The following is a 60,725-nucleotide window of genomic DNA, read 5'->3' as shown; positions in this document are numbered from 1 at the left end:
CCCCCCAAGGCCTAGTCCGAATTGGACTAAGGGGAGGGGCCGCACCCCCTCCTTCCTTCCCTTCTCTCTTCCCTTTCCTTCTCTCCTACTCCTACTACATGGAAGGTCTCCTAGTTGGACTAGGAAAGGAGGGAGTCCTACTCCCGGTGGGAGTAGGACTCCTCCCTGGCGCGCCCTCCCTTGGCCGGCCGCCCCCTCCCCCTTGCTCCTTTATATACGGGGGCAGGGGGGCACCCCATAACACACAAGTTGATCTACGGATCGTTCCTTAGCCGTGTGCGGTGCCCCCCTCCACCATATTCCACCTCGGTCATATTGTCGCGGAGTTTAGGCGAAGCCCTGCGCCGGTAGAGCATCATCATCGTCACCACGCTGTCGTGCTGACGGAACTCATCCCCGAAGCTTTGCTGGATCGGAGTCCGGGGATTGTCATCGAGCTGAACGTGTGGTGAACTCGGAGGTGCCGTACGTTCGGTGCTTGGATCGGTCGGATCGTGAAGACGTACGACTACATCAACCGCGTTGTCATAACGCTTCCGCTTACGGTCTACGAGGGTACGTGGACGAACACTCTCCCCTCTCGTTGCTATGCCATCACCATGATCTCGCGTGTGCGTAGGAAATTTTTTGAAATTACTACGTTCCCCAACAAATAGATCATGACAGCAATAGTAGAGATTAAACTAATCATGCGAACTAGCATAGCAGATGAACTGATCACATCTAGGGCACATACTAGAAACATGAATTCTACCACGATCTCAAACAGGAAGGACAGAATCACATACGGTGCAGCGGGAGCAGCACCGCCGGCGTTGGCGTTGTCACCCATGTCCTCGAGTATGAGGTTGCCGAGGTCGGGGAAGAAGTCGTCGCTGCCAGCAGTCACGCGAGTGCGCTCCCCAAAAACCTGATCGCCCCTCTCCCGTACAGGATCACGAGAGGCGGGGTTCCGAAGGCCTGCTATCCCTTCTCCCGGTGCACGCCGAAAGAAGGGATGGAGAAGACTTGCTTGGCGGCGTAATGATCTGGAGCGCTGGTGAGAAACCATACGAAGCGGCGGCGGCTAGGGTAGACGTCTGCCAGACTATATAGTGCGAGCCGGGTAGGTCGTGGGAGTAAACCCCACGTCCGAGTCGTCACGATCCAAAAGAATCGGAAACGGTTCAGTAATTAACGCGTTCGTTAATTATTAATTAATGACTCATTAATTTTTCCCGAGCAGAAAAAATTTAGACAACGTGCATAGCTCTGCCCTCGGCTCGGCTCAATCCCGCAACCCGCGGCGCGTCGTGACGTGGCGAGGCGAGCGAGGAGGAGGAGCGCGCGTGTAGGTCTCCTTTTCTCATGCTCATACAAGTGGTAGAAGAGCTCACCTTATAAAGGGGTGCAACTCTCTCTCAACTTATGAGGTGGGACTAAACTTTAGCCTCACTCACTCCACTCACATGTGTGCATGAATGGGCCAAGAGAATTTCAGAATTTTAGTTGGGCTTTGGGCCAAAAGCCCACTAGCAAATTCCAACAGCAACGGGGCAACATTAACTTTAAGAGTTCAATATTAATATTCTCATACATATCAAGTGACATTGGCGACCTTTTTTACCATCAAATTCTCACACACACACACACACTCTCTCCCTCTTCCTCACTCTCTCTCCCCCTCTCCCTCCCTCTCTCTCTCTAACACACACACACACACACACATATCTATCTTATTGGGTACGGGACCATAATCCATCTATTTCACACACACGCTAGAGCATAACAATATGGATTATGTGATATTTGCCACAGCTCCAAGAATACGCGAGAGGAGGTGGCCCGGGTCGGCGTCGGCGCCGTCCGGCGCGGGCCACGGGCCCGCTTCCAAGTGTGTCTGCGTGTCGGCCACCCATGTCGGGTCTTTCAAGTGCCGCTTCCACCGCACCAACTCCCAGGGCCACGGCCACGGCCACGGCCAGGGAAGCCGCCCTTCTTCGCCCCCTTCACCGACCGCGACCAACGCGATGCCGCAGCAGCCGGCCTTGCCGTCCTCGTCCTCCGGCATCGTCGTGACCCACTGACGCAGCCCAAGCATCGGCCTCGAGAATCAACGATGCTCGAAAATGAAGAGGGAAGGGAAGATCATATACATGTCATAAGAAAGGGAGTTTATTTACTGCTCCCACCTCGATGTATTGTTTCCTTTGTTTGTTTTCTAATTAAGGTAAGGTTAATGTGATTGAGCGATTTTGCTGAAAATCAATTATTTGTTTTTTAATTAATGTGATTGAGTGATTTAAGGTAAGGTTAATTAATTTAGATTTGATCTTTAGAGATTGTTCGTGATTGATTCTACATTACTAAATAACTTGTGCCAGTATGGAAAGTTCTGATATGTTCAGATTTCTTTCGTTGTGTGAGAGGGTGACGCGAAAATGAACCGATGAAGTGGGGGAAGGGGACAAAAAAAATCTACGAAAAAAAAACCAGCGAAGGTGGAAGGAGGTACCAAAAAAAACCATGGAAGATGGGACGAAAAAAAACCTGAAAGCGAGACTACCAACTGCTCCATTAGAAGTAGAGATCTCTGTCAACGCCTCATCAGTCATATATGCTTGATCTGACGCACACCGTACGTACATATGCCACCAAATTATGTCTGCTATCTAATGATTTAATCTACATACACAGTTCTCGAAAGAAAAAAACTAACCATGCACAAATTGAATAATCTGATAAAAAAATGTGTCGTCCAAAAGTTCACGCCAACTGTGGTTATTTTGGTTATTACCAAAACCGAACCGTATTTATGTATAAAACCATATAAACCGAAGTATAAAACCCATATAAACTGAACCAAATCAAACCGAAAAATGGAATGCACACTCTGACTCAGGGTGTGCAAAACCGAACTGAAAACCAAAAACCGAACCAAATTGAAATTTTGAATTTTTTTTCAGGTTTCAGGTTCAGTTCCCAAATATGAAAACCGTTTAACATTCAGTTTTTTCGGTTAGAAACCAAATGGTTTTTGGTTAAACCGAACTAACCAAAGCTAGCTTCAATGTGTGTTAAACAACCAAAGAGCTGAGTTGATCCTTCCCGTCACCGCTCGTCTTATAGCCATCCACCCATCTCGTTGTTAGTCGCTCCGCGAGGTGGTACTAAATTGTGCAACGCGGCTGGCGCACGACCTGAAAGTCACTCTGTGCATTTGAAAACCGAACCGAAAAATCATACCGAAAATAAACCAAACCGAACCAAATTTATGGCTTTTATGGTTTATCGTTTTGGTATGGTATGAATTTTTCATACCGATTTGAACTTTGGTTTTATGGTATATACCAAAAAACCGAACGATTAAACGAATAAACCGAAGTAAAAAATAATTTTATATTTCTTGTGATGAACAACCATACAAGTTGTCATTTTTCTTGTACATGAGTCAACTTCACTACTAAGCACGCAATTTTTCTTGTAACATAGTCATTTTTCTCTTTTTAAAATGCTAAGCACTTCCCATAACCATCAACAGATGAATCAATGCATGCATATATACTTATATATATAGTTATATACTATTTGTGTAAAGCAGTATGTGTTTTGAGTCATAAATTTGCAAACTATTATTACGTCATTTTCAATTTCACGTGTTATTATGGTATATATCAAAACCATACCGAAATATATATATATTTTTGCGGGGAATACCGAATTATTTTAGTTTATACTGAAACCGAATCATATTTTAATTTCATATCATATTTACCAAAATATTAATACCATATAAACCAAAAAATTATATAAACCGAATCATGTAAACCTAATAAATCGAACGCAGAGTAATCTGGAGGCTGACACTTGGGCTGCCTAGCGCATGAGTTGGAGGCTGGCACGGTGCTTGGACCAGGAGCGTGGATGCTTTTTCCCTGAAAAAAAGAGCATAGACCCTACAACCTACGGGCTAGCGATGTGGTGTTTCGTGGCATATTTTTTTCCACTTAAAAACACTTGGAGGCTAGCGCATGTTGTGCTTTCCCGTGTTTTGTCCTTATATTTTTCTAGTACCGAAAAAGGGTTTTCCCCCGCTTTATAAAGCATCATCTCCGATTACAACCGATAGACCGAACAACACACACAACATACACATCCAAGGCAAGATACAAAGGTGCCGGACACCGACACACCACCCCACCGACAACAATAAAGAGGTGAACCGGACAACAACGAAGCCAGGCCTCCAAAGCGATGCCTCCAAGAAGGGTACGACCATGTATAGTCGCCACCGCCCGATCCGTGAAGATCAGGTTTTCACCCGGAGCAAGGCGGTAAGAGTGGGAACGCCGCGACGGAGCCTTCAGGAAGGGTACGGCGTCAATTGCCGCCGCCACCGTCGGCCAGTCAAAGGACTGGGCAAGTGGTGTACCCCGACGCCCACACTCCACCGTCGCACCCTAACTCCGCCAACCACCTGCAACCACGCCACCCGCGAGGCCATGGATGCCCGCCCGCACCTGAGACGCACGCTCCGCCCGCAAACGTCGCGCCTCCCGCCGCCAGAGCCACCGCCCTGCAACCAGACAACCCCGAGACCTACACAAAGGCCCCGGCTTTGGACCAACCGACGGCCCTCAATCGACAGATTCACCCGCAGACACTCCGCTGGAAGACCTATGCCAACCCGTCTGCGGCCGAGGGACAGGGGAGAAAGGGGAGCGGACAAATCCGGACCGGCACATCCCGTGCCGGCGACAGGTGGCGCGACCGCATCGAGGCCACCCATCCCTCCAACCGAGCTCCCCGCCGAGCACGAGGAAAGGAGGAGGAGAAGGAGCGGACGCATCCGGACCAGCAAACTGTGCCGGCGACAGGTGGCGCGACCGCATCGAGGCCACCCGTCCCTCCTACCTAGCTCCTCCGCGGGCACCCCCATGACGCCCTACCATGATAGCTGGCGCATATCTTCGCGAGGCCATCTACAAACACGCGCCCGCCGAGGAGGCAGACCAAATCGACCCGCCGCCGAAGCCAAGGAAGCTCACCAGGGAGGCCCTCACGCACCGAGCGCCGCCGTCCAGGCGCAAGGGCCCGCCTAGACGAGGGTCGCCCACCTCCACCGCTGCCGCGCCGCCCCCTCACCATCATGCTCCGGCGAAAGGGCCGCCCGCGGCCCAGGCCACCCGCAGCCCGCAGCGTCAGGGGCGGATCCGGACGCGCCATCACCACCCGCTGGCCTGCAGCACCCGCACTGCAGCGCCGCCACACCCCACCAGCATACACGGCAGAGGGCGGCCGCCCGCAGCCTAGTGCGCCCCCGACCGCGCCTCGAGGCGACCGGATCTGAGCGCCGCCGCCAGAGACGCGCACGCCATCCCCGGCCAGCACGAGCGCGCCACCACCGCGCCGCATGTCCCGTCGCCAGCTTGCACCGCCGCCGCACCTCAACGCCGATGAGCAGCCACGCCGCCGCGCCCGTCGCCAAGCGCTGCGTCCCCGACCAGCCGCCGCAACCCGCGCCGAAGCCGCCGCGCGAGGAGACGAGGAACCCCGCCGCCGCCGGCGACGGCGAGGGAGGAGGAGAGAGAGGGGGGAGACCCAGCGGCGGCGGCTAGGGTTCCCTCTCGGTCGCGCGCGGGGCGACGCGAGAGGGGGCGGCGGCGAGGAAGGAGGAGAGAGAGAGGGGAGACCCGGCGGAGCACTGGCCTTTCGCACTTGCCGTGTGCTTTCCTTTCGTTTCTGAAAGCTCATATTTTTCTAGTATACCTACGTACATCTCTGTCAATGCCTCATCAGTCATATATGCTCAAACTGGTGCACCACCGTACGTACATATGTCACCAAATCATGTCTGCCATCTAATGATTTAATCTACGTACACAGTTCTCAAAAGAAAATACTAACCTACATGCATAGATTGAATAATCTGATAAAAAAACTTTGGTTATTACTGAAACCAAACCATATCTATGTATAAAACCGTATAAACCCTAGCCGCCGCCCTGTCCCTGGCGGCTGGAACCCTAGCCGCCGCCAGGAGAGCCCAATCTTCCAGCGCCGTTCTCCGGCGGCTCCCCAATCTTCCAGCCGCCGACGACCTCGATCGTCGGTGGTGAGGGGGGTCGCCGGATCAACGCATGTGGACCGTTTTTACTCCCTCGTAGTCTAGGTTTTTAGGCTGTTCATCGTCTTTGCTTCGGCGACGATGATGAAGCGCTGAATAAAGATTCTTCGGATTCTTCCTTGAAAAGGTCATCGGTCCTATGGTTAGGGATGGATTTGGAAATCAGTCTGTTCAAACAAGGATGGCGTGGCGGCGGGTGCATCCTTGTGGTGGACCTGTGTCCTCGGGCTCCGCCATTGCGACGGCGTTTGCTCCAGTGTCGGCGCGGAGCTTGGGAGGTAGTCCGGAAGCGGATGCAGATTGTGGTCTGCATCGACGACATCTGGAAGACGAAACATGTGTTGGATTCGTGGTTCGTGGATGGAGATATGGTTTCCTTCTGCGACGTCTTAGTCTCGGTGGGGTGTCAGATCTGGAGTTTAATGGCGTGTCCGGGATGTTGCCCCGGTCTGATTCATTCAATGGTAAGGGCTTCACTTTTGGTGAGCCATCTTGGAGATCCGCAAAGCTGCATATCTGCGATGGAGCCGCGTCGAGCTCGGGTGAGGAGGTGATCCATCATTCTTTTCTTCGGTGGTTGTTGTCGTGGTGCCGGAGGCAGGTGATGGGCGTTGGTGTTAAGCTCAGAGATGTTCTGTTATCTTTTCAGTTTTGTCATGTCAGTCCTTACATAATTTGTACTTTAATCTTTATGATATGAATGAGACATGTATTACCATGCAAAAAAGAAATCATGTTTGCCATCTAATGATTTAATCTACGTACAGTTCTAAAAAAAGACCCACATACACCGATTGAATAATCTGACGATAAAAAAATATGCGTTGTTTAAAAATTCGCATCAACTTTGATTATTACCGAAACCGGACCGTATATATGTATAAAACCATATGAATCAAAGTATAAAAACCGTGTAAACCAAACCGAATCAAACCGAAAAGAGCGAATGCACACCCTGACTAGCTAGCAGCCATCGAGGTTACCTGCTCGATCATGGTTGGTATCGGGAGTAGAACTGGGCAGCAGCATGGTCACCGGAGGTTGGCTGCCGGGTCCGCACCGTATCTAGGCCGTATCCTGATTTTATATCTTTTTTTTAATAATTCGAAAAGGATGGGATACTGCAGGATACGCGTATCCAGGCGTATCCGGGCGTATCGGTGCTGAATCATGCATGCCTCCCCCTTCCTCGCGGGGAGCATATATATATACGCGCTCCTGCCCAGTGCCCAGCACCTCCTCTCCTGTCCCCGGGAAAGTTTGAGACGGCCAGCCGATAGAGAGAGCGAGAGAGCCGAGATGGAGAGGAGCAGGAGGCTGTTCGAGACGGAGACGCACGGGGGCCGGGCGGCGTACAGGCTCCACGCCGTCACGGTGGCCGCCGGGATCCTCCTGGTGCTCTACTACCGGGCGACGCACGTGCCGGCCGCCGGCGAGGGGAGGGCGACGTGGCTGGGCATGCTGGCGGCGGAGCTCTGGTACGCCGCCTACTGGGTGGTCACGCAGTCCGTGCGCTGGAGCCCCGTCCGCCGCCGCCCCTTCATCGACAGGCTCGCCGCCAGGTATGAACCACGTCCGTCCGCGCTATGCATGGCTTATGACCGAACGACGCGGCTGCATGATCGAGAGATATATATGTCAAACAGCTCTCATCTTTTCTTCTTCTTCGAAACAAGAGATGATGCAGTTGCGCGCAGGCGTACGGACGTGTTTCCCGGCCCTTGCTTACTCCTACCACTACGTTGTTGCCTAATCCGTACGTTAGCTCAGGTGACACGTCGTCGTCGTCGTGCGTAGGACTTGTGTAGTAACCAGAGTGCATGCTGCTCATCTTGCCTTTGCCTTTGCATTTATCTGATGAAGAAGAAGAAGAAGAAACCACCACGTCCCTCCCACTCCCACATGCACTTGTCCGTGCGTGTAACGGCCAACGGGCCGCCGTCTGGGCAGGACAGCTTTGCCTACCGGCCAGGAGCAAGGGAGCGGTCAGCCAGACCGGCAGTGATCAATGGCGTCCAGCGCACGGGGACCTAACCTCAGATGTCAACCGGGTCCTGTTTAATCCCACTATGTAAGCTAACAGTTTAAAATTTTGTTTTTTTCCGGAAAAATGAACTACAGAGCTTGGGACTTGCGGACACCATTTATTTGCTATTTACATCCCCTAGTCAGCTTCTCAGTGGCAATGAAGGCAGAACAAACGTGTGCTGTCGTGCCATAGTTGCACTTGCACTGGCCACCAGTAGCCACACGAGTGTTGTTGCCTCCAGTGCCCCTGGCTGGCTACACCGTACCGTGCGTGCGTCTACCGCGCCGCGTGTTCCGATTTGTACTGCTGGCCTGGCCTCATGCACCACGCCGAGGCAGGCACGCCAGCATCAACACCCAGCAATCTTAGCTAATGCACGGACTGTGTGTGTAACGGGAAGGTGACGTCTCATCAGTTTCATGCACAACAAGATACGTACAATCTTGCCATGCTCAACATACTCGTATATATATACACTAATTATTTTTTCACACCCTTTCTTACGACGAGAGATACAAGAGCAGTTGGTTAAGACTTCTTCTTTTTTTGTTTTTGCTTTTTGATAAAGAGAGCTCCCTCTCTAAATACATATTCAAAAAGATCTCCTAAAATGTACTCCCTCCGTCCCAAAAATTTTGTCTTAGATTTGTCTACATACGGATGTATCTATTCATCACTTAGTGTTGGATACATCCATATCTAGATAAATCTAAGATAAGAATTTTGGGACGGAGGGAGTACTAGTAAATGCATTTAACAAGTGGATCGGAATCAACGCTGCAGAATTTAAATTTCAGTTCGGTTGTCTGGTTTGGTCCAAGCTCCGGCAGGGACTCGTCAGCTGATAGGAACACCGTCCCATCATGGCAAACCAGAGCAATTTGCATATCCCGGGTAGCAAAATTGAATTTAAAAACTAGCTAACCAGGGACCTGTTTTCATATATTTCATCATCCAAACATGCACATACTATTTGTCATGCTCAGCACTAACACGGTTAATTTGTCATTTGGACAAGGCACGGAGAAAGGCTACCGTGTGTGGACATCTTTGTGTGCACTGCGGACCCCTACTCGGAGCCACCAAGCCTCGTCGTCTCCACCATCCTATCGCTCATGGCGTACAATTACCCGCCCGAGAAATTAAGCGTGTACCTTTCTGACGACGGAGGCTCGATTCTCACTTTGTATGGCATGTGGGAGGCCTCCTTGTTTGCAAAGCACTGGCTGCCATTCTGCAAGAGATATAACATTGAGCCAAGGTCACCGGCCGCTTACTTCTCAGAGTCAGATGGGCATCAAGAACTGTGCACCCCAAAAGAATGGTCATTGATCAAGGTAAGCAGATATTGCAAACATCTTCTTGTTTTTAAAACACGTGCATCAAATGGCTATTGAACAGGGAATAAATTGACATACACTGGTGATGACAAGATTATTATATATAGTGCTCGACATTTGGCATGGCAACTGATACTATTTCATCTTTTGGGCAGGACATGTTTGACAAAATGACTGAGCGAATTGACACGGCTGTCATGTCGGGCAAAGTTCCCGAAGAAATCAAAGCAAGGCATAAAGGGTTTTATGAATGGAACCAGGAAATCTCCTCAAAGAATCACCAGCCAATTGTTCAGGTACTCCCTCCGTCCGGAAATACTTGTCATCAAAATGGATAAAAGAGGATGTATCTAGACATATTTTAGTTATAGATACATCTCTTTTTATCTATTTTGATGACAAGTATTTTCAGACGGAGGGAGTAGCTATCATGCCCTCCAGAATGGAGTAAAGGTTTCCATGATTTTGGAGTAAATAACTTGTATGGTATTTGTGAGTCTGAAGTTCTAAACTTGTTTCTTTTGTTAGATTCTGATAGACGGCAAGGACCAAAATGCAGTTGATAATGAAGGAAAGGTGCTACCAACACTTGTTTACATGGCGCGTGAGAAGAGGCCTCAACACCACCATAACTTCAAAGCTGGGGCCATGAATGCTCTGGTAAACTTACTAACCTTACCCTTCACACTAAGTAGACAGTTCACTGTAAGCTTCATAGTTTTCATTAGTAAACTCATTTTCTAATACTGATTCTTGGCGAAATACTAGTTGCACCTGCACCATATTCTAATTTAAATCTGAAGTTTTTGATAAACTGTATTACTGGACAAGAGTAACAAAATGGTGTGTTGTGCTTTCTTCATTCAGTTTCACCTCTTTGTATCAATAGTCCACAATAGAATTTCCCCAAGTAGTTGAGAGAATTAGAGTTGAGAAAACCTCCGCTTCTCCAGTCTTTTATGAAATATAAATGCAGTGAATGTATGCTTAAAATATGTTGGTACAGTCAGAAAGCCTCAATAGGGAAATAGTCCCTGGGCTTATTGTCAGTGGATCTGTTGCAGCGAGATGTGTGCCAAAATCAATTAGAAAAAGTTGGTTGATGCCGCATTAGTCACTTACCGTATGTTAATAAAGGTACACAAACACAAGGAGCATAGACCTCTTGTCGCATCGCTCAAGTTCCGAGGTGTGCTGGTTCTGGTATGCACTCATATGAGTAGCCCATGCAATCAAATCAATGTCTGTTGGACAGCACTGAAATCCAAGTTGTAATCGGACTACGCTTATGTACACACAAATTTGAGTAGATGATGTCTACTCATCTTCTAGTGACACCAAAGACATCGAGTAAAATCCAAAATGGGCACCATATCAATGGATGCATACAAAACACAATTGTCAATGCTGCGTGCAAATGTATATTTGTTATCACAAATCATATGCATACACATGCATACACCTCTATGTTTTTTTAGGAAGACAGTTAGGTTTCCCTACTATGATTTCGATAATTTTTGGTTTTTGAATGTTCAGAAGCTATAAAGAAGTTAGCTAATACCATACACCCAATGTATACACTTGCTGATACATCTAAAAAGCACACGGTGATGCACTGTTTCCATTCTTTTGCCCTCCGCCAAGCAGGAGACAGTGAGAGACTAAGAGTAGCTTGACGCCACACCAATTTAGCCTATTGGAATGGAATCGGTGTTGTCGTGTTCAATTATCGTGGCCAATTAGATGACAAACTTTTTGAGGGAATTAGATAACAATTTTATATTCTATGAAAGGTTGTAATGCTTTTGTGGACTTAAACTAAAATGTGTCAATTTTTCTACTTAAATGCAGATAAGGGTATCATCAGTGATAAGCAACAGCCCTATCATCATGAATGTGGACTGCGATATGTACTCCAACAACAACGATGCGGTCAGAGATGCACTGTGCTTCTTCCTTGATGAAGAAATGGGTCACAAGATCGGATTTGTGCAGTACCCTCAGAACTATAACAATCTGAGCAAGAATAACATATATGGGAACTCCCTCCATGTCATCAATGAGGTCAGTAGTGCCAAACTGTAACCTCATTTACAATTCTCATGTTCTCCATATTATATTATTGACACTAACATGGCTACTTCAATTTAAAAGGTGGAGATGGGTGGTATGGACAGTTTGGGTGGTCCTATGTATATTGGCACTGGATGTTTCCACAGAAGGGAGATCCTTTGCGGCAGGAAGTTCACCGAAGACTACCAAGAAGACTGGAATGCAGGGATCAAGGACAAATTACAAGAGAGCATAGATGAGACTGAAGAGAAAGCCAAGTCTTTAGCAGCCTGCACATATGAACACGGCACGCAGTGGGGAGACGAGATTGGGGTAAAATATGGTTGCGTGGTGGAGGATGTAAACACCGGATTCGCAATACATTGCAGAGGATGGGAGTCGGTCTACAACAATCCTAAAAAACCAGCGTTTATGGGTGTAGGTCCAACAACACTTGCTCAGACGATACTGCAACACAAGCGATGGAGCGAGGGTATCTTCTCGATTTTCCTTTCAAAGTACAACGTCTTCTTGTTTGCGCATGGAAAAACCAAGCTACAGCATCAGATGGGCTACCATATCTATGGACTATGGGCACCCAATTCGCTCGCTACACTATATTATGTTATCATCCCTTCACTGGCCCTCCTCAAAGGCACCTCCCTTTTCCCAGAGGTAAATGATTCATACTATGGAAAGGCCTCACCTTAGTTACATATATGTTTTGTATTAAAAAACTGATGTAATATTCATGTGTTGTTCAGATTACAAGTCCATGGATCGCACCCTTCGTATATGTCTTCTGCGTGAAGAACATGTACAGCCTATATGAGGCACTATCATCTGGAGACACGCTAAAAGGATGGTGGAATGGACAGAGGATGTGGTTGGTCAAAAGAATAACCTCGTACCTCTTTGGAGTCCTTGACAATCTCCGGAAGTTACTTGGACTGTCAAAGATGAATTTTGTGGTTACACCGAAGGTAAGCGATGAAGACGAGTCAAAGAGGTATGAGCAAGAGATTATGGAATTCGGGTCGTCGGATCCAGAATATGTGATCATCGGGACTATCACGTTACTCAACCTTGTGTGCCTGCTGGGAGGGCTAAGTAAAGTCATGAAAGGTGGATGGAATGAACACTTGGATGCACTTTTTCCACAGCTCATTCTCTGTGGGATGGTGGTGATCACCAGTATCCCATTCTATGAAGCAATGTTCCTGAGGAAGGACAAAGGCAGAATACCATTCCCAGTTACACTAGCTTCTATTGGCTTTGTGATGTTGGCCTTACTGGCAACAATAGTTTAAGGCCCCACAAGAGGCATCAGTGTGTAATAAGTACTCAAGTTGGTATGGTTTATGGTTCTCTTGGAACACTTGCTCTGATAGTTTCATGGGCAATTGTATTTATATGTGGCGCAGCCCCGGGTTGGGCAGAGGCAATTTGCATAAGCCCTTCGACTCAGGATTAACCATGGATCAAATTACCCCTGTGAAAATAAAAATACCCAAACAGGAAATGTCAAGAACACCAATGCAATCAATGCCAGATCTAACTCAATCTCCTCTAGCACTAGCGAAATCCCAGTATGGGAGCAACTTGTACAAAATCAGGGCTTTAGGTGGACACATGAATACATAGGATCCAATCGTCTGCACCATTGAAAGAATGAGTTGTCCAGATTTAGCAAGGTGGCCAGGACATGGACATTTTGCGTGAACCCTCTATTTTCATCCACAATGCTGCACCTAACCCCTTCTCATCCCACTTGTGCCCGCCTCAAATCATGATCCCCTTTCAACCACCTCTCCCTCTCTTGTATCCTGTCATTTCTTAGATCTTGCCAACGAGAGCACTGACTAAGAGGAAACTCTTCACAATAATTAAGCAAAGTTGTACCAATGAAAACAGTTTCACAATACATTTTATTTTCTATATCTTCTTACCAACATATTTGTAAGAATATTAACTATGAAAGTAACTTGTTGAAGATTGTGCAGTGCCCAAAATCACCATATCTATGTGAATCGGAATATTAGAGATTTCTTTACAACATATTTTACGGGGCAACTTGTATAGGATCAGACCATTAGCTGGATACATAGGATCTAGCCATTTGGATCATCATATCACGTTCGAATCATTGAGTGTTCTCACTGTGGCTTTTAGATCTTTGTCTCACTTAGTTTTGTTGAATGGGTTTAAGGTACCTGTTGTATATTGCACCGTATGACCAATTTGACGTGTCCGCGGACATCTGGCTGGGCGTCGGCCATACAAAATTGTCTTCATAATTTCCCTCGTCCGAACATTTCAAACACGAATCACACACGAAATTAAACATAGTACGATATATTACGTGCATATTAGATAAAATTTAACGGTTTCATCCAAACTACTCAAAATTTAACTTAACATAACTAAACTAAAACTAGGCTAAGTAGCACACGACCACCTCGTAGGCATGGCCTTCAAGCCCACCGGCACCGCAGTCACCGTTGTCATTGAGTCGCGTAGTCGCGCCAGTGGAGGATACAACTCCAGCCATCGCGATATCTGTCCACGGCCGGGGCGTTGCGCTCCCAGCGCAAACGCTCGGCAGCCTCTTCCACCTTGGGTCGCTTCTTGTTGGCTTCGAGGTGGATCGAGCGCTCGGTCTCGACCAGCTCGACAAGAGGAGCTGCTAGTTCAGACGGCGCTGACAGTGGGCAACCATTTCTCGATGGTCTTGCACCTATCGAAGGCCCAAGCCTCAGCAAGGACCTAGGGCGGCAGCATGTCAGTCTTGGCGAACACCGCCAAGCGCTGCACCCGGTGTCGCTCTAGACGTGCCTCCGCCTTGGTGAGGCATCTCCCTACCCTCGACGACAAGGACGATGCGCAACGCTAGCCACTACCGCTCAGATAGTAGTCAAGGCGGCTACGCAGCTTCGGCTGGGATGACTCTTGCTTCATTGGGGCCAGGCATCGGGGCGACAGGGATGACTACACGCGGAGTCTAATCTGGACACCATGGTTGCATAGAGGAGATGACAGCGCCAGACCCTAGTCACTCAACGAGTTCCGCAGTGCAATCCGCATGTGCTGCTGGAACTCGCCATCCGTCGCCGCCGCAGGGCATGGGCGGCTGCGGCTGCCGAGTCCTCGTCGCGAGCTTGGCCAAGTCGATCTCCTCCTTGTCAACCCGCTTCTCCTTCACGGTGGACGAAGACGGACCCGGTGACCGGGGATAGCGCCGCATATCGGATCTGGAGCCCTGGCGTGGCGGTGGCTGCGTTGAGTGGACCCGGTGACCGGGGATAGCGCCACATTCGGATCTGGAGCCCTGGCGTGGCGGTGGCTGTGTTGAGTGGTAGCCGCCAAGCAACCACCACGCCCGAGTGTGCTCGTTATCTTCCTCAGGCATCTTCTTGTCCATCGCGGTGGCCATTGGAGGTGCGGTGTGCGGCAGATTTGGGAGATGTGGAGGACTGGGAGATTTGGGAGATGTGGAGGACTGGGTGAGGATAGGGTTTGGGAGGGGAGGTCGACCGACTTTAAAGCTGAAGTGGGCTTCTCGAGCGGCACAGGACGGACGGGCTTGAATGCAGGTAGGCGACAAGTCAATGTGAGCGGCATCAATGCCGAGGGCTCTAGACATGGGAAGGGTGAGCGCAGGTTGTCGGACGCCGAGGCAGCAAATGTCCAAACTCTCCCGCCCCGATTTGGGGCCGGCATTGGGATTTCAAATGTCCGAACCGATCCAACCTAAAATGTTTGTCCGCATTAGAGCATCTCCACTCGTTGCCCCCTCCCCCCCAGGAGCCACTTTTTCAACCGGTTGGGGTCATGCCGGCGGAAATTTTGGCATGGGGGTGAAAAGTTTTCCAGCCATGCCCCCACCCAACACTAGAAGACAAGAGAGATGAGAGGAAAAAGAGATGAAGTGGGCGAGAGGCATGCACATGGGTGGGCATGTTGCATGCAAGAGAGAGAGAGAGAGAAGAGAGAGGGAGTGTGAGGCTCACAGTGGCCCTGTTGCATGCAAATAATAGCGTCGGCACCCCCGGCTCCCTGGGTTTGGCTTGGGGTCGCTGGCCTAGTTTTGTTCAAATCCGGCGCAAAACGACATCCTGAGGGCGTGGCTGGGACTTTTTTTTACCGCCGGTGCTAAAAGAATTGCTTGGGGGTGTCTGCGTGGAGATGCTTTTAGAGGTTTGAAAGTGCCCGAACCATCCGATCGAGGCGATTTGATGAGTCGTGTTGGAGATGCCCTACGGGACCACTGGGTGTTGCCATGTGGGGATGTGTGTGTGCGTGGAGTGGGGCAGTGGGACGGGCAATCCAGTCCACCAAACCAGTGGAGTGTGGGGTGGGGAAGTCCACGCGTCCACCTGGTCGGCTGTCCACTACAAGTACAGGAGTTGAGATCCTCCCGAACAGGCCCCTCACTACATGCGTGTGCTCCTGTCCATCATCTACAGGAGTTGACAAAAGACTGAGAGAGCGACAGGCGAGACTAGAAGATGGAGAGGAGCAGGAGGCTGTTCGAGACGGAGACGCACGGGGGCCGGGCGGTGTACAGGCTCCACGCCGTCACGGTGGCCGCCGGGATCCTCCTGCTGCTCTACTACCGGGCGACGCGCGTGCCGGCCGCCGGCGAGGGGAGGGCGGCGTGGCTGGGCATGCTGGCGGCGGAGCTCTGTTACGCCGCCTACTGGGTCGTCACGCAGTCCGTGCGCTGGAGCCCCCTCCACCGCCGCCCCTGCAGGGACAGGCTCGCCGCCAGGTACGCACGACGTCCGGGGGCTGTATGCTCCGGCTGTGTGACGACAAAAACTGTTTTTTTTTGCCAAAATTTCAGATTTTATACGCGTATATTTTTGATATAGACAGACTGTTAAAAGCCAAACTAGTCCTGCGATGGTGATGGAGCTGACAGTAACGCTATTTGTTAGCCTGTACACCGCCCGGACTGTGAGTTTGTGACCATACATGCCATGGCCACCACTCACCACGTCAATAGTGTAAACAGCGAGCTTGCTTTTTTTAGCATAAACGATGAAAGCATATACAACCACAATGGTCAAATCTGCCCCTTTCTTACGCTCGCGGACGCGTTCAGATAGTGTCCGGACGTGTTTGTTTTGAACCCACATTTTATCCGCGCACGCAATATGTCTCCCAAATTGTTCGGTCTAATCCATATGATTGGTGGGGATGGAGTTGGTCCAATCCATATGATTGGCAGACTGCCTAGACAACTGGACACCCTCATATTCTCTCATATATGGGTTAAGTTTGAGGATTCGGTGACTGCCTGGATATATGAGTCAATTTATGGGGTCCGGTTGGATGACATTTTTTCTTCTCTCATGTCCGCGCCATGTCCGGGCTGTCTGCTATAGGTGCTATGAACATGCCGCATATTTCAGTATGTTGGCTGATTTTCGTGAAGCTCTTGGACTCAGTTAGGTACAAGAGACCAGTGTCACAACCCACAATAATGAACCATATATTCAAGAAAAGAAATGTACCAGATTTTACAAAACACAGCGGGCAATTTCTAACGGGTGTTTTGTATAGGTATGAGCTTAATGTAAGACATTTTTGCAGTTTAAATTTAGTTATCTTCTGCGTTACTCTTATTTCTTAATATGTTGTACTTCAACGAGATAGCAGCCTATTGAGTTTCAAACCACACAACACTAAGTGCACTGAGAATCTACATTAGGCTAGCTTTAAAGCTACGCGGGCCAGATAACAGAACTGTCTTTCTGTTAACAAATTAGACAAAAGTTTGATGCTTTTGATTTTTAAACTTTGAGTGCAGCACAAGGGTTTCTATTCTATGGTACAAAGGGTTAAAGCAAATGGTCAGATTGTTTAGAATTATAATTGCAAGATAAGACGTTATCAACGCCAAAGGGCTTACGTTGATGATCAGAGATCACTAACTTAGAAGGTAAATAAATAAGCTAGACTGAGAGGCCTTTTCTATAGAAAAGAAGGTAGATACTCCCTCCTTTCCGGTTTAAAGAGCTTATCTCAAGAAAAGAAAAGTGGTGGTTTAAAGGACTTATATCAATATTACTATTTTTGCGGTTTAAAGGGTCCATCTCCATCATCTGTTTAGATTTCGAGACACATTTCTGCACTGAGGTTTAAGGGTGTAAGGGACCTATATCAATATTATTATTTTTGTGGTTTAAAGGCTCCATCTCCATCATCTGTTTAGATTTCGAGACACCCTTAAACGCTCAACCCATGAACCAGGGAGTGAGTACTTCAGACTCATTTCTGCCAAAACAAGATCCAAAGTAGGGACTTGTTTTGAAGGTTTATAAGAGTGTCAAGTGTAAGGTTCTACTGCTTTAAAACATGTATTTCCCGCACTGAGCATTAACACAGTTACTATGTCATTTGGAGAAGGTATGGAGAGAGGCTACCTTGTGTGGATATCTTTGTATGCACCGCAGATCCACACTCAGAGCCACCGAGTCTTGTCATCTCCACCGTCCTATCGCTCATGGCATACAATTACCCAGCCGAAAAAATTAGTGTGTACCTTTCTGACGACGGAGGTTCGATTCTCACTTTCTATGCTCTGTGGGAGGCCTCCTTGTTTGCAAAGCATTGGATACCATTCTGCAAGAGATATAACATTGAGCCAAGGTCACCAGCCACTTACTTCTCAGAGTCAGATGGGCATCAAGATTTGTGCACCCCAAAGGAGTGGTCACTTATCAGGGTAAGCAGATTTTCCAAACATATTTTCTTTAACACATGTAATCAAATGGCTATTGAACAGGGAATGGCATGGCACACACATGTGACTAGATAAGATGCTTAATGTTAAGTGCAGCCTACCCGTAGTGCTCAGCATTTGGCATGACAACTGACTTCTTTTTCATTTTTGGGCAGGAGATGTATGAAGATATGACTGAGCGAATTGATACAGCTGCTTTGTCAGGTAAAATTTCGGAGGAAGTCAAAGAAAATCATAAAGGATTTCATGAATGGGACCAAGAAAATACCTCAAAAAATCACCAGCCAATTGTTCAGGTAGCTTTCCTGCCCTCCAAATTTGAGTAAAGGTTTGCATGATTCTGGAGTAAATAACTTGCATGCTATTTGGGAGTTTCAAGTTATATAATTCTTTCTTTTGCTAGATTCTGATAGAGGGCAAAGACAAAAATGCAAATGATGACGAAGGAAATGTGTTACCAACACTTGTGTACATGGCACGGGAGAAGCGACCTCAGCACCACCATAATTTCAAAGCTGGGGCAATGAATGCTCTGGTGCACTCAATAATCTTGCCCCATCATACTAAGCATAAAATTTATTGTAAATTTTATAGTTTTCATTAGCCCGTTTTCTTATACTGATTCTTAGCAGCATATTAGTTGCAACATATTCTAATTCATAATTTTGAAGTTTTTAGTAAACAGTAATGTTTGCAAGAGTAACCAAATTAGCAAAATGTTGTCATGCAATTTCTTGTCCTTTGAGAAAATTGTACCATGGAGTTCACACCCTAATAATTCATTTTGTGTCATTGGATTGTCTGTAGAGTTGAGGGAGTGCAAAACTCTCCACTTCTTTAGTAGCATTTTGTGAAATACATGCAATGAATGTGAGCTTAAAATATGTTGGTTTTAGATATAAATAATAACTTGTTCCCTACCGCTAGACATTTTTTCTTGAAAGCGCACCCAATTGCACGTCATTTGTGTTACAAGAATTGCCAAGATGGCTTCGTCCAACAACAAAAACAAGCAAAGTAGCAAACGAAAACCAAGGCACAAAATAGAGCGTGAAATGAAAAAGAAGTTATTCACAAGTGTTCCATGAAAGGTTGGAATTCTATGATCATAATGAATTTTTCTAAATGTGACAAATTTTCTATTAAAATGCAGATAAGAGTGTCATCAGTGATAAGCAACAGCCCTATCATCATGAATGTGGACTGTGATATGTATTCCAACAATTACGATACAATCAGAGATGCATTGTGCTTCTTCCTTGATGAAGAAATGGGTCACAAGATTGGATTTGTGCAATTCCCCCAGAATTATAACAATTTGACCAAGAATAATATATATGGGAACTCCCACCAAGTAACCAATCAGGTCAGCGATGTCAAACTATAACTTCAGTTGCGTTCTCATGTTCTTCATAATATGAGCAATCATTATGCATGTATGTTCTACCACTAACATAGCTACTCAATCTAAAGGTGCTGATGGGTGGTATGGACAGTGTGGGTGGCCCTATGTATGTTGGCACTGGATGTTTCCACAGAAGGGAGATCCTTTGCGGAAGGAGGTTCACCAAAGACTACAAGGAGGACTGGGACGGAGGAATCAAAGACAAAACACAAGAGAGCATAGATGAGATTGAAGAGAAAGCGAAGTCTTTAGCAGCCTCCACTTATGAACATGACACACAGTGGGGAGATGAGATTGGGATCAAATATGGTTACCCAGCAGAGGATATAGTCACAGGACTGGAAATACATTGCAGAGGATGGAAGTCAGTCCACAGCAATCCTCCAAGACCAGCATTTCTGGGTGTAGCTCCAACAACACTTGCTCAGACACTACTGCAACACAAAAGATGGAGCGAGGGTAGCTTCTCGATTTTTCTTTCAAAGTACTGCCCCTTCATGTTTGGGCATGGAAAAATCAAGTTACGGCATCAAATGGGCTACTCGATCTATGGATTATGGGCACCCAATTCAATCCCAACACTATATTATGTCATCATTCCTTCACTAGCTCTCCTTAAAGGCATCTCCTTGTTCCCAGAGGTAATGATTCAGAATAGGAAAAGCCTCAGTTTAGTTTCATATGCTTTCTATTACAACTAATACGATCCTCCTGTGTCATGCAGATTACGAGTCCATGGATATCACCATTCATATATGTCGTATGTGTGAAGAATATGTATAGCCTGTATGAGGCATTATCATGTGGAGACACATTAAAAGGATGGTGGAATGAACAAAGGATGTGGATGGTCAGAAGAATAACCTCATATCTGTATGGCTTGACTGACACTGTCCGGAAGTTACTAGGACTGTCGAAGATGACATTTGCAGTTACATCGAAGGTAAGTGAAGAAAACGAATCCAAGAGATACGAGCAAGAAATCATGGAATTCGGCTCATCAGCTCCAGAATATGTGATCATTGCAACTGTCGCATTACTCAACCTTATTTGTCTAGTCGGAGGGCTTAGTCAAATTCTGACAGGTGGCTGGAATACACTCTTGAATGTATTTTCCCCCCAGCTCATTCTGTGTGGAATGCTAGTGATCACCAATATTCCATTCTATGAAGCAATGTTCGTGAGGAAGGACAAAGGCAGAATGCCGTTCTCAGTTACATTAGCTTCTACTAGCTTTGCGATGTTGGCCCTGCTGGTACCAATAGTGTAAGGTCCTACAAGAGGCATTGATGTCCAACAAAGTAGCATATATTTATGGAACTATGGTTCTCTTGAAGTACACTTCACCTGATAAATTTCTAGACGTACTTCTATGTATGATCATCTACCTTGAGATCATCACTTGGTACTGCACAAGACATAATAATACATAACAAACATACTTTATCAGACAATTTCACTAGGGCCTACCTAATACACATGCTGACGTATCCAGCAGGTACAACTCCAGGTATATCTAGCTCACAACACACATTATTGTGGCACTCAACATCAAAATGATGGAGCGTGCCTATAAGGATGACCTCAGCATTACTGTCTATTATACAACTTACTGCATGCAGTCCAAGAAGCAAGATGGACCACAGAGTGCAGAAGACTACCCTCTTCTAAGAAACTGTGAGAGGAAAGAGAATTTTTACAGCATGTGTCAGATAAACATCTTGAAGGGGGGAATTCAGTTCATATAAACATTAGAAAATATATTTGGTTTTTGGTTCTTCCTATGCTCACCTAATTGTAGGAGTCCTAGTGCATTGACCGGACAAGACGAGCAGCAAATGCCCCATCCAGAGAGTGCTTAGTTGGACTTGAGGAATAGAAACCATCATCTGTGATGAATTCTGCAGGAACAAATCCTTGTACACCCTGTGGGGTAAACTCCTGTAGCATATCATAGTAAAATGAATATAAAACATGATTAGATGTCAGTGAATGTTGTCTAACATGCAATAATCACTGAGTAAGAAAAGAACATAAAATATTTCATTGCATTCTTTTGATTGTATATACGTAGAACTGATTTGACGGACAGTGAACATAACCAACCAGTAAGGTTGCAGAAATGATAATAGATTGTTCAGTTACACATAAAACAAGTGTTACAGCACGCTTAATGTGTAAACTTTATCGGAGAGTTAAATGTGCAGCTATATCATTGTTAAATCTGAACTGAGGGCTAACATAAAGTGGGAACGACAGCAAAGTTGCTGGATAAGGATTAAAATTCAGTTCATGCTATGACTAAAAGACAACTACTCCCTCCGTTCCATAATTATTGTCGTGTCCGGAGGGAGTAGAATTTTGGTGATAATAATACTTGGGGAGAAACAATGTACATGCTTAATAGTACCAAGTTACCAACAGGACCCCAAATTGTAAGGACAGACATATTGCCTAGATCAATTGAATATTGAGTTTGTATCTTTTGTGAAGGATATTGAGTTTGTATCTTTTGTGAAGGATCGATGCATAATTTAAATATGAACTCATACCGGATGCCTCTGAACAAAAGCAGTAACCCGGTTCTCATTTTCTTCATGGTCAATGGAACATGTACTGTATATTAGTATACCACCAGGTTTTACCAACCTGCAAGTGAAGTCATTGAAAGTAATCTTAGATGCTGTCAAGATGAATTTGCTTGCACAAAATTTTAAAAACTTGTAACAGCAAGAATCTCACAACGACGCCGAATCAAGGAGCTCATCTTGCAAACACACCAACTCCTCCAGATCTTCAAATTGCCGATTCCAACGCAAGTCTGCCCTCTTGGGAACAGAAAAGGTGACTTCAGTTCATCACAAAATTTGCCAACTTGTAACTCCAGATTCGGATCAGTACAACGCTCTGTGATGGCGAAGTTCTCGAAAACAGTGAACTTTATAAAGAGAGCTACCTTGGAAAGGACTCCCAGCCCAGAGCATGGAGCATCCAACAATACCTTATCATATGTGGCAGTGCTTTCCTTCTGCAATACAAGTGTACGTGTCATGTGCATAAGCTTCATAAGTCCGCAAGGCATATTCCTGATAAATATTTCCACTGGCGGTGCATTATTCTTGGATATACGGGACTTCCTCTTTCTTTTTAAGGCTTTTCATGGACTAGTAATTATGAAGTTTCTTGGAAACTTACAGCATATAGTCGAAGATCACCATGGATATCAGTGATTATATCATCAAGATTGTGGCATTTTGCTGCCTCCATGAGAATTCGCAAGCGGCCTTTGTTTATGTCAAGAGCCGATACCTTCCCTGTATAATAGCACATCATCAAGCCAAGTATACTATGTATTCCAGACTTAGAAGCTCGCTCCACATCGATGACATAATGTGTTAACAAGATCAGATCTGGTAAAACTTAATTATTCTGGACCTGTAAGTACTATTTTCTAGTCAGTGTTGAATGTATACGTTCACAAATGCTAGTTTTCAGTGGAGATGAAAGGTGAAGAATTTTTATACCGGCTAACCTTTCAATAGCATCAGATGCTACATATTAAATAGCATCAGATGCTACATTTGAAGGACATAAATGTAATACATTGGTTGATTTATATCTGACAAATTAAGCTAACAACGGCAGCCACTGGCACACGTTACTAGGTCATAACAACCGATTATGCCGGCGGTGCATAGCACCCCGAGCAGGCTGTCAGGAATAACATATGAAAAGTGATTCATTTGAGCATTTTGCTCACAAGTTTTTTGCAAAAATCATAGCATACTAACAAAACACATTATAGATGCATGGCCAGAAAGGAAAAGATAGACACTAGCACAAGGTCCCACAGTTCTCCAGTTGCAATATCAACAGAAATTGAACTCCCTCATTCCAATCTCTCACCTTGTCCTGCCAGCCGGGATGCCATGAAGAAAGTCTTCCCGCCAGGTGCAGCGCAACAATCCATGATTGTTTCCCCAGGTTGTGGATCGACCACAGACACAACAAAACCTGCAATAGGTTCTGTAAATCTTAGTGCGGGTTATCTATAGCGATCTTCAATGAAACTTGCTGTTGTTACCAAGACTTGGAACCGTATAAGGAAAAAGGGTAAATACTTAACGTAATGGAGTATAAAGCATAATAGTGAATAGTTCTTTCTACATTAGCATGTAGTCGTAGTGAAATCATTTGAATATCATAATCCCATTTATAATAAATAAAAGGTGGTCAACAAGTAATGTTCACGACTTGCCTGCACTCTCATCCTGCACGGCACACATGCCTTCTTTCAGTAATCCAGCTTGTAAGACTGCCTGCAAGGAAGAAATTAAGCTATCAAGATACCAGCCAGTATCTTGAGAGGCATTATAAGAAAAGGTGCAGACCTAATGCAATAATGCAACCAAAAAATCACTAGAGTTTCTTATGGATTAAGGGCGAATTGGGGAAATTGTGCGCCCACAAATGCTGCACAGGTTACTTGAATATAAATGAACTTGTATTATAAAATACTAAATGTTCTAAAATGAAATGCATGCTGGATTATAGTGCTTTGTGCTCCATAGCAATAGCATCAAAATAATATCTAAAGACACCAGAAGTATAGCGCTATCCTTTCCTTTCTAGCTAATAGTATCGAAATGCAGTATTTAGTTTTATTTCTTAAACATTCATTTTTACTAGCTCCCGGCGTCTCGCTTCCTTGGACTGAAATCAAGTGTGGTATCTTATTGTCCACATCCAATTTAGAAGACTTTGAACTGTTATTTATAAGCATCCTAAACATATTGTGTTCCAAAAGAAATTAAGAGGATATGAATAGAACACATTGGTTTGGCAAACACCAGTTGTGCAGTGATCACGGAACTAACTGTTCAGCTTCCTTACCTGCATGCCCTCACGAATGCGAACAAATTCGTCCATAATTGACTTTTCATAGTGAACCTACACAAAAGAAAACCAAGTGATAAAACCCAAATGCAAATAATCAAGGCAGAGTATGACCCCAACATGACTACTAAATTGGATAAATCCTATGTAGCTAAATAGCATCGCTCTTATATTTTTCCTACCGTAGCCATAAATTGGATGGAACTCAGGTACGAAGAATTAATGTAAGTACCTGCAAATCTTCCAATCGGTTAACAAGATCATCCCTTGTATAGCCATTTGTTGTATTCACCCTATGGCACAAAGATCAGTCAATCAGAAACACACACATAAACAGAGCAGCCGAGCAGGTAAATTGCAATTCGCAGAAGAGCACGCTTAAAAATTAAAACCTTAAACTGAAATAAGGGTCACTGTTATTCCAATTCATCAATTTTAGAGCTTCATCTTTTCCAAGAAATCGAATCCACCTTCTCACCATCCACTGCAGAGCAAAAAACATATTACAGTTTACAAAACATGTCTACCAATCCTATATTATGCTCTTAAGAAACGTCAGAAACAGCAAGTACATTTAAGTCCCCACAGGTACATTACCCCAGTTAACAAGGACATTGGTTGATAACAGGCATGGGTTCAATTCGAATGTTATCAACGGTGCAGTAAACCTATTGATTGTACGAGCGAGGCATTTGACGCTTTAAAATTTTAAAACAGAAGTCAACTAAGTTTAGGAAGTAAAGCAAACTTACAACAAGATGAGAACTAGAGCTTAGGAAGTAGAGCAAACTTACAACAGGATGAGAATAAATTATGGAAAGAGCACGAGCTTGGGCACGATCATCACCTTCTATCTTTGGAAGAGGAAGAGAATCTGTCTCCTGATTATAAAAGCAACACAATAACGTTACAGGCTTACAGCATAACCCTACTGACTAGTCTGAGTAGACCAGGTTTTACCTTCAGTAACAGAAGTTTACGCAGAATCGCATTCACCATGTTCCCAGCACCGGGCCTTAAAGCTACTTTAGCGAGCCTTACATTCTAAAATTCGGTTTGCAAGACACATTATCAGGTTCCTTTTGAAAATAAAGCAAATATATTGCCTGGTGACATTGGCTTCAGACTTTAGTAGAACTGACAACAATAATACAATACTACATGTCAACCTCAAATAATGGACACACCAAGTTTGAAAACCACCATATAACAAAGAACAGTAACAAGGTAGATCTTCAGGATATTAAATCAGGAACATAACCACATCATCCTTTTTGGGGTTCGGGTGTAGCATACTGGCTATTGTTGTAATAATTTATATCCAGCGTTTAATGTAATTTTTGTGTTATGAAATGACAAGGAAAAGAGCTCAGTATCACATGCCCACATTTTTTCTTTGGAACTTAAATAAATAGGAAGGAAATCACTTTAATTAAGAGATACCAGTTGCCGCATTTAACATTCTGGTAAACCAAAATCCAGACGAAGGGCTAACTTAATTCTAGTACATGTTAAATACTATCAACATACCTCATCAACGACAGCATAAGCTGGTACATTAAGTTTGAGAATTTCAAAGAAGCCAATTCGCAATATCTGAAATCAGAAGTGTTAGACTCTAATATTTTACAAGCAGGAGTAAACATTTCAATGGGTATTCTGAGATTATATGCTGTAAGAAAAATAGGACAAACCTGCAGCAGCAGCGGTTCCATATTGCTGAACACCTTCTCTTCACTACAGAGTGACATGATAAGATAATCAATGTAGCGTTTCCAACGTACAGTTCCAGCTACTATGACAGTAACCTAACAATCCAACCATAAGAGAATCAGAAGGTTTGAATTCCTATGCAGGCATAGACAAGCCATCTTAGGTGTTTTGTACTTTTACAGTGTTGCTGAGCCATTTGTGCAATATGTTCATCATGACACTCTATATCACAGGTAGAATGATAAAGAAAATGAAGAAACAAAACTGACAACTAGTTAGCTATATGTTCATCGAATACAAATAAGATCATTACATTGATGCAACAAAAGTGCTGTTTCTCTCACAGCATTATATTCCTACTTCCCAGCAATAACCCAACATAGTGTAAGTGCCCCTAAACAACTGAAATTCATAGACAGAACAAACATTCCAACATGTGAAATATATAAATTTTACCAATCGTATATCCCTGTCATCCAAATGCCGTGTACTGAACCCTAACGTCCTCTCTACATAGCCCATCTCATTTTCCCCAGAATCGTTTGCTTTCTCATTTAAAAGATCAACAAACGCCTTCCCCTTATCAGCTCTTAGCAACCTCACCGCTGCAACTGCTCCAACAACACAAACAATATGAATCATGATTAAAATAATTCCAATAAATTAGATCATCGCTAGAGATTCATACAAGTAAGGGAAATATGATTAGCAAAGTAAAAAAACATTAGATTGACATTTTACCTGCTCTGTGATGAGAAACCTCGAAATTAATAATTGGAACCTTACTTGTCCCTGCGTAAACACGGAAAATCGGTTAAAGTGAGCAACTTAGCTACATAATTTCAAGCAGCGCTCTTCACCTGCTCTTTTGGTGGAGAATTTGGGATTAAGCTTTGGAACTCCATTCATCCCTAAAAAACACAGGAGATTTGGATCAGACAATCAGCTTAAAATAAAGATGAAGTACATTAGTACACAGGAGATTTGGATCAGACAACAGCGATAACCGACCAAACAAACCGCAAAATTAAGCTGCAACATCGGCTCCGCCACTGTACCTGCTCTGCTCGGAGGCGCTCCCGCGTCGTACCTCGAGGCCATGCTCCTCCCTGCCCAAAACACACGCGGCGAAACAATCCCCCGATTAGCCCCGAGCGGAACAGCCTGCGATACCATGGAGGAATGCGGGGTACCTGGCGCGCCGGAGCCCTTGCGCGCGGAGGAGCTGGCGTCCGCGGAGAGGAGGAGCGGCGAGCCCGCCCGCGCGCGGAAGTGCGTGAGGGGGAGCGCCTTCGCCTCCATTCTGCTGGGGTTTTGGAGGGAGCGGAGAGCGGAGTGGAGGGACAGCGGACAGCGAGACGAGGGGGAACGAAGGCGACGGAAGAGGATAATATGAATATGGGCCTGGGTCGGGCCTCGTGGAAGCCCTGTTGAACTTTGTTCTCTCTGACGCCTATACACTCAATACAAATTGAGGCCTCGTACAAATTCTATTTAGCGGTTCGCCTAAAAAAAATCTCTCTAGCGGTCCCCTCGAAAAAAAAAAAGTTTAAAACGAGTCCAAACGAGCTTACCTGAAAATCCGTCAAAGAGGAAATAATACTCGTTACCAACAGTAGGATATTTCTGTCTTAGGAAAGAGTAAAGGCAGCAACAAAAGACTGACTTCTTTTAATTATGTAACGATTGTTTAAAATGCGGATATGACGATTCTCTCTAATATTAGGTGAAGCCATCATGAGAGAAAGCACAACAACCCAGCACCAGCGACAGAACCGTTCTGTCACTGCTGCGAGGGCTGCTCTCTGTCATGGCCGCGTCTTCCCTGCATGTATTGTACTCCCTCCCATCCATTCCTTCTCTTTGACTTGACTGTACTAGTTCTTGATTATTTCTCTATAGCCGTATCAAATTCCATCTTCACTACGCTTGCAGCTGATACCCACTTTTCTGTTACACTTGACACCAACTAAACAAATGAAATGGAATTTCCACTACAAAACAGTCCAACTGTACTCATCGGACAAAAGAGCTCACTTTCCTGCTACTCATGAGACCTTGATTAATACATACAAATGTTGCCACTCTGATACATCATACTCAATCCCCGTCAAAAAATAATGTGACGGAAGCCGTTATAAACAAACTATAACTTTGCCAAGCAATGATCGATGCTAGCTAAGTAGTCAAGTGGTACAGCAGTGTTCTCCTACATAGATCATTCCTAGATTAGAGGTAAAAGAGATTGCTGGTCAGCTTATACACATCACTGACTGCCAAGGGCGAAACGGAGGCCAGAAGAACTACTACATTGACATATTACCACTACTTCATCAAATGGAATGGAAGGCTATCTTAAGCCGCGCTGCGGAACGGCCGCCGAAAGGACTGCACGCAACAGGTAGGAAGGAGGCAACAAGGTCAGCACTAGCAATTATAGGAGTAGATTTGTTGACAAAAAAGCAACAATGAAATGGACATTACCTTCAGGTATGTTGAAGGACAGCTTCCGTGCAAAAATTTCTCTAGCGTCTAATGTTTTATTGGATAGTAAGATATTATCCAAGTTTTCTTTTCTGCAAATTGAACATGAAGACAGTGTGATTAATAGGCTTGAGTTAATATGCAATACCAAGCGAAATGGAAACCCCCAAAATTTTATATCCAGAAAAAAAAAAAGGTTAGCAAACGGTAGCACGCCATTTACTGAAGGACCACAGCGGAAGATACTTTCAGTTTGTCGTTCACATCGAAGTGCTTATCAGTATTAAAACAGAGAATCCTGCTGTCAATTTATGTGCAAAATTCCATAGTCAGTTCACGTACCGAGCCCAAGAAGGAACAAATTTCCTTCTGCGCCTTGCTTCTTGTTCATGTTCGTCATAATCATCATCATCCTCATCATCAGAATCTTTATACGGAGTCATTGTGTAGGACTGGCAAAAGTTTCATTAACATCAGAGCAGAGGATTCAAAAATTAGAGTGCTTGCTGATACTAGAGTGGAATCAATGAAAAGCATACAGACTTATACTAAAGTCAAACGAGAAATCAAAACACCTCAGATTGACAACCTATTTTTGCTTTATCCCAACTGCAATGATGCTACAGATGTTTGTACATTCTAACAATTTTGCCGCTTTCTAAGAACTATAGCCTCAAATGGAGAGAAAAAAATTAGGGTACTGTTACTCATGTCTTCCAAAGTTTTCTCTTATTCATGTTAATAACAAACTGATGAGCCTGCATTATGGCGTAGAAGCCACTATCATGTGATCATTTCAAAAGACTTCCATTATTATATCTGTATACGAGTATATTGACTTGTAATACTGTTATTATTTGCAAGCATGTAACATATCAGTCATGGATCAATATCAAAGATGAATGAGTAGTATCAACATGTGCAGATTTACAGAAGACAACATTCTGCATGATGAAGTTAAATAAAAAGGCATACCTCCTCAAGACTGTTCAGGATATTTTCCTTAGCATCAGATCCAAAACTTGCATTCCTGTCATCTACTGCAACACCTTTCTCATCCTTACTTTCATTGGCCTTGTATCGAAGGGCATGTTCAGTAGTCTCGTCAGATTTAACTTGGTTTTTGCCTACATCGACCAAATTCTTCCTTGGCTCCATATTATCCTGCCATGATTTTAAATATTAAAAAACAAATACCCCTCTGTTCGAGAATATATCAGATGACGCTTGGGAACCATATATTTTGAAAGCCCTATGCATATCTAATACTATTACAAATTTCATATGATCCATCTGAGAGTTTTGCCACTCAAATTACAAAAATAACATATATTTTCTAAACAGAGTACTGTTTGCGGAGGGGGAAGGTAGACATAAGATATATATAGCTTATACTCACAGAAGCTTTTTGACGAGCGTCTTTCTCATCCTTCATGCCTCGTTGTTTTTCCATAGGCTGCTTCTGTTGCTTTCGAACTTCATCCATGCATTTTCTTTTTTTCATTGTTTCCCGCTTTTCTCCTTCTTCCCTCTGCCGCTTCTTAGCGGCCGCATCAAGTTCTCGTTTCTTCTTTTGCTCCTCTTCAAGTTTTTGTTTTAATTCCTTCTCTTGCTTCAGTCTTTCACGCTCTGCTTTTGCAGCCGCTTTGCGTTTTTCTTGCTCTTTTTGTTTCTTCTCTTCAAGACGTTTTGCAGCTTCAGCTGCCTTAAGTGCCTTCACCTTGACATCTTTTTTAACTGCAAGACAGCAACCCCAGTTGTAGCAGCCATTTATGAGCACCATCGAACATTTGTAGATTTAGCATATAGTTCGAAATAAGTAATGCAATTAAACAGATACTCTTACCGCACACTGTTGTAGATTGCAACTTTTGTTTTACCAGAGGTACAAAAGATGTCACATTGGCAACAATGTTGCTAGGCTTAGATTGTCTATCAACATTGGCTTCACTCCTGTGTCTTCCATTTCTGCTCTTTAGTTCTGCCATGCCTTGTTTGTCAACATTTGCTTCACTCCTGTGTCTTCCATTTGTGCTACTGATTATTTCTGTCGTACCTAATCTGCCATGAAGAGAACGGGATGCTTTCCCTTCTCTCTTAACTGAAGTAGGATGATTGTATTTTCGCTTAATGCTATCATTTTTTATATTTGAATGATGAGTGAGCTCACTACTGACAGATTCTGCACTAAAGCCTATGCTGTTACCTTTATCCATGCATCTCATCGAAAGAGACGGAGAATTTCCATTGTTTTGACATAATCCAGTAATATCCTGAAGTGCTGTTCTCTCAGAGGGCCGCTGGCATGAGTAATTCACATCCACAGATCCAGGAGCCATGTCTTGGTATTCATCTTCTTCCAGAATGCTGTTATCTTCATCAATTCGGAAGATTTTAAGTTCAGGAATAGAACCCATATGTTCTGAACCAGATCCAGGTCTTAATGAAATTTTCTGGAGGCTATATTTTTCAACTGATGGAGTCAATGGAGTTTCATTAATCTCTTGTCTGCTGCTGGCATTTGAAGAGCACGAGGCTACGTCATCAGAAATGAAAAATGAATCAAGTTCCGATCCATATCCGAAAGAGTCCATAATGCCGCGACTGTTTCTTGGTGACATAGTTGTCAATAGCTGATGCAAACTACTCGCTGTGTTGGTATTATACTTGTTTGGAGGACCTGAGCTGATGGTGCCTAATTGGCAAGAATCGTGAAGGGACTCAAATGACCTTTTTCCGATAATTGGGCTGTCAAATTGGCCAGGAACATCAAATCTCTCGAATACTGGCATTGAAATAGCAGCACCAGGCAGCAAATGTCCCTTTGGATCATAACTTTTATATATCCTACCACGCTTAACATTCGATCCATAACATAATTTCCCATGAAACAGTGCATTCGGAGCAGATGCTTGTTCACCATGTTGATCTAAAGCATAACTCGGGAATTGAGTAAATGGTTCTGTTCCAGAATAATTTTCTTGATTTAATATTGCAATAGGAGATGATAAGTTGTCCGTCTCAAGAGCCGTTTCCTGGTCTGCCACACTTGCAGCAGTGACATTTAGGTCTTGACCTTCTAAGCAAGTACCTTCCTGCCAACAAAATGAACAACAGTAAATACGCTAGGACTTACTAGCACACATAAAATAGCAAGTGCAATATAGACTGAAGAGTGCACATTACCCAACTCTACCAATTATAAATGCCAACAAAATCAAATCTAATACTAAAGGGTGCAGTACTACTGTATAAGGGTCATCAAATCAACATGGATGTTAAAAACTTGCCAGGCCATATACGGAACTTTTATGTTCATCAGTACAAAATCGTGATGAAATACCCATGAATGTTCCTATCAGCTATCCCTTAGAGAGATAATAAAAACAAGAAATTGAGAAGCTACGTGACTGGATTCAAATTTGTCAGACAAAAGCATCCAAAGAAAAGGCTCCACCAATAATGCAGACAGACTGAGCAAGTGAGCATTACCACTAGTTTACTACTTCATGACATAATTTGCAAGCAAAAAATATAACCAGTTCTTCCGTAATAAATAAACATTTTATATTATTCAGAGAGGAAAGGGAACTGGTAGTCCGGTACACTTGCTGAGCACATACCTGTTGTGTGCAGCTTTCCTTGTTATGAGATAGGATGCCAGAGCAATAAGGCAAAGCAGCAGTCGTTGTCAGAAACTCAACTTCCAACTTATTTTGTTTCTGTTCTTGAGAAGTTTTGAAGATCCTTCCCTCCAATGCACTCCTGCTGGTGCTTGCAGTAGGAGAGTTATCAAGGACAACATTTAATAGGCTAGTTGCATTTCTTCTTCCCCATGAAGAATTCCCATTTCCATAAACGTCACTTGCAGCATTTCCCCCCTCTGACACCAGAGACATGCTCTTGCAGGATCCTGAACTCCTTGAGAAGTAAGGACTCGAAGGATGGGATTTCTCCGAGAAATTTGTCGCAGTTAACATAGGACCAGCAATGTCAACTTGGTGGTTCAGAGACACTGAATTTGTGCAAGGTGTCCTGGAAAGGTCAAAGTCTGATTGGTGCCTTATTCTTCTCCTTTTAGATGACAAACTATCATTTACTTTAACTCCATCTTGAACAGATCTCTTCTGGTCACAAGCAACACTGCTTCTGTCTGACTTGAGCGGATTGATTTTCTCATGTGATACTGCACTATGTAAGAAGTACTGAACAGAAGGTTGTGAAAATTTCTGTTTATCGTTTTCTGCTGTACATGAATTACCATTTTCTTTAACAGCATTCTCAAGAAGAGAGGTCTTTTGTTCTGTTCCTGCAAGATAAGAAACAATGTAAGGACATGGCACAATAACTTTTGCTACCAAAAAAACTAGCCAATATATATTCAACAAATAGCAAGCATGGTACCATTTTTTTGCAGATCTTCGGCCGAAGTCATACTGTTCCTTTCAGTTGAGTGCATTTCGCTGGTTCTCCTAGCTGAAGCACTGCTCATAACTTCTGGCACTACAGACTCGTCTTCTTTGTTGCTGACAGAAATGTTGCATGCTTTGGTCAAAGCTGAAAATTTTAACATAACATCATCCAACTTTCCTGAATGGCAGTTGACCGCATCATATGCTGCCTTCCCATTGAGCGTCTCATTTTGTGTGACCGGGGAAGCAGGGCCAAAGGGAGTCTCCACATCGGTCTCCTTGAATTCTAAAGATGTTCTGGCCAACAAATGTTGCTCCTGAGATAAGTGATTTTCTTCAGATACAGAGACATTTACAACAGCACAACCATTGGAATGTGTGTCATTACTTTGTATTTCATAAGGAGAGAGGCTTGTTTTACAAGCATCGCCCAAAGGACCAATCTGAGGTTGAAGCTGCTCAGGGCATTCAGCAGACTCCAATTGGGAGCAGTGGTTATCCACATCATTTACAGGTGAATGTGAGAGGTCCTCACTGTCGGCCTCCTCTAACAAACTATCCAGCAATATTTGTGATGGCGCATGAGCCCCAAAACTAGTATCAGCTAGTTGGGTAGGTGACTGCAGAGTTTCACTGTATGGAGGATGTGAAACATGAGAATCAGAGCACTGTTGTTCGAAAGACACAGAACTCCCAGTGACGACCCGATCTGAAGAACTGTTAGGTCTCGTCATTCTTTCAGTATCTTCTATAGTCTGAGGTTGAACCTGGTCTGGGCAATCAGTGGACTCCAATTTGGAGCATTCGTTATCCACATCATTTACAGGTGAATGTGAGAGGTCCTCACTGTCGGCCTCCTCTAACAGACTGTCCGGGAATATTTGTGATGATGCAGGAACCCCAAAACTAGTATCAGCTAGTGGGGTAGGTGACTGCAAAGTTTCACTGTATGGAGGATGTGAAACATGGGAATCAGAGAGCTGTTGTTCGGAAGACACAGAACTCCGAGTGATGATCCGATCTGAAGAACTGTCAGGTCTCGTTATTCTTCTAGTATCTTCTACAGTCTGAAGTTGAAGCTGCTCTGGGCATTCAGCAGACTCCAATTGGGAGCATTGGTTATCCACCTTAATTACTGGTGAATGTGAGAGGTCCTCACTGTCGGACTCCTCTAACAGACTGTCCGGCAATATTCGTGATGATGCAGGAGCCCCAAAAATAGTATCGCCTAGTTGGGTAGGTGACTGCAAAGTTTGACTGTATGGAGGATGTGAAACATGAGAATCAGAGCACTGTTGTACAAAAGACACAGAACTCCGAGTGATGATCCGATCTGAAGAACTGTCAGGTCTCGTTAGTCTTTCAGTATCTTCTACAGTGTGCAGTGTATCCCTTTCAACCAATAGTATGCTGGTAGGATTAGGTACTTCAAGTGAACTGGTCGGAGATTGGTCCTCCTTTCCGGAATGCACGCCAGTAAGATCAAGAATGGCACATTCCAAAGCACTTTTCTGCTGCTGCTTCACTGGTACACTGTCAGGGTTCAAATATCCTGATTCCACACCATCAAGCAATAATCTGCCCATAAAAGGAGGAACTTGAGAATAGCTGGTAGAAGATGGGTCTTCATTTAAGGGATGTGCCTCAGCAAGATCAAGATTGGCACCTTCCAGGGCACATACTGGTTGCTGCATCATCTGTTCACTTACAGGATTCATACAAACTGATTCAACACCATCAAATTGAAGTTTTTTCGGCTCAACCGACAGATAAGTTTCAGGGAGTGCATGGCACACGCTGCCTGTAACTTGCACTCCAAAAGAACTTCTAACAGAAACCTTGACATTATTATCAGAACTAACAATCTGGTTTTGAGAACAATCTAACTGAACTCCTTGATTTCCAAGATCACCATCTTTACTGCACTTGACGAATTCAGTTGATCTATCCTGGTTGGCATAAAAACCTTTCTCCTGACATGGCAAAGAGGCCATTCTTCCAGCATTGTTTTCACCATCACCACATGGGTTGGACGATAATGATGCAGTTGTTTTGTTCGAACCTGCAGTTGCAAGTTCAGACCTCTGCATCCTGTCTTGCATAACATCACTGGTTCCACTATTTGTAGCTTGACCCTTCTCCCGCGAGCGATCTTCAATATGCCGCTGCCTTGACCTGGAACGCTTTACCACAGAGAACATGTTGACATCAGAATTAGCCTCAACAACCTCCTGGTCAACTGAAACCTGTTTTTGCTGAGGCACTTCATGTTGGTTAGTATCCATGGTATCACAAATAGTGTCTAGACCAGCGTATCCATCTGGAACCTCCATATTTCTGAGTGAAATACTAGGCACAGCTGGAGGTTGAAAGACTGTTCTGTTGGTTGCTGGTGTAGTAATCTGGCTTCCAGCAAAAAGTAACCCCGGAACAATTGGTTTACCATTTAGCTCTACAAGTAAACAAGCAGTTCAGTTAACAAATAGAAGGTGTCAAAAGCAATGGGCAAGGGAGTAAAATCGGACACCAATGGTGAACAAAAGGCTAAATAAACAAAGAATCGGTGTATTTCCAGCAAATTTCAGAATCACTAGCCAACCAGTTAGTAACTCATGAATGTTTATAACCTGCATCCTGCAGGTGTGTCCCTCTCGGGTTCTAATAAACAAACAAGTAGTAGGACCAATGGCACCAAACTGGCACACTCAAAATTCCCCAATCCAACACATAAAAGGATTGCCCAGCAAAACAAAACGGCTAATCCTGTACGAATGTTTAACCACGCTAAACCAAAGACATATCAGATGGCCCACTAAAATGAGCCTGGGTGGTTATTTGCACTGAAGTGCATCCGTAAATAATGCAGTACTAGTTATGTAGGCTGCTAATTACATGGGATTAACTACCAATCTGCACCTTCGGTGCTTGTTCTTATGAAACTAAGTACTTGCGGATTTGTAGGAAGCAAATCTTTTGGTCTCAGGAAACTACTCGCAGTTTTGAGGAAGCAAATCTTTTAACTAATTTTATTCAAACTTTCTTCGGATGCAACTAATACTAGAGGAACAGGCGCGCTTTGCCGCGCCCGCTTGTAGCTTCATTTAGCCTTTCTTCTCGCAGATAACAACACGACCGCACTCATGAAATCGCCGCAGAGTTACACAATATGTCACAAACTTACAGTACATCACATGAATAGTTTCTCTAAACAGAAAACCATTTCGTTAGGACTCTGGACAACAACAGGATCAACTCCCTGACCATCTTCCTCGCTGTTAAATATTGACGATTAATAATCAGCAAGGACACAATTGTGATAGTTCAAGTTCTTTTTTAGTTTGCCGTAAGTAACCACTTGCTTGAAAAAAATATGTATGGTATTTCTATAATGAGGTCATAGCATTACCGATCAAGATGTAGATGTATTAAAAAATTCTGATGCACTATAGGGTGAGATGTGTAATACACAAAATGTAAAGAACTATTAGAACAACATAAAATGTAAAGATCTATTAGGATAACATACAGCTGAAAGGAACCTCAATTTGGGCTAAAATGCATTCTACAACTTTCTGTTGCACTGAATACCAGGTATGTAATCTTGAATGCTCGTACAGAATATGGCAAGCAAGCAGGTGGTGATGAAAGCATTGGCAATAGATGAGCAGACTACAACAGAAAAATAGCTAAGATCCATCATTCAGCCAGCAATATAACACGAATTGCACCAGCTAAAGGAAAGCCTACTGAAGAATATGAGCATATAGCATGGCATCTTTTAGCTCATTTATTCATCGACACCTAGAAGCATATCTGGGGTTAGCAAGGAAACAAGATGGTTTCTGTAGCCACAGTTTAGAGGAGAAACATAGTACAGGCATACCTCAAAAAGTCACAATCAAATCATACGATGCTACCATCTGTGAAGTTTCATAGCCTGACAAAAGTCTGTTCCACTAGTTTTCGAACACTGATGTTTTCTTGCTCCATTATACTATTCCGCAAGAAAAGTAATATAAAGCATACATCGCCCAAAATAAACATCTTAACCAAATTAACATTAGGACATTTGTCCAATCTCCTTAGCACAACCAACATGCCCTTGGCATGTATGGCCATCGGTCCTATTGTTTTTGCTACAAAACCAATGTCTGGTCCAGATTTACTGCACACAGCTACTTTAGACAGGGTGAAATTGGTTGCAGGGAAGGTAGCATGAGCAGTTGAGTAGGCTCGCTTCGACGGAACACCACATTTTCTCCTCGTTTTAGCTAATACGGGGAAATCTAGGCTTGCATTACCAACGAACTACTCAATCCCCTACCCAACCCAGCCGAATCCAACCCTGACGAGCGGAGCGAACGAGCGCTAACAAACATGGGGAGGTGGGAGGGAGGGGATACGCACCTTGCGGACCGGCGGCGCAGGAGGGGAGGAGCCACGGCGGGGGGCGATGGCCGGCGGCGAGGAAGGCGCAGGCGAGGGACTCGGCGTGGGAGTCGACCTGCTGGCGCATCTGCCCGGTGACCCAGTCCCGGCGCTCGAAGACCTGCATGAAGAGGTTCTCCATGGCCGGCTGCCGGAGCGGTGGCGGAGGTGGCCGGGGACGGAGGAGGGGGGCTAGGGTTTGGGCATGGAGGTGGATCGGCAGCGGGGTGGGGGAAAGAGATGGGCAACGAAATTTTTGAATCGGGGCGAGGGGGAGTGGGAAGTCTGATTGATTAGCCGGCCAGCCGCAAGCGGGCGTTGCTCTAGTGCCTGGTGGGGTTTTTTTTTAGAGAGACAGAAAGCCGGGATTATATTCACTCACAACCACATCATGTCTTTACACATAGCATCCTTTAACACATCATCAGAGGACAGTTATCAACACAAATGCTTACCGGTGTCTGACCGATAAGATAAATCGAACAATAAATTGGCCGATATGCTAATAAACTGGATGACTTACCCTTATCTTGGGTCGACCGATAAGTTGCCGATAAGCGATATCCCCAACATTGGCTAAAACACATATGCGCATAAGCATTAGCCAATCTACAACACCACACAAGTTTACATTTTACAAAAGGGGAGCATAGCCTGAATCAAGCTATTGTACCATGGATTGAGCGGTCCACCTCTGTGTTGCTTAGCTTTGAGAGAAACTGCCTCACACGGGCCATCTCCAGAATAATCTGTGGTAGACCAAGCCTGCTCGCCAGCTCCACATAACAGTTTGTATCTAAAACTTGATCCGGCAATGAAGACACCATCAGTGTCTAGAAACCCCGTCTGAATTAATCTTAACGAAAGACACCATCTTCCTTGTAGACTGGCACGTTTCGGCTGCTTTTGGGATTTTAAGCTTGCCCATTCTTCAGCCAACTAACGCACCTCTCTTTGCTATATTCTTCGGATTTTGCATATCATCTCCTATGGATGCAGAACAACATTCCTTGCTTGCTGAATCTCATAAAGCATCTGAATGGTGTATTGTGTGTGTCTTAGCCTCTTACGACAACTCCAACGCGAGGCGCATTGGTCGGCTCGTGTCTATTTGGGTCCGCGTGGCCACAAACCATGGCCCAATGTGGCGATCCATTTCGCTAAATTGTCTGTTTCGTGGCCGTGGGATGCAAATCCGCTCTAGATTTTAACCAGGTTTACGTTTGCTCGGTGTTCGCCGCGGACGCACGTGGCAGCCACCCAACCACCACATGTTGGTCCTTTTTAAATGCCATATGTGCGCAAGGGGGGCACTCATCTTCCTCCCTCTGCCCCACCACCTGATATCAACCCTAGCCATTGCCACCGCCTGCTACTTCTTGAGCTTGCGTTGGTTTTTTTCTTGAAGAGGAAAGGGTGATGCAGCACAGTAGAGATAAGTATTTCGCTCAGTTAAGAACCAAGGTATCGATCCAGTAGGAGAAACGTGCAAGTCCTCAGTAGATGCACCTACACAAACAATCAAACACCTGCACCCAACGCAATAAAGGAGGTGTCAATCCCTTCACGGTCACTTGCAAAGGTGAGATCTGATAGAGATAGATAAAACTAAATAAAAGATAAAATATTTTTGGGTGTTTTGGTTTATAAATCTGAAAATTAAAGAATGCAAAATAGTAGATCGGAAACTAATATGATGGAAAATAGACACGGGGGCCATAGGTTTCACTAGAGGCTTCTCTCTTAAAGGCAAATAATACGGTGGGTGAACAAATTATTGTCGAGCAATTGATAGAAAAGAACAAAGTTACAACGATATCCAAGGTAATGATTATGAAATATAGGCATCACGTCTATGTCAAGTAGACCGACTCCTGCCTGCATCTACTATTATTACTCCACACATCGACCGTTATCCAGCATGCATCTACAATATTAAGTTCATAAAGAACGGAGTAACACCTTAAGTAAGATGACACGATGTAGAGGAACAAACTCATGCAATATGATGTAAACCCCATCTTTTTTTTCTTGATGGCAACAATTCAATATGTGTCTTGCTACCCCTACTTTGTCACTGGGTGAAACCACGCAAGCTTGAACTCAAAGCTAAGCACCTCTCCCGTTGCAAGAAAAACCAATCTAGTTGGCCAAACCAAACCGATAATTGGAAGAAAAATACAAAGATATCAAATCATACATATAATAATTCAGAGAAGATTCAAATAATATTCATAGATAAGCTGATCGTAAATCCACAATTCATCAGATCTCGACAAACACACCGTAAAAGAAGATTACATCGAATAGATCTCCAAGAACATCGAGGAGAATATTGTATTGAGAATCAAAGAGAGAGAAGAAGCCATCTAGCTACTAGCTATGGACCCGTAGCTCTGTGTTAAACTACTCACGCTTCATCGAAAGGGCAATAGAGTTGATGTAGATGCCCTCCGTGATCGAATCCCCCTCCGACAGGATGCCAGAAAAGGCCCCAAGATGGGATCTCACGGGAATAGAAGATTGAGGCGGTGGAAAAGTGTTTTTCGTGGATGCTTCTGGTGGTTCTGGAATATTTGTGAATATATAGGAGGAGGAGCTAGGTCAGGGGGTCACTAAGGGGCCCACGGGGGAAGGGGCGCACCCTCCACCCTTGTCGCCACCTTGTGGCTCTTCTGACTTGCACTTCAAGTCCCTTGGGTGTCTTCTGGTCCAAGAAAAATCATCGTGAAGTTTTATTCCGTTTGGACTCTGTTTAGTATTCCTTTTCTGTGAAGCTCAAAAACAAGGAAAAAACGAAAACTGGCACTGGGCTCTAGGTTAATAAGTTAATCCCAAAAATAATATAAAATAGCATATTAATGCATATAAAACATCCAAAACAGATAATATAATAGCATAGAACAATCAAAAATTATAGATACATTAGAGACGTATCACCGCCCACCCGCCGGCACAAAATGTCGTGGAAGTGGATCTTCGAGAAGACTGGGAAGCACGATCATGAGATCGGCTCGTCCTTAGGGCGGCGCCGAATGACCGCATTCACTGTGACACCGCTGGGGGCTATGGCGCATCAACAGGAACGTGTGTACGTGCCCATCGACTAGTGCCAGCGCTATTGGGAGCAGGTCATCCATGTGCCCTGGTCGGATCGTATACCTGCCGAACGGCTGGCATTTGAACCCGGAAAGGGTTCCAGTGTCGACTGACGATGCCATGGACCTAGGATTGGGTCATAGGCCTGACCTATACGCCCTACCCAATTTCACTACCCTAGAATCAAGGACATTCAAAGTATAGCAAGAAATACCGACTGAAGTAGCCATGGAGTGCAATCCACTCGACCAGTCACCTCACTCTGATATCCCCAATTTCACTCGACCTGGATGAAGTCATTTGACCATACAGGAAACCACTCGGAGTACAGAAGACCTAGAGTCACTCGGGATGGAAACGGTCAGTCGCTCACTCCATAGTCTTAAAGATCATTAATAGCACTTTATAGCTTGCGTTACTAGTAATGCCATGTCTTAATGTACATTGAACCCTGTAACAGGGAACGGCTGGGGTCCTGGCGCACTCTATATAAGCCACCTCCCTCCTCTGGGACAAGGGTTCGCACCCCTTGTAACACACACTCATATTCCAGTCGACCGCCTTAGGGCATCGAGACGTAGGGCTTTTACCTCCTTCGAGAGGGGCCTGAACTCGTAAACTCGTGTGTACAACCTCGCCGTAGCTAGGGTCTTGCCTCCTCATACGTACCCCCTACTCTTACTGTCAGACTTAGTACCACGACAGTTTGCGCCCACCTTGGGGCAAAGCGTCTTGGCAACTTCTGGTGAGGTTGAATTTTCTCCGATCTTCATCAACATGGTTTCCGGCGCCGGTTTGGTCATGGGCCGTGAGTTCTGACTCGGCGCGCTCACATTCATTGCTGAGGACTCCGCCTGGCTCCAAGAAGCCCCCCTTGATGTCGAGGCTCTTTCGATCCGCGAGGCGTCGCACTTCCGCGCGAGTGCTTGCGGTGTTCTTCTATGACAGTCGTCGACTCCGTATCGGTCGGACCTCACATCGTGTGCTCACTCTGCTGGTCACCGCCGCAAGCGATCCAATCGGTCGTGGCTCTAGCATGGGGTCAAGCATGCGGTGGCCCGTCAGATGGCCACCCCACAAGTCGCGATGATCGAGCCCGATGAATTTATCTGCGGTCCATTCGACCATTCGACTGGTTTTGCGGATACTTTTTACGAGTGCGGGAGCTGTGACCCCGCGGCAGAAGTTCTCATGGTTGACTCCCGTCGCATCCCACCTGGGTTTCGTTGCAATGACGGTAACAATGACGGTGATGGCCCGTCATACAGCCACAATGAGTACGAGCCCCAACCTCTCAATTCGCAGCAGAGGGAGGAGTTGCATCGCCGCAACATGGAGGCCCTCCAGACCCCCATCATATGGGAGACTGCCGAGGCTCGGGCCTTGGAGGCTGCGCGCGTAGCCACGTTGGCTGAGAGCGCGCGTCTGGAGAATCTCCAACATTCTCTCGGCGAACGCGCCCGTCGACTGATCCCTAAATCCAGTCAACGACAATTGTTTCCACCTGAACCCCAGGTATACCGCACTTCGATCTAGAATCTTACAGCTGCTACACGTATAGTAGAGTCTATTCAGTCGTCCCGTTCAGAAGTGGGAAGAGGCTTGGAACATATCCGAGTGCTGCTCCGGGCAGCAGGAGAGCAAAACTCAGTCGTTTCCTAGTCGTGGAACAGGATCCACGGTAGGTCAGTATGGGCAGATACTATTCAGTTGGCACACATTCCTGGGTCGCCTTTGTGGTGAGAAGATCATGATCGCCGTCGAGATCGGCACCTGGGAAGAGCTCATGGAGAGTTTGATCGTGAGTATGCCCGTGACAACTATCATCGAGTGCCTTCGCCCCCTTCGAGCGACGGGTCATACGCGCCCCGGAGGTATGACGACAAGCGCCCATATGGTAATGACCGTAGAGTTCCAGTCGAACAAAGAGAGCATGGGTTCGACGCAAGGTCAGTCCTTGTACAAGGTTTAGTCGATGGGAATAGAGCATACAGAGAAGGGTTGGATAGAGATAGACCTGGTGGAAGCAAGGTACACGTTTCCAACTCCGAGTGTTTCAGAAGAGTCATCCGAGCCGCTGAGATCCCTCACAACTTCAGGTTGGCGACTGGCGTCAGTAAGTTCACCGGAGAGTCGAAGCCTGACACTTGGTTGGAGGATTACCGAGTGGCTGTGCACATTGGTGGCGGCAACGGGTGTCCATGAAGCACCTCCCTTTGATGCTTGAAGGTTTTGCCAAAGCCTGGTTGAATCAGTTGGCCCCTGGGAGCATTGTCAATTGGGAAGAGTTAGCTCGAGTGTTCACCAAAAAATTTGAGGGCACTTGCAAAGCGACCTGCTGGTTTGACAGAATTGCAACACGGTGTTCAGAAACAGAATGAGACTTTGAGAGACTATATACAGAGATGGACTACTCTTCATCACACGATGGAGAATGTGTCAGATCGCCAAGCAGTTTGCGCCTTTAAAGAAGGCGTTCGCTACAGAGAGCTCAGTCTGAAGTTTGGTCGGACCGAAGACATGATTCTGACTCGGATGATGGAGATTTCTACTCGGTACGCTAACGGCGAAGAAGAGGACCAACTCTGGAGCGGCAAGAACAGATCAGTCACTCAGGACACCGAAGGAGGAAACTCCAATCGGAAGCAAAAATGAAAAGCTGAGGCCACAGGCCCTGCCGAGGCAGCAGTTTTGAATCAAGGGAAGTTCAAGGGGAAACCTAAAGGGCCTTGGACTCCTAAAAAAGTGAAAGATCAAGCGGGAAACAATGTGCTTGATTTACCGTGTCATATACACACCAAAAAGGATGAAGAGGGGAATCTGATTCTTCCCAAGCATACCACTCGACAGTGTCGACTCCTGATTCAGAGCTTCCAAGAGAGCCAACCCAGTGAAAAGGATAAAGAGTCTGATAAGGAGGAAGACAAAGAGGAAGATGGTGGTTACCCCAATGTTAATGCCACTTTGGTGATTTTTGCTGACCTCGAGAGCAAAAGTCGACTAGAAGTTATTCATAGAGAGGTAAACATGGTTGCCCCGGCAACGCCAAGATATTTGAAGTGGTCTAAAAACCCTATTACATTCGACCAGTCCGACCACCCGCCACACGTAGCTACCCCTGGGCGACAAGCATTGGTGGTCGACCCAGTCGTTGGGGGCACCTGACTGACCAAGGTTTTGATGGACGGTGGTAGTGGATTGAATATATTGTATGCTGAGGCCCTCCGGGGGATGGGCCTTCCGATGTCCAAGCTCAGTGAGAGCAACATGAGATTCCATGGTATCATCCCAGGAAAGAAGGCCGACTCACTCGGTCAGATCACTCTTGATGTGGTTTTCGATGATTCAAAGAATTACCGCAAGGAAAAGTTAACGTTTGAGGTAGTGGATTTTGATAGTGCCTATCATGCCATTCTAGGCAGACCTGCTTATGCTAGTTTCATGGCTCGACTGTGCTACGTGTACCTTAAGTTGAAGATGCATGCCCTCAGAGGCGTGATCACAGTCATTGGAAATCGGCAGAAAGCAGAAGATTGTCTCTAGAAAGGTTCAAAGATCGCCGATGAACAGATGGCAGCAGTAGAGTTTCAAGAAAACCAGAAGAATGCAGATCCAAGTGATTTGTTGCGTGCCAAGAGGCTTGCCTCGGAGTCCGCATTTCAGTCGGCTGGCGAGACAAAGCCGGTTCACATTCACCCGACCGATCCCAATGCTGCTCCATATCTCAACAACACTCGACGGCAAATAGGAAGAAGCGCTCATCCAGTTCCTCTGTGAGAACTGGAACATCTTCGCATGAAAGCCATCTGACATGCTAGGTGTACCTAGGGGACTGGCTGAGCACCATTTGCGAGTTGACTCGAAAGCAAAACCCGTTAAAGAGCATCTCCGTTGGTCCGCCGCGGAGAAGAGGAAGGCCATTGGCGAGGAGGTGGCTTGGCTTCTGGCTGCTGAGTTCATCCGCGAGATATATCACTCCGAGTGGCTCGCCAATGTTGTTATGGTCCCCAAGAAAGAAAATTCACTTCGAATGTGTATTGATTTCAAGCATATCAATTGGGCCTGCTCGAAAGATCATTTTTCTCTACCCTGCATCGACCAGATAGTCGACTCAACTATGGGATGTGAGCGATTGTCCTTTTTGGACGCTTATTCCGGGTACCATTAGATCCGACTGTATGGACCCAACGAGATAAAGACAACTTTCATCACCCCATTCGGGTGTTTTTGCTATGTTACTATGCCCTTTGGCCTCAAGAATGTTGGTGCCACGTTCATGCACATGATCTAGAAGTGCTTGTTCACTCAAATCAGTCGAAATGTGGAAGCATACATGGATGACATGGTGGTCAAGTCACGCAAAGCTTCCGACCTACTGACTGACCTTGCTGAAATCTTTGCCAACTTAAGAAGATATGATATCAACCTCAATCCATCAAAGTGCACATTTGGAGTCCCAGGTGGAAATTTACTCGATTTCCTCGTTTCCGAACGAGGGATCAACGCAAACCTAGATAAGATTGGCACAATCCTCCGAGTGAAACGCCATGTGCGTGTGCATGATGTTCAGAAGCTTACTGGTTGTTTGGTTGCATTGAGTCAATTCATCTCACGCCTCAGTGAAAAGGCATTACCTCTTTACCTACTGATGAAGAAGTCTGACAAGTTCGAGTGGAACGACGAAGCTGAAGCAGCGTTTGAAGAGCTTAAAGCCTAAAGCCCTGCTTTCCACCCAGCCGGTGCTTGCCGCTCCAGTCAGCAAGGAGCCTTTTGAAAGGATCGATATGGTTGACTAGAGGGGGGTGAATAGGCAACTAACAATTTTTAGACTTGTCTTTAACAATTTAAACCTTGCAATGAAATAGGTTGTCTAGATGTGCAACTACGTGGACAACCTATATGATGCAAAGACAATGAGCACACAAGCAAGCAATGGATATAGCACAAGTAAGCTTGCAAAAGTAAATGGATAAGAAAACCAAGAGTGGAGCCGGTGGAGACGAGGATGTGTTACCGAAGTTCCTTCCTTTTAAGGGGAAGTACGTCTCCGTTAGAGTGGTGTGGAGGCACAATGCTCCCCAAGAAGCCACTAGGGCCACCGTAATCTCCTCACGCCCTCACACAATGCGAGATGCCGTGATTCCACTATTGGAGCCCTTGAAGGCAGCAACCGGACCTTTACAAACAAGATTGGGGCTATCTCCACAACAATTGGAGGCTCCCAATAATCCCGCGAAGCTTCACCACAATGGAGTATGGCTTCGAGGTGACCTCAACCGTCTAGGGTGCTCAACACCCAAGAGTAACAAGATCCGCTAGGGATAAGTGGGGGGAATCAAATATCCTGTGGTGGAAGTGTAGATCGGGCACTTTTCACCCAATCCCGAGCAAATCAACAAGTTTGATTGGCTAGGGAGAGAGATCGAGTGGAAATGGAGCTTGGAGCAACAATGAAGCTTAGAGATGGAAGAGGTAGTCAACTAGAGGTAGAAGACGCCCCTTATATAGTCGTGGACAAATTCCAACCGTTATCCACATGTTCAGCCCGCGACACACGGTACTACCGCTCCAGGGGCACGGTACTACCGTGAGGCTGTGCGGTACTACCATCGCTGACCACAGTACTACCGCGACAGCAACACAGGCCGGAACTACCCTGATAAGGGGGCAGTACTACCGCTTGCGCTGTACTACCGCACCCACCTGCGGTACTACCGCAAGGCAGGAAAGTCACAGCCTGGGAAGGGCGCGGATGAAATAAATTACATCCGTGCCTACTTCCGCTGAACCGGAGGAGGTACAAAAATCCGACGCGGTACTACCGCCCGCGAGGCGCGGTACTACCGTGTGGACGCGGATGTAAAAAATTACATCCGCGCCTACTACCGCGACACTGCGGTACTAGGTAGGAGGGCCACGGTACTACGACTCCTAGGGAGCGGTACTACCGTGGGCCTCCGCGGTACTACCGCTCTGGACGAGCGGTACTACCATGGAGGGCGCGGATGTAAAAAATTACATCCACCCCTACTACCGCACCGGAGCGGCACAAGGCCAGGGAGCCGCGGTACTACCGCTCAAGATTAGCGGTACTACCGTGACACCTAGCGGTACTACCGCGTGTGCTTGCGGTACTACCGCAAGCACAGCAGTAGTCGTCAGATTTCCGTACAACCAAGATAACAAAGGGAAGCTCCAAAATGCAGGGAAAGGAGGAACAAGTGTACCTGTTGATTCCACCCAAACCTTTCCGACGCGGACCCCCTCTTAATAGTACGGCTCTCCTACGACTCAAATCCACCAAAGAGAAACGTAGAACGACGCCGACTTCAATAGTCTCCGAGGGGCACCGAATCGTCTCATGCCTAGATATGAATAACCTGAGAAACTCAAGGCACACGATTAGTCCGCAAAAGCATTGTCATCAATCACCAAAACACCTGAGGGAAAAGTATGCCCTTACAATCTCCCCCTTTTTGGTGGATTGATGACAACACGGGATTTGCATATGGATAAGATAATTTAGAGCAGGGGCAAACCCCACCTCTCTAAAATATAGACGGGCTCCCCCTAGATGTGTGCACTTTAGATGAATGCTTTGGACTGCATAGCACACCGACTAGGATCAACACTCCCCCTATATTTTAGAGACTAAGGCATGATAATAAGCATAGCATAGCATAAAAATAGCACAATATAACACGAGCTCGCTAGGATAGATAGAGTGCATATGTCTTACACCATACGAAGTAAAGCTACCGAGGTTCAACCGAGAAAGCAGCAAACACACGACACAAACGAGAAAGCAGCAAACACACGACACACTCGCAAATCCCTACACTCTCTCCCCCTTTGGCATCGAGACGCCAAAAGGCAGAGAGGACACCTACACACAAGAGGTGGCTCAAGCAGAGAACTCGTCCCAATCCTCTCCATCGGACGCCTCGGCAGCAGGGATGGTCTCCTCGACATCCTCCTCAGACTCAGTCCACCTGTAGCCCTGCTTCTCCATCCACTCGGCTTCTGGAGTGATGTGCTCCTTAGACCCGCCAGACACTGCCTCACCATAGAGCTGCAAGATCTTGTTGTCCCGGCGACGACTCTCCTTGGACGCCACGTGAGTCCTATACTGCCCCTTGGCTTGCATGCAGAAAAGAGTCTTCATCTTGTCCTTCAGCTTCTTGGCCCATGATGGCATAGAGGCACTCTGGGAAGGTCTAGCAGCATGGCCCTCAGCAACATCCTCGGGGCCAGCATCCTCCTCATCAACAGCAGTCCTAGCAGCAGTCACCTCGGTGCGAGTAGTGGTGTTGGCCCAGTTGGGTTTGATACGCAGGCAGATGGGCTCATGGCGAACCCAGTCAGGAGCAAGAAACTCATCAGCAGGAAACATCTTCTCCCAAGTCTTCGAAATCAGCAGAAACAGATAGGGCCCATAGATAGGCACCTTGCGGTTGAACACTGCAAACCGGAGCTCACACCACATGATGTGTGAGACATCAAGTGGCTGTGACTGAGACGAACGAGCATCCTCGCAGATGAGCATCATGTCCACCATATAGGCATGAACCTTGTCTTTATCACCGATGCGAGGGAACAAGGAGTTGCGGAAGATGCGATACATGATATCCAGGAAAGGGTTGAGCACCAAAGTTGTCTTGCCATTGGCGAGTGCCTTCTCAACCATGAAAGGGGCAAGTCTGTCCTTGCTGGCAGAATCAGCATTGGCATGGGGGCGAACACCCACTGGAGAGTCGAGACCATCATCAGGAACCTGGAGGAGATCCATGAACTCCTTCCAGGTGGCAGACAGCTTACGGCCGTTGGTCATCCAGGTCATCCTCCGGTCCTCATCGGAGTGAAAGTAGACTGAGGCAAAGAACTGACAGATGAGCTCAGGGTCATAGTCGAGGTGGAAGGTAATCACATGCTCAATGCCAAACTGCTCCACCAAGTCCAGAGCCTCTCCAAAGTAGTCACGAAACTTGTCCTTCCTCATGTGATGCATATCAATCCACTTCACCTCCACATAGGTGTTCTGCTTGTTCTTGATGACATCCAGATAGATGTTGACTTGTTGCTTGTTCCAGAACAACTCACAGCCTCTAAAGGTGGCATGTGGATGCACATAAGGGTGAAGCTGCCTGAGACGGACATAATCAGCTTGGGCAATCTCATCCATGCCCTTAGCGGGCTCCTTGTGCTTACTAGCTGAGTGCTTGACATTGCGCTTGGAGGCAGACAAGCCTTCTGGTACTTCACCTGGGTTGCGCAGACGTTTGGAGCCAGTGTCACGACTGGGGTTGGACCGGCGAGAGCCACCACCTGAGACACACACGCAAAACACCAAAGACGCGAGAAGATCAATGCAAAGGCCACGGAAAAGCACAAGAAACACATAGAAGGCATACGAGAAAGTTGGCATGCGATAGATGTGAGCCACGGTAAAACTGCCACTGCTTGCGGTACTAAAATATTAGTACTGCTCCAACCGCGGTAGTACCATGCTAGGGCACGGTAGTACCATGGTTGGGGCGGAAGTAAACTTTTAGTACCGCACAGAACGCGGTAGTACCGCTCCCGAGGGGCAGTAGTACCGCGCAAGCGGTAGTACCGCGCCAGACGGGCGGTAGTACCGCGTCGCGTCAGATCCAATGGACAGTTTGAATCTGAAAAGAACCGCGAAACAATGGCGGTGCCACGGTGATCCGATCTAGCGCAAGACAACAATACAAGTATAAATCATATGCAATACCACGCTCCATCATCCTACTCTTGCAGAGATTAAGCCTATGAATCTCAAGAACACACAAGCCTCCCCCAAAACCTAGAAACACTAAACACAAACAACACGGAGAGGGAGTTGGGGAAAAACCTTGGTCCATAGCAAGAGCACGTGGTGGGGAACGATCCCACCGGTCGGAATCACAGGAGGGCAGCCGGTGGAGGAGATCCGGCGACGAACGCTGGCTCCGTTCTTGAGCGAGGGAGAGGAGACGACATGGAGAGAGAGGACAGCGAATGGGTATGGGGAGTTAGAACTCCCCCTGCCCGTCCTTATCCCCACGCGCTCGAACCGGTGCAGTAGTACCGTGTATCATCACGGTAGTACCGCTCGGGCGGAAGTACCGCGCCGAGGCGGTAGTACCGCTCAACCAGGCGGCAGTAAAAAATTACTGCCGCGTGGTGACGATAGTACCGTGCTCCCACAAGCGGTAGTACCGTGGCAGTGTGCAGTAGAACCATAACCGACCGCGGTAGTACCGTGAGCTCAAGTCACCGCACGTTTCAACACAAAAAGAAAAAGCCTTTGCACGGAAACTTTTCACACACAAGAAACACAAGAACACGCACAAACCAGAGGCAAGAAGACAACAAGAAACCACCGAGCGACAAAGCCTCTCGAGGAGAGAGGGCGGTGGCCGAAGCCACCTATGTTTGAGTTGGATGGTATGGCACCACGAAGAATTATCCTTGGGCCCATGACCAAAACTCGTCTTTGAAGCACAAGCACCATTAAAAATGGCTAATGTGAAAGAGGTGATCGATTTATGCATAATGGGGGGAGGGAGAGTTCATTGAGAGAACAACACTCCCCCTACGTCTATGCCTACACCTAAACTAGACAACACGTTGAGTGTGGTGGGGGGTGTACGGGTTCAAGTCACATTGCTCAAATCAATGATATTTAGCTCATGCCTTAACTCACGAAATCTTGCTTCATCCAAGGGCTTCGCGAAAATATCTGCAAGGTTATCATGAGTGTTGACATACTTGAGCTCGATCTCCCCTCGCCTAATGTGATCTCGGATGAAGTGATACCGAATCTCAATGTGCTTCGTCTTGAAGTGTTGTACCGGGTTGAGAGAAATCTTGATGGCACTTTCATTATCACACCAAAGAGGCACTTTGTCACAAACGACACCGTACTCCTTTAAAGTTTGCCTCATCCATAGGAGTTGAGCACAACAACTACCGGCCGCCACATACTCCGCTTCGGTGGACGAGAGGGACACACAACTTTGCTTCTTGGAAGACCAACTTACTAAAGAGCAACCAAGAAATTGGCACCCTCCGGAAGTGGACTTCCTATCCACTTTGTCCCCCGCCCAATCGGAATCCGTGAAACCTTCAAGCTTGAAATTTGCTCCTCTTGGGTACCATAAGCCAAAGTTTGGGGTATGAGCCAAATATCGAAATATTCTCTTGACCGCCACATAGTGACTTTCCTTTGGTGCAGCTTGAAACCATGCACACATCCCCACACTCAACATGATATCCGGTCTAGATGCACAAAGATAAAGCAAGGATCCAATCATGGAGCGATATACCTTTCGATCCACCGCTTTACCATTGGGATCGATGTCAAGTTGGCACTTGGTAGGCATTGGTGTAGAAGTCGGCTTGACATCACTTAGCTTGAATCTTTTAAGCATGTCTTGAGTGTATTTGGCTTGGTTGATGAAGGTTCCTTCTCTTCGTTGTTTGATGTCAAAACCAAGGAAGAACTTCAACTCTCCCATCGAAGACATCTTGAACTTGGAGGTCATGAGAGCGGCAAATTCCTCATTGAAAGCTTTGTTAGGAGAACCAAAGATAATATCATCAACATATAGTTGGCATACAAACAACTCCCCTTTGACCTTCTTAGTAAAAAGAGTGGGATCAATTTGTCCTACTTCAAATCCACGATCTTGTAGCAACTCGGTAAGGTGGTCATACCACGCACGTGGGGCTTGTTTAAGGCCATAGAGTGCCTTATCGAGTTGATACACGTGATCCGGGAAGTAGGGGTCCTCGAACCCGGGGGGTTGCTTGACATAAACCAACTCATTAATGGGACCATTAAGAAAAGCACTTTTCACATCCATTTGTTGCAACTTAAAGTTGTGATGAGAAGCATAAGCAATCAACAAACGAATGGATTCAAGACGAGCAACGGGAGCAAAGGTTTCACCGTAGTCGATGCCCTCGACTTGGGAGTAGCCTTGTGCTACCAATCTTGCCTTGTTGCGAATGATGTTCCCATGAGCATCTTGCTTGTTCTTGAAGATCCACTTTGTTCCAATGACGTTGTGGTTCCCCGAAGGTCTTGGCACCAATCTCCACACCTTGTTGTACTCGAAGTTGTTTAGTTCTTCATGCATGGCATTGAGCCAATCCGAGTCTTCGAGTGCCTCATAGACCTTTTGGGGTTCAACACAAGAGGCAAACACATGATGTTCACAATAGTTAGCTAATTGTCTACGAGTGCTTACCCCCTTTCTTAGACTTCCAACCACGTTTTCCATGAGATGGCCTTGGGTGGTGAGTTTGGAAGCAATCTTCGCGGCACGACGCTCTAATTCTTCCTCGGGTGTGGAAGGAGGAAGGTTAACTTGATCATCTTGAGCGCCGTCTTGAGCTTGCTCATGATCTTGAACTTGCTCGAGGGGGAGAACTTGACCTTGGGCATCATTTGGAGGTTCACCTCCATCTTGAGGTTGATCTTGCCCTTGGTCTTGTTCATGAAGGTGAGGGCCTTCACTTTGTTCTTCGGAAGCGTGTGGGTCTTGGGGAGGTGATGGCTCCACTTGAGTGGAGCATTGTCCTTCTCCTTCGGCCACAAGGGGTTCCTCAATGGGTAGGATATGACCAATACCCATTCTTCTTATGGCTTGGGGAGGAATTTCATCACCTACATCACAAGTACCACTTTGCTCCACTTGGGAGCCGTTATTTTCATCAAACTCTACGTTACACATCTCCTCAATGAGTCCGTTGGACTTGTTGAGAACACGGTAAGCATGAGAGTTTGTAGCATAACCAACAAATATGCCCTCATGAGCTCTAGCTTCAAATTTAGACAAACGAACACCTTTCTTGAGAATGAAACACTTACACCCGAACACCCGGAAGTACTTGAGATTGGGCTTGTTCCCGGTGAGTATCTCATACGGAGTCTTGTTCAAGCCTTTGCGGAGATAGAGCCGATTGGATGCATGACAAGCTGTGTTGATGGCTTCAGCCCAGAAGTTGTATGGAGACTTGAACTCCGCCATCATGGTCCTTGCCGCATCCATCAACGTCCGGTTCTTTCTCTCCGCAACACCATTTTGTTAAGGGGTATATGGTGCAGAATATTGATGCTTGATCCCTTCATCACTAAGAAACTCATCCAAGGTGTAGTTCTTGAACTCGGTGCCATTGTCACTTCTTATTGTCAAGATCTTTGCATCGTGTTGACATTGAGCTTCATTTGCAAAGTCGATGACGGTTTGTTGGGTCTCACTCTTCCTCTTGAAGAAGTATACCCAAGTGTATCTTGAATAATCATCCACTATCACCAAGCAATACTTTCTACCCCCAAGACTATCAAAGGATGGGGGCCCAAAGAGGTCCATGTGAAGGAGCTCCAAGGGTCTCTTCGAGTAGATGATAGTCGTGGGAGGGTGAGCCATCTCATGAAGCTTTCCTTCGATACAAGCACTGCAAACATGATCTTTGGCAAAACTAACATTCGTTAGTCCATGAACATGGTCCCCCTTGAGAAGACTTTGCAAAGATCTCATATTAACATGGGCTAAATGGCGATGCCAAAGCCATCCCACATCAACTTTAGCCATTAGGCATGTCGCGGTCTTAGTGGGTTGTTTCGAGAAGTTAACCACATAGAGGCCGTTCTCGACATGCCCAACAAAGGCTACTTTAAGAGTCTTGCTGCACAAGAGGGCCACGGTATCAATATCAAAGAAGGTGGCAAAACCCATGAGAGCGAGTTGACGAACGGAAAGTAAATTGAACACAAGGGACTCAACAAGCATGACTTTCTCGATCTTTAGATCATGAGAAATGACAACCTTGCCAAGACCCAATACCTTAGAATGTGAGGCATCACCCCTTTCAACATTGGTGGGCATAGATGGGATATTGTGCACGTCCACCACCAAGTCCTTGCTCCCGGTCATATGATTTGTTGCTCCACTATCGAGCAACCATGATCCCCCACCGGAAGCAAACACCTACAAGAGATCAATGCTTGGTTTTAGGTACCCATTGAGTAATGGGTCCTTTGATGTTAGTAACAAGGGTCTTAGGAACCCAAATAGACCATTCAATGTACTCATAAGGAGAACCAACAAATTTAGCATAAACATGTCCATCACTAGCACGGCACAACACATAAGAGGGGTTAAAGTCGCCGGCTTTGTTGGGAGAGATGGCGTTGCGCTCTTTGGCTTCACCACTCTTCCCATTGTTCTTCTTCTCCTTAGGAGCACCTTCTCCCTCCTTCACAAAGGTTTGCGTGAGCGGAGGAGGTCGATTGGTCTTGCTCTTCTTCTCCTTGTTCTTCTTCTTGTTCTTGGACTTGGGTGCGAACCCAACTCCCTCCTTTCCCACAACTTCCTTTTGATTGCTTAAAAGGTCATTTAGGTTCTTCTCACCTTGTATGCATGACACAAGACCTTTCTCGAGATGTTCCTTCAACTTGGCATTTTCCTCCACAAGATGCACATGCTCACAACATGGGTTAGTAGCATTTGCATTATCAATTAAGACCATGTGAGGAAATGTGGCCTTTTCCTTGGTTAGCTTAACTTGGAGTTGAGCATGAGACTCCTTGAGGGTGGCATGAGCACCTTTCAAGACCTTGTGGGCCTTGTCAAGTACATCAAACTCCTCCGTGAGTCTAACATGATCAACCCCAAGTTTAGCCTTCTCGGAAGCTAGAACACGAGACCCAACAAGAGCATGATCAAGATCTTTCTTTAGTTTAGCATGACCATCGTTGTGTGACTCCTCAAGAGCCAAACGATGCCCACGCTCTTCCTCAAGAGCATTAGAGAGATCCGATATCTCATCGGCATAGTCACGACTATGACTTTCCATCTTAGTGATGGTTTCTTCATGAGCCTCGATCATGTCATTGGCTTCACCAAGTTGTTCCAAGAGAGCAACGAAATGCTTCTTGGATTTGCCCTTGAGCTTACTCATGAAGGACTCAAATTCATTGAACTCCTCATTAGACCCCTTACCATTATCATAGTCATTCGTTGAAGGAGGGTTAGGAATAATGGTGGTTTTGTTGTTGGGGGTTACCTTGTTGGTGGCCTTAGCCATGAGGCACTTGGCGGTGATGTTCTCGTTAGGTGCATCAAAGAGAGACACCCGAGGAGTTTAGACAATGGCAACGGATGCCATGGCCATTGTTTCACCATCTTCATCATCATCGTCATCCTCACGGTATTCTTCTTGAACCACCAACCCGCGAGGAAGAGTCTTCTTGGTGAAGTTGTTCTTGTTGGGGAAGGACTTGGCTTTGTCTTTTCGAATGAACTTGCCACCATTGTCTTCCCGCTTCTCGTATGGACAATCCGCAACGAAATGGCTGACATTGCCACAGTTGAAACAAGTTCTAACTCGTTGCTTCCCCTTGAGGCCACTTGAGTTGTTCTTGTTGAAGTTGGGTCTTGTAGTCTTCTTACTCCAAAACTGTTTGGAGGCAAGAGGCATGTGCTCATGATAATCATACTTCGTGTCCTCGGGGTTGCTCTCCTCATCTTCCTCTTCTTCTTCTTCTTCCACACTAACCTTGGCCTTCAAGGCAAGATTGGGCTTCTTTGCCCTTTGGGAACGGAGCACCGCATTGTCGGCGGTCTTATCCAAGATGTTCATTGCAACAAACTCATCCAACACTTCACCAGAGGTCATGGAGTGGAAGTCCGGTCTTTGGCGGATGACAGAGGACATGGCCTTATTGTAGGGCATCATGGCCTTGAGGAACTTGCGCTTGATCCAGTTGTCATCCGTGTCCTTGCTCCCATGATCTCGGAGTGCGACCGCAAGTTTGGTCACTCTTCGAAAGAGCTCACGAGGTTCTTCATCTTCTTTCATTGCAAACTCATCGGCTTCATCTTGCACCACTTCATAGTTGGAGCGTTGAATGCTAGCACTTCCTCGATACATACGCTCGACACACTTCCATGCTTCTTTAGCCATGAGATGAGGTCGAAGATGAGGGAGATCTTCGGGAAGGATAGCATCTTGCATGATGAAGAGAGCACTCTCATTGAATTGGTTGTCCACTTCTTCTCGAGGGGTGAAGTTGCTTGGATCATGAGGATAGAAACCTTCTTCAATAATTCTCCAAAGGTTAGTATTCACATGTTTTAAATGACGCTTGAAGCGATAAACCCAAGAATCATAATCTTCATTTTTCACATATTTAGGAGGAGGACCAGCATGATTCAAATGCGTAGAGGGGATCGGTCCTTTATACACCGGGGGTTCCACATGGGCATAGATGCCGGTGCCATTTCTACCACTAGTAGACGGACTCTTTTCACTATTAGCTTCCCCCTTGTCCGGGTTAGCATCCGTCACCTTGTTAGTGGGATCACCCACTTTCATCGGCGAGGTAGATAGTTTGAGTCCCTCTAGGAATTCAGTAAACATGCTTTTAACCTCGGCCGTCATGGAGGTTTTCAATGTGTCTAAAGCCACATCGAATTCCTCACGAGAGACCAAGGTTCCCCCTTCGGCCGAAGACGAGACGGGATTCACACCGGAGTGCTCCTCCGCATCGTCGTTGACGTCAACCATACTCTTCGGACGACAAAGTCCTTAATAAAGAGACGAGGCTCTGATACCAATTGAAAGGATCGATATGGTTGACTAGAGGGGGGGGTGAATAGGGAACTAACATTTTTTAGACTTTTCTTTAACAATTTAAACCTTGCAATGAAATAGGTTGTCTAGATGTGCAACTACGTGGACAACCTATATGATGCAAAGACAATGAGCACACAAGCAAGCAATGGATATAGCACAAGTAAGCTTGCAAAAGTAAAGGGATAAGAAAACCAAGAGTGGAGCCGGTGGAGACGAGGATGTGTTACCGAAGTTCCTTCCTTTTAAGGGGAAGTACGTCTCCGTTAGAGCGGTGTGGAGGCACAATGCTCCCCAAGAAGCCATTAGGGCCACTGTAATCTCCTCACGCCCTCACACAATGCGAGATGCCGTGATTCCACCATTGGAGCCCTTGAAGGCGGCAACCGGACCTTTACAAACAAGATTAGGGCTATCTCCACAACAATTGGAGGCTCCCAATAATCCCGCAAAGCTTCACCACAATGGAGTATGGCTTCGAGGTGACCTCAACCGTCTAGGGTGCTCAACACCCAAGAGTAACAAGATCCGCTAGGGATAAGTGGGGGGAATCAAATATCCTATGGTGGAAGTGTAGATCGGGCACTTGTCACCCAATCCCGAGCAAATCAACAAGTTTGATTGGCTAGGGAGAGAGGTCGAGTGGAAATGGAGCTTGGAGCAACAATGAAGCTTAGAGATGGAAGAGGTAGTCAACTAGAGGTAGAAGACGCCCCTTATATAGTCGTGGACAAATTCCAACCGTTATCCACATGTTCAGCCCGCGACACACGGTACTACCGCTCCAGGGGTGCGGTACTACCGCGAGGCTGTGCGGTACTACCGTGGCTGACCACAGTACTACCGCGACAGCAACACAGGCCGGAACTACCCTGATAAGGGGGCAGTACTATCGCTTGCATGGTACTACCGCACCCACCTGCGGTACTACCGCAAGGCAGGAAAGTCACGGCCTGGGAAGGGCACGGATGAAATAAATTACATCCGTGCCTACTTCCGCTGAACCGGAGGAGGTACAAAAATCTGACGCGGTACTACCGCCCGCAAGGCGTGGTACTACCGTGCGGACGCGGATGTAAAAAATTACATCCGCGCCTACTACCGCTACACTGCGGTACTAGGTAGGAGGGCCACGGTACTACGACTCCTAGGGAGCGATACTACCGTGGGCCTCCGTGGTACTACCGCTCTGGACGAGCGGTACTACCATGGAGGGCGCGGATGTAAAAAATTACATCCGCCCCTACTACCGCACCGGAGCGGCACAAGGCCAGGGAGCCGCGGTACTACCGCTCAAGATGAGCGGTACTACCGTGACACCCAGCGGTACTACCGCGTGTGCTTGCGGTACTACCGCAAGCACAGCAGTAGTCGTCAGATTTCCGTATAACCAAGATAACAAAGGGAAGCTCCAAAATGCAGGGAAAGGAGGAACAAGTGTACGTGTTGATTCCACCCAAACCTTTCCAACGCGGACCCCCTCTTAATAGTACGGCTCTCCTACGACTCAAATCCACCAAAGAGAAACGTAGAACGACGCCGACTTCAATAGTCTCCGAGGGGCACCAAATCTTCTCATGCCTAGATATGAATAACCTGAGAAACTCAAGGCACACGATTAGTCTGCAAAAGCATTGTCATCAATCACCAAAACACCTGAGGGAAAAGTATGCCCTTACACCTTTACTACTTTACATCGCAGCCACTGGATAGGTTGTTAGCACAGTGCTCACGGTCGAGTGGGAAGAAGAAGGCAAAGCCTACAAAGTTCAGCGTCCTGTGTACTACATTTCTGAAGTCTTGACTCCGTCCAAGCAGAGATATCCTCATTATCGGAAGCTTGTTTATGGAATTTACTTGACCATGAAGAAAGTCACACACTACTTCTCAGACCACTCAGTTTCAGTCGTCAGCGATGCTCCATTGTCAGAAATTCTGAATAATAGGGACGCAATTGGTTGAGTGGCAAAATGGGCTATTGAACTCCTTCCTTTGGATAAAGTTTGAGGCAAAGAAAGCCATCAAGTCTCAAGCAATAGCAGATTCCCTCGCAGAGTGGATTGAACAGCAGCAACCGACTCGGATTCACTTGAAACATTGGACTATGTTCTTTGATGGATCCAAGATGTTGAATGGTTCTGGTGTAGGAGTGGTTTTAGTATCCCCAAGAGGAGACAAGCTCAGCTATGTCCTCCAGACTCACTTTGATTCTTCAAACAATGAAGCTGAGTATGAGGCACTGTTGTATGGGTTACATGTGGCCATTTCACTCGGCGTTCGATGCTTGATGGTCTACAGTGACTCAGACTTAGTGGTTAATCAAGTAATGAAGGAATGGGACATTAGGAGTCCAGCAATGACCGGTTATTGCAATGCAGTAAGAAAGCTAGAGAAGAAGTTTGAGGGGTTAGAGCTCCATCACATACCCCGAATCAAGAATCAAGCTGCCGATGATCTGGCGAAGATAGGTTCCACTCAGAAGCCTATCCCCAGTAATGTGTTCTTGGAGCATCTCCACACCCCGTCACTACAAGAAGATCCCTTCAAGGAAGAGCCCCCGCAACCGATAAGTTCGACCAATCCGACTGAGATTGAAGTCCCAGCTGTGGTCGACTTGGTCATGGAAGTCTTAGTGGTCACGCCCGACTGGACGGTGCCATACATCATGTACATGCTCAGGCAGGAACTCCCAGAAGATGAGGATCAGGCCCGCCAGATCGTCCGTCGATCGAAGGCTTTCACCGTGATAAAAGGGCAGCTTTACAAAGAAGGTGTCACAGGAGTGGCTCAATGCTGCATCACCCCAGAAGAAGGTCGAATGATTTTAAGCGAGATCCACTCGGGAACCTATGGTCACCATGCGTCCTCTCAGACCATCGTGTCCTAAGCATACCGAGTGGGATTCTATTGGCCGCGTGCAAATGGGATGGCAAAGGATATAGTCGACAAATGCACAGGTTGTCAGTTCTACTCCAACATGTCTCACAAGCCTGCATATGCCTTGAAGACTATTCCACTTGTCTGGAAGTTTGCAGTCTGGGGTTAGATATGGTTGGACCATTCAAGACCGGCAGAAGTGGCTTCACTCATTTGCTTGTAGCAGTCGACAAGTTCACCAAATGGATCAAAGCCAAGCCTATCAAAAACCTTGACTCAAGCACTGTCGTTAGTTTCATCAGGGAGTTGATATTCAGATATGGATTCCCTCACATCATTATCATAGATAATGACTCCAACTTTGATTCTGATGAGTTCAAGGCGTTCTGTGCTTCCCAAGGCACTCGGGTCGACTATGCATCTGTTGCGCACCCATAGTCGAATGGGCAAGCAGAAAGGGTGAATGGTTTGATCCTTCAAGGGCTGAAACCCCGATTGATGCGCGACCTCAAGCACGCTGCTGGAGCTTGGATGACTGAGTTGCCATCTGTCTTATGGGGACTGAGAACAACTCCAAACCGGGTGACTGACTGAACCCCTTTCTTCATGGTGTATGGTGCTGAAGCTGTGCTTTCGAGTGACCTACTGCACAATGCTCCCCGAGTGGAACTCTTCTCAAAAGCTGAAGCTGAACAGGCACGCCAAGACGTAGTTGATCTCCTGGAGGAGGAACATGAGATGGCTCTGATCCGGTCGACTATCTATCAACAAGATCTGCATTGATTCCATGCCCGTAATGTCAGAGGTCGAGCGTTCCAGGAAGGAGACCTTGTGCTCCGAGTGGATCAGAAACGACCTCACAAGCTCGCTCCGGCCTGGGAAGGTCCCTTCATGATCACCAAGGTGCTTCACAATGGAGCGTACCATCTCTACGTAGCCAAGAAAGTGGACGAGCCACGCGCGTGGAATGCAGAGCTGCTTCGCCATTTCTATACCTAAACCACTCGGATCGACGAGTTGTAATAAGAGTCCTTCAGTTTGCTTATCAAAGACAAGATTTTTGCAGTATCTTAATGATTGTTTTCCCATAAACACATGTGTTCAAATACCCCAGTGGGTGGCTTAGCCGCGAACCTGATTCGCCTAAGTTTCAAAACCATTCCAAGTGAAGAGCAACCCTCTCACTCAGAGGCTTAGCTGCGAACCTGATTCGCCTAAGTTTCAAAACCACTCCGGGTGGAGAGCAATCCTCCCACTCGGGGGCTTAGCTGTGACCCTGTACTCGCCTAAGTTAAAAAACTACTCCGAGTGAAGAGCAACCCTCCCACTCGGGGGCTTAGCTGCAACCCCGCACTCGCCTAAGTTAAAAACTATTCCGAGTGGAGAGCAATCCTCCCACTCGGGGGATTAGCTGCGACCCCGTACTCGCCTAAGGTAAAAACTACACCGAGTGGAGAGCAACCCTCCCACTCGGGGGCTTAGCTG

General features: G+C 46.1%; 4 protein-coding genes across 5 annotated transcripts; 2 read left to right on the top strand and 2 right to left on the bottom strand.

The window, feature by feature from the left end:
- The first annotated feature begins 7,405 nt into the window (after positions 1 to 7,405).
- Positions 7,406 to 12,951, top strand: LOC119305710 (cellulose synthase-like protein E6). The gene is made up of 7 exons (XM_037582162.1): positions 7,406 to 7,668; positions 9,154 to 9,472; positions 9,631 to 9,771; positions 10,004 to 10,135; positions 11,327 to 11,539; positions 11,630 to 12,202; positions 12,292 to 12,951. The coding sequence occupies exons 1-7, from the start codon at positions 7,406 to 7,408 to the stop codon at positions 12,835 to 12,837; spliced, it is 2,187 nt and encodes a 728-aa protein (XP_037438059.1). The 3' UTR covers positions 12,838 to 12,951.
- Positions 12,952 to 15,977: 3,026 nt separating this feature from the next.
- LOC119310468 (cellulose synthase-like protein E6) lies at positions 15,978 to 21,016 on the top strand. Of its 2 annotated transcripts, XM_037586211.1 has the most exons (7): positions 15,978 to 16,298; positions 17,942 to 18,260; positions 18,434 to 18,574; positions 18,682 to 18,813; positions 19,432 to 19,644; positions 19,752 to 20,324; positions 20,408 to 21,016. In XM_037586211.1, the coding sequence occupies exons 1-7, from the start codon at positions 16,036 to 16,038 to the stop codon at positions 20,951 to 20,953; spliced, it is 2,187 nt and encodes a 728-aa protein (XP_037442108.1). In that variant the 5' UTR covers positions 15,978 to 16,035; the 3' UTR covers positions 20,954 to 21,016. The 2 variants fall into 2 exon arrangements, with proteins under 2 accessions (XP_037442108.1, XP_037442109.1); XM_037586212.1 differs by lacking the exon at positions 18,682 to 18,813.
- A 69-nt stretch (positions 21,017 to 21,085) lies between these two features.
- Positions 21,086 to 27,663, bottom strand: LOC119310469 (probable ribosomal RNA small subunit methyltransferase B). Its single transcript, XM_037586213.1, has 20 exons — positions 27,486 to 27,663; positions 27,351 to 27,401; positions 27,153 to 27,203; positions 27,034 to 27,084; positions 26,749 to 26,903; positions 26,274 to 26,387; positions 26,110 to 26,175; positions 25,540 to 25,623; positions 25,374 to 25,460; positions 24,972 to 25,063; positions 24,812 to 24,872; positions 24,577 to 24,633; positions 23,942 to 24,002; positions 23,590 to 23,697; positions 22,879 to 22,997; positions 22,640 to 22,711; positions 22,426 to 22,511; positions 22,236 to 22,332; positions 21,475 to 21,624; positions 21,086 to 21,358 (listed from the first exon to the last, which is right to left on the bottom strand). The coding sequence occupies exons 1-19, from the start codon at positions 27,592 to 27,594 to the stop codon at positions 21,490 to 21,492; spliced, it is 1,656 nt and encodes a 551-aa protein (XP_037442110.1). The 5' UTR covers positions 27,595 to 27,663; the 3' UTR covers positions 21,086 to 21,358; positions 21,475 to 21,489.
- Positions 27,664 to 28,308: 645 nt separating this feature from the next.
- On the bottom strand, positions 28,309 to 37,897 carry LOC119310467. The gene is made up of 9 exons (XM_037586210.1): positions 37,596 to 37,897; positions 33,181 to 35,640; positions 32,400 to 33,085; positions 30,623 to 31,871; positions 30,176 to 30,513; positions 29,752 to 29,940; positions 29,119 to 29,228; positions 28,777 to 28,868; positions 28,309 to 28,680 (listed from the first exon to the last, which is right to left on the bottom strand). The coding sequence occupies exons 1-9, from the start codon at positions 37,756 to 37,758 to the stop codon at positions 28,643 to 28,645; spliced, it is 5,325 nt and encodes a 1,774-aa protein (XP_037442107.1). The 5' UTR covers positions 37,759 to 37,897; the 3' UTR covers positions 28,309 to 28,642.
- Between the last annotated feature and the right edge of the window lie 22,828 nt (positions 37,898 to 60,725).

This window comes from Triticum dicoccoides, chromosome 5B (genome assembly GCF_002162155.2).
Source record: "Triticum dicoccoides isolate Atlit2015 ecotype Zavitan chromosome 5B, WEW_v2.0, whole genome shotgun sequence".
Taxonomy (NCBI): domain Eukaryota; kingdom Viridiplantae; phylum Streptophyta; class Magnoliopsida; order Poales; family Poaceae; genus Triticum; species Triticum dicoccoides.
The sequence above is the reverse complement of the archived record's forward strand: the minus strand, read 5'-3'. Positions and strand labels throughout refer to the sequence as shown.

Bases quoted from the DNA above. Each gene is read 5' to 3' on its own strand.
- LOC119305710 (XM_037582162.1), top strand. From the start codon at position 7,406: ATGGAGAGGAGCAGGAGGCTGTTCGAGACGGAGACGCACGGGGGCCGG. The intron at 11,540-11,629 runs GTCAGTAGTGCC...TCAATTTAAAAG, and splicing joins CCCTCCATGTCATCAATGAG to GTGGAGATGGGTGGTATGGA. The intron at 12,203-12,291 runs GTAAATGATTCA...TGTGTTGTTCAG, and splicing joins GCACCTCCCTTTTCCCAGAG to ATTACAAGTCCATGGATCGC.
- LOC119310468 (XM_037586211.1), top strand. From the start codon at position 16,036: ATGGAGAGGAGCAGGAGGCTGTTCGAGACGGAGACGCACGGGGGCCGG. The intron at 18,575-18,681 runs GTAGCTTTCCTG...TTCTTTTGCTAG, and splicing joins ATCACCAGCCAATTGTTCAG to ATTCTGATAGAGGGCAAAGA. The intron at 19,645-19,751 runs GTCAGCGATGTC...CTCAATCTAAAG, and splicing joins CCCACCAAGTAACCAATCAG to GTGCTGATGGGTGGTATGGA.
- LOC119310469 (XM_037586213.1), bottom strand. From the start codon at position 27,594: ATGGAGGCGAAGGCGCTCCCCCTCACGCACTTCCGCGCGCGGGCGGGC. The intron at 26,904-27,033 runs GTAAAATGTCAA...TTGTTGGAGCAG, and splicing joins GGTTTCTCATCACAGAGCAG to TTGCAGCGGTGAGGTTGCTA. The intron at 22,712-22,878 runs GTAAGTTTCCAA...CTTGTATTGCAG, and splicing joins GTGATCTTCGACTATATGCT to AAGGAAAGCACTGCCACATA.
- LOC119310467 (XM_037586210.1), bottom strand. From the start codon at position 37,758: ATGGAGAACCTCTTCATGCAGGTCTTCGAGCGCCGGGACTGGGTCACC. The intron at 30,514-30,622 runs GTAAGAGTATCT...GCTGTCTTGCAG, and splicing joins GCAATCTACAACAGTGTGCG to TTAAAAAAGATGTCAAGGTG. The intron at 29,941-30,175 runs GTGAGTATAAGC...AAATCATGGCAG, and splicing joins ACGCTCGTCAAAAAGCTTCT to GATAATATGGAGCCAAGGAA.